Consider the following 72089-nt stretch of genomic DNA (forward strand, 5'->3'; position numbering starts at 1 on the left):
GATAACAGAGAATTCCACTCAGATTAGGGACAAAGAGTGCTTCCGCGCCACACGCTAACTCGGCGCGAAGGTTACCATTACTGATGGATGTGCGCTGCGCGTCACGAATACGCGATTCAAGGTTGCTTTGGATCGGCGCGAAGTGAAGCTGGGTGCGCGGCAAGATACAGTTAAGCTGACAGGGTTTTCGGCTGAGCGCGTCGGCTACCACATTAGCCTTACCAGGATGATACCGGATCTCACAATCGTAATCGCTGATGAGTTCGTTCCATCGGCGTTGCCTCATGTTAAGTTCCTTTTGATCAAAGATATGCTGAAGGCTTTTATGGTCAGTGTAGAGGATACACTTAGTACCATAAAGGTAGTGTCTCCAGATCTTCAAGGCAAAAACAACTGCACCAAGCTCGAGGTCGTGAGTTGTATAATTCTTTTCGTGAACCTTAAGTTGCCTCGATGCGTAAGCGATAACCTTGCCTCGTTGCATAAGAACACAACCAAGACCTTGGTTGGATGCATCGCAATACACGACAAAATCATCATTACCCTCAGGTAGCGCAAGAACAGGAGCTTCACACAACAAACGCTTGAGCGTTAGAAAGGCTTCTTCTTGCTTCGAGCCCCAAATATACGGTTTACCTTTGTGCGTTAGAGCTGTTAAAGGCAAAGCGATCTTTGAGAAGTTCGAAATAAATCGCCGGTAGTAACCAGCTAAGCCCAGAAAGGAACGGATCTCAGAAGGAGAGGATGGCGTAATCCAGTTCTTGATTGCTTCAATCTTGGATGGGTCGACATGAATACCCATCTTGTTTACAACATGGCCAAGAAACTGTACTTCATCAGACCAAAATTCACACTTGTAAAGCTTAGCATAGAGTTGCTCGGCTCTAAGCTTTTGCAATACCAATCGGAGATGTTGCTCATGCTCGGCCTTGGTCTTAGAATACACCAGAACATCATCGATAAACACGATCACGAATTTATCCAAGAAAGGCCTACACACCCGATTCATAAGATCCATGAAAACGGCGGGTGCGTTGGTTAAACCGAAGGACATGACCAAGAATTCAAAATGGCCATAACGAGTACGAAAAGCAGTCTTCGGAACATCTTCATCGCGGATGCGCAACTGATGATAACCAGAACGGAGATCGATCTTCGAGAAACAAGAGGCACCTTGGAGTTGATCAAAGAGGTCGTCAATACGCGGTAAGGGATACCGGTTTTTAATGGTGAGTTTGTTCAATTCGCGGTAATCTATACACATGCGAAACGATCCATCTTTCTTTTTAACGAACAACACCGGAGCACCCCAGGGCGAAGAGCTAGGGCGAATGAATCCTTTAGCAGTCAACTCTTGAAGTTGGCTGGCCAATTCTTGCATCTCAGCGGGTGCAAGACGGTAAGGAGATTTAGCAACGGGGGAAGCACCAGGGACAAGATCAACACGAAACTCGACTTCACGAGCGGGAGGGATACCAGGAAGATCATCAGGAAAAACTTCAGGAAAATCACGCACAACAGGGATATCGCGAAGCTTCTTTCCTTCATCGGGTTTAACCACATGGGCTAGAAATGCAATACACTTCTTCCGCATGAGTCTTTGGGCTTCGGCGCAAGACATAAGTTTAAGACCACTGGAGGGTTTTTCGCCGTAAATATGAAGATCACCATTTTCTCGAGGTATGCGAATCAATTTCTTGGCGCAAATAACTTCGGCGCGATTCTTCGAGAGCCAGTCCATACCAATGATAACATCAAAGCTTCCAAGAGGCATAGGGATGAGGTCGATCAGAAAATCGTTTTCGTTAAGGTTAAGCGTGCAATCTTTAATTACCGAGTTTATTAAAACAGTTTCGCCATTAGCCAATTCAACTGAAAAATCTTCTTTTAAGTTATCGCGCGGTCGCGCAAGCTTCCGCTCAAAGGCGCGAGAGATAAAACTTCTATCGGCGCCAGTATCAAAAAGCATAGATGCATAAAATCCGTTAAGCAAAAATGTACCATTAACTACGTCGTTATTCGCTTGCGCTTGGTGCGCGGTTATGTTAAAAGCTCGGCCACGCGTCACTTGGTTCGAAATTTGGTTCACCGGATTCGCTTGAGTAATCTGAACTTGTAGCCTTGGGCACGCGTTCCGGAAATGACTTGGATCACCGCAGTTAAAGCACGATCTAGGTCGTGGGTTTTGGTAAGTTGGCTGTGGGTTCTGCGGGTAGGCTGGTGGTGTTGGCGCAATCGGATTGGAGGGAGGGGTTCTACAGTACTCAACGGAGTGACCTACGCGGCCACATCGGTTACATTGTCGACACGGGACTTGAGGTGGGTGATGAAGTCTACAGGTTGGGCAAAAGGGTTGGTTTCCTGTGTAAGGTTTCTTAGTTGGCGGGGCAGGAAGTGCTGGATTGGTTAAGGCATAGTTGTGGACTACAGGAGGTGCTGGGTAGGTTGACAGTGGGTTAGGCGCGTAAACTGGTTGATAAATTGGTTGCTGGACAATGGGCGGGTTGGTAAGCGCATAGGCTTGTCTGCGCCTACGTTTCTGGTTATGGTTTGAGGGTTCTGGTTTGGTTTCTGTTGGTTCAGGGACAGTCTTGGTGGGTTTGGTCTTCTCAGTTCCCCGCAGGAACAGGGTTCCTGCTCTGACATGGTTGTCGCTGAGCACAGCGGCCAATTCGATGGCGTCAGAGAGGGTAACTGGGTTTCTGGCCCATACAGAATCTTGAATTTCCATGGGGAGACCCCCAAGGAATTTCTCTATGGCTCGGCGTGAAGGGGTAACAAGGTGAGGGACAAGCAGGCTTAGTTCATGGAAGCGCGTCGCGTACTCGCGCGCTTCTCCGCTGTATTGCTTCAAGTTCCAGAATTCTTCCTCCAGGCGCTTAACTTCGTTGGGAGGGCAGAATTCTCGCGTAAGAATTTCCTTGAATTCCTCCCATGTCATGCTAGAAGCAGCCTCTGCGCCACGCGCATGAGCTACTCCATTCCACCATGTAAGCGCTCTGGATTCCAGGACACTGGAAGCATATAGGGTTCGTCTGTATGAGGGGCATTGGGTATGGAGGAAAGTGTTTTCAATCTTTTCGAGCCATTGGAGCATCACGGTGGCTCCTTCAAGACCTGTGAACTTTGGAGGGTTACCCGCGTTAAAGGACTTAATGTTGTAACTGGAGGTATTGTTTTGGCTCAAGGCTTGGGCTATCACGGCGGCCATTTCCTGGGAACGTTGCTGTCTACGCATGCGCGAGGCTTCTCTTCTCTGAAATCGGCGAGATAGCGGAGGCATTCTATAAAAGTTTTAATTTTAGTTAATATCTTGGTTTTATCGCAAAGTATAACTTTATAAAGCTTGGTTTCGCAGAGTTAGATACTATCAAAAGTTAAAGTAAAATAAATGATCCTAAATGCAGACTTAATAAAGGTAACAAATTCGAATCAAAAATCGACAATTCATGTATCACCATGACTTTCCGAATTCCCAATTTAAAATATACGAGCAAACGAGTATTGGAGATTGACGATTCATGTATCACCATGACTTTTCAATCTTCAATATAAAACATACAAGAAAATGAGTATTGGAGGTTGACAATTCATGTATCACCATGACTTTTCAAGTCTCCAACCTCAGAACATAATCGTAAATGGAAATTGAAAATCAACTATTCATGTATCACCATGACTTTTCGAATTTTCAATCCCAACAAACGAATATGTAAGTAAAATCGATAAAAATCGAAATTCAGCAAAAATCAAAATATCGCGAAATAAAACATAAAATCATATACTGCGCATGTGCGAGCATATTCATAAATAACGAGTAATTAACAATAAGCGTGCAAACATGAGATTTCTCTCATGCGCGAGAAGGGACTCTTAGGTATTCTAGGCCGTTACGTCTAACCACCTATCCTAAAGTCAACGAGCTCTGATACCAATCTGTAACACCCCGACCAAAGGCGGATTATACATCGGGGCGCCACATATTGTTTCATTACTCGTGACACTATTGGGTGTCAATATTTAATAAATACATTCATTCGCGCATACGCAACGTAAACAAGAGAACTTAAAACAACATAAATTAATATATTATAAATCATAATATTCGAACAGCGAAAACTTGTCTTGATACATTTTAATCTAGGTCCAAAATAAAGAACTTCCTACGTGTCCTTAAGCTCCCAAAACAGCTACTGCAAACCTGAACATGTGTTAAAATAAACGTCAAACACTTGCGTGTTGGTGAGAAATCAAGTTTAATAGATAATCATAGATAACCACAGTAAATCTGCGCGCAACACGTGTATGTCTAGAGTTTAACAAGGGTGTAATCAGATTGTGATCAAGCCTAAGATAGTTCATAGATCATAGTTCAATCCATGCTCCCAATTGAGCATAAAAACGAGAAAACATCTGTGCAAGTGTAAACAAAGAAAACCGTAAACGATAGGTCTCCCGTGTTCAACTAATGGTACCAACGGAACTGCGGAATAGGCCGAACAAAGCGGTTAATGATACACACATACAAATAAACAGCCAAGTAAACGTCCTCAACACATGGGATACTGCGCGACTAAAGTTCATAAACAAGTTTAAGACTCAAGTTTTGTATGAACACATGAACATCCCAAAGCATTTAAAATAAAAAGGGATTAGATACGAGATAACTCACTTGATAAACGATGCGGTGATAGATATGCAAGAATCAACTCTTAAACAAGCAAAGTTAACCTATAATTAAAGATTATTGTTTTAACGATTGGTTTTAAGTCTTGATTATAAGTTAGCATAATTAATAAGTAAACTATTATATATAATATATATTACCGGAAAAGCAGGAAGAACAAGGAGGAAGACGGAGGCAGAGAGGGGGGCGGCAGGAGGACAACGGCAGAGAGCAAAAAGGGAGGAAGAGATAATAAGTGTAGTGTGTGAAGTGTTAAGAAAATACTACTATTATTTATAGAAAAACCCTAGGAGACATAATCCCTAGAAAAGGGGAAAAGATCTTAAAAAGCAAAAGATATCAAAAAGCATAAGAATCCAAAAGCAAAAGATATCAAAAGATATGGCAGCTGCAGGGGCAAGATAAAGCTGTCAGGGAAACAGTAACAGGCATGGGCGGTTCAGATAAAGGTACTGGATAAAGCTTGGCAAAAGCAGATCTCAAAAGATAATGTCAGTCACTTTTTCTACCAACCAATGGGGTTGGTACGCATGCTGCGCCGAAAGTAACTATTCAGACATTAGATAGGTTAGGTCAACAGCTCAGAAGAAAAGACATTACAAAAGCAAACGGCTAGAATAAACAGAAGACTAAAGGGTCAAGCGCGAGAAGGCTGAGTGCGCGAGCGCGAAGGCTGGCACAACAAACCTTAGCGTGCTGCGGGAAGAATCACAAATCCTTAGCGCGCTGCGTGAAGAACCTGGAATTCTAAGCGCATCGCGGGAAGAACATACATTCTTAGCGCATTGCGGGAAGAACATGCATTCTTAGCGCGCTGCGAGAAGAGTTCTCTTCACGCATCGCAGGAACAAGATGTCTTCACGCAGGCTTCCATGTAAGGAGTCTGGCGCGTGGAGCTGCAGACATCCTTAGGCGGGAAGAACCAAAGGACAAGCAAAGAGTTAGAAGAGGGAAACAAGGCGTAAGGGCGGGACGGCGACAAGAGGGAAAAGAAGGCGGAAAGAGAGAAGGAAGAGGGAGGGGACGGCGGAAAGAAAGAGAGAGAAAGAGGCGGGAAGGAAATATATATTATTATTATTAAAAATAAAATATAAGTATAAATAAACATTAAATCACAAAAGAAAGAGATCGGATAAGAGAAACGGGTACCTGGGTCGGGTCGGATCGGGTCAGATGTCACATCAACCAGCTTCGATCATTTTGGCAAAGATGTCAGGGTGGAAGTAATGAGCAACCCGTCAGTGGGAGCGAAGTCTGTTCTTGTAATTCATACAACACCTTCATCATGGATAACTCCAATAATGGAATTCTTGAATGAGGGAAAGGTACCAGACGATCGCGCACACGCGAGGAAGATAAGACACAAGTCGCAGAACTACGAAATGCTCGATGGTACGTTATATCGACGCTCTTATCTTGGACCACTCATGAAATGCCTAGACGCTGAGGAAGCAAGCTATGTGATCAGAGAGATACACGAAGGAATCTGTGGAATACATACTGGCCCGCGCATGGTGGTCGCCAAGGCAATGAACGCAGGTTACTATTGGCCAGGCATGTACTTGGACGCGTTAAAAGAGATCCAAAAATGCAAAGCGTGTCAGAGCTATGCGCCAAATACCATGCAGCCAAAGAACAACTTGATCCCGGTGACCTCTGCATGGCCTTTCCACAAGTGGGCAATCGATATTGTGGGTCCCTTACCACAAGCGCCAGGGCGAGTAAAGTTTTTGGTAGTGGCAGTAAACTATTTCACAAAATGGGTTGAAGCCAAGCCACTGGCAAAAATCACAGCCGAGGCAATGAAGCAATTTATTTGGAGCCACATCGTATGCCGTTTTGGCCTGCCCATGGAAATCGTGAGCGACAGTGGCAAACAATTCACTGACAGGAAGATATCCAGTTGGTTCAAGGAATTGCACATCAATCAGGTCTTCACTTCAGTATACCACCCTCAAGGGAATGGCCAAGTGGAGCGCGCGAACTAAAGCTTGCTGAATGGGCTGAAGAAAAGATTGGAGGGAGAGTCCCATTCATGGGTCGAGGAGTTACCTAATGTCCTGTGGGCGCACAGGACATTAAGCAAAACCAGCAATGGCGAGTCCCCGTTCAGCCTAACCTATGGAACAGAGGCTATGATTCCAGCAGAGATTGGATGCCCATCCTATAGAGTGCTCATGATGAGTAAGACGGATAACGAGCAAGAGAGGAGGTTGGATCTCAATTTACTTGAGGGACGCAGAGAGGCGGCTATCATCAGTAAAGCCAAATACAAGAAAAAGCTAGAAAAATACTACAATCAGCGCGTGAATGAATGCCACTTCAAGAAGAATGATTTTGTCATTCGGAACAATGAAGCTAGTCGCGCAATACCCCCGGGAAAGATGTCTCCCAACTGGGAGGGACCTTATCAAGTCTCGGAAGAATTGGGAAAAGGCGCATACGCTTTAAAAGATTTAAATGGAAAGAAGATCCCGCGCACATGGAACGCAGCACAACTTAGAAAATGTTTCATGTAAAAGTTGTCAAGTTTGTAATCAAGGCTTTTTAAGCCATTACGAATAATGATACGCTCTACTTTTTCTTAATATGCGTTCTATTACCTTTTGCATACATGTTTCACACTTCCCTTTATTAATTTTGAGCAATATGACAACATTGTATTGACATCAAACTAAAAATAAAACGAAGTAAAGCATACATGCGCGAGCTTCAAGCTCAGACGCGTTAACGAGTTTTAACTCTAAAACGTCAGGGCCTTAGCCCAATAATATGAGCCTTAGCTCAAATTACTCATAGCATCCATCCCACGTATTGCGCAGCTGGACCATAAAAATACCTAAGCACAACTAAGGCAAAGCACATGCCAAAGCATAGTTGTTAAGGTCTCAGGTCGGGGCCGCGCATGGGATTATAATGGATATAGGCAGAGTAACACATACGGACACGTAAAGGCTACAAAACTCATTCATAATTCCCTATAATAAATGCACGATAACGTCGCGCAAAAGAGGAATAATGAAATGCCAAGGCACGTGTCAGCATATTCAGAATATCGCAAAATAACTTGAAATATGACAACTGTTAAGGATTAAGTAAAAATAATTTCCTTACAACCTTGTTCAAGTTTCAATGTGTAAGCATACCTTATATTCAACAAGCACACACATGCAATATAAAGAGATGAATTGGGAATGCGCAAGATGCGAGTAAGGGAAAAACAAAATTTCATTCCGAAACATAGAAGTTTACAAATTTACAAATGATGAGGTAGAAACTACAAAAAAAAAAAAAAAAAAAAAAAAACAAGAAGGGCTTTTCAAGTCTCTATGTTAATATCAGCCTCTTCATCCTCCTCATCATTATTTCCTCCCTCAGCATCTGGCGCAACCCGCTCCTCGTCATCTCCAAACTCACCATAATCAAGCTGTTCGTCTTGAATATAGTCGTCTTCCGTCATGATAGCGTCAGGAGTAGGTCCTTTGGCCACGCCAGAGCCGCTGGCAGAGGTAGCATTGCCCGCGCTATCATCATTGCCACCAGTCCCTTCACATTCATCAAGTAATTTCTTTAAAGCGCCAAGATCGGGCTGGTCAGCAAGCGCGGCTATCTGCAAGTCACAAGAAACAGTATAAGTACCAAAGATTATGAAAATAAGTCAAGTAAACTCATTAAGGTTAAAATACCTGCTCAAGGATGGGAATTGGAGTATTCAAGTACTTCTCCCCCACCTCATCCATGTCAACGCAGACAGCGTCGAGCTGATAAGGGTAGTCGGATGGATTCTTCTTTAGCATGCCATATTCATAACCATCCTTAAACCCCTCAGCCCGACCCACCAAGCGCGACGCCGCATTACAGTCCATCACAAGGGTCTGAAACTCGTTTGAGTATTTCATGGCATAAGCGCAACGAGTCACACCCTGTGAAATTAGCCATTGACGGTCCTGCGCGAGGGAAGAAACAGACGTCTCAAGAGCAGGGATTTGAGAGTTTAATAACTTAACAGTTTCCTTGACTTGTTCTAGCTCTTCTTTGTCAGACGCTGCTGCCGCCAAGGCTTCATTCTTTTCCGCTCGCGCAGCATCAAGCTCTTTCTTCAGGCGTGCAACCTCAGTCTCCAATAAAGATTTTTCAGTATTAACCTGCGCAATAGTTTGGTCACGCGCCTCCACTGCCAACTCCAGGTCACGCGCTTGACGCGCGTACTTGGCCGCATCTGCCTCTGCCACTTGCAGTTTCTCCCGCGCAGCTTGCAGCTCAAGCCCGCGCTTCACAAAAGCAGCGTTGGAATTTGCCCGGTTCTCGCTAAGTTCTGCTTGGAGTTTCTCAGCTTTCTCTCGGGCATCAGAAAGATTCCAAGCAGAAATCTTAGCCTCTTGCTTGGCCTCCGCAAGGGCATCACGTACCTTTATATAATCATTGCGAAGCTCTTGGGAGGCAACAAAAAACGCAGACCCAGCAAAAAGGTGGTTATTAAGCAAATCCACGCGAGCGCGGTCCTCTTGAAACCTCCTTTCAGCTGGAGGAACAGAGTGAGCCCAAAAGTCTTCACATACGCCCAAGGATTGGAATGAGCTCTCTTCAGTGATACTCCAGCTCGGGCGGTATATGTGATCGGCTCCCTACTAACACAAAGCAACGCAAAGAAACGTTTTAGTTATCTAAACACTAACTTGGAAGTCTGCATAGCGGAGCAAAATAAACTTATACCTGAGGAGAACCGGCAGAAAGATTAGCGCCAGCTGATGAGCTCCTGCCTGCCCCATGAGAAAAAGGCTGCGCCACGAAATCTCGTGGCGCTATAGGGCTTACGCGGCCACCATCAGAATTTTCAAAATTAACCTCCTCATCATCCTCTATAACAGGTCTCTTCTCCCGCGACTTGGAAGAATCAAAAATAGTCTCACGAGGAGGGCTGCGCGCAGGAGGAGGTGAGGGAGGTCTTGACGCTGTTAGAGCAACGCGAAAAATAGTCTCCTGCTCCTTAGTGATCCCAATGAGGGGAGATTCAGTACTTGTTGGAGCATGAGCAGAACTAACGGCGCCAGCGCTAGCAGTGCCACCAGCAGCTTGTGTGCCAGCTATAATTCCTATTAAAAAACCAACAAGGAGAAATGATTCATGACTTGAACTAAAGGAAAAAATCAGACAATCAAAGCGCAATAAATACCTTGGCGCACCGCAGTCCGCGAATTAAGCATTGCCATGAAGTCCATTTTCCCCCTTTTTGAGGGCAAAATAGAGGACTTCAAAACAACCTTCGGCATAGCCTTGGCACCTTGCTGCGCCTGAGGTTGAGCCACCAACGTTGCCGGCTCTACAAACATTTGAGTGAACAAAGCTTCATTAATAACTCTATCGGAATCACGCTCATAAAACCACAAAATATAAACAAAGTATACCTGTTGGAGAAGACGAAACAGCAGGCGCAGCACCGCTTCCCTTGTCCGCCGCGCGCAGAGATGAGGTGGCAGCACCATACCTCGTGTGGACTGGATGATTGCCCACACCTTGAGGCAAAGAAGACGAGGAAAACTTGGAAGTAAAACCCTTGGTTTTCTCAAGTCCCTTCACTTGAGTAGGAGGAAGATTCTGGGCAACAGAGGCATCATCTTTTTTTTGTTTTTTACTGGCCCCTGCGCCAGTCTTGCCTTTAGCCTTGCGCTTGAGTTTTCGCGCTTCAGCTTCTTCCTCCTCCCTTTCCTCTTCCACAGGCTCCAACTCATAATTAGCGAACGCATCTACAATACGCGCAACAGAAATGTTAAAACCAAATTTGGTATTCTAAGGGCCTAAACACAAATACAAGAGCTTACCAGGCGCATCGCTGTCAAAGCAAAATTCTAAGTCGACAGGGATGAACATATCATCGAAGCGATCAGGGAAAGCAACTTCCCCAGCGTTCAGGGCGATAGAGCCACCTTCTGTATGCTCGTCATAGGCGGCGTGGATGTATTCCTTGCTTTCTGCATAAAACAAGACAAGTGATATCAGCAAAACGAATTATACTCGCGCAAAATTAATGCAATGAACAAACAACCCACCTGAGCCATCAACATGGATGACAGGCTCAGTCTCGATGTCAGTCCACCTCTTGCTCATACCAACCCCCACCAACGCTTCCTCGCAAATATTCTTGGCGGGGGATGGTTCAGCAGTCAATTTTTTAACCCACTCGCCAGATGGATTCTTAAGAACGCCATCATCCGCGGGCGCGGAAGTAATCGCGCGCACGGTCATACGAATGGGAATAACACCAGCCTTGATATAAAAGAATTTTTCAGCCCAGTCATGAAGGCTTTTGAAGGCAACAGTGCAGCACTTAACCTTCTGACTGCGCGGTGTGAATGAGAACCAAGAATCTTGGATTTTCGGCTTATAAAAATATTGAAAGCGCCGAGGGGTGGGCTCCTCGCGCTGAGCTTTGCACATGAACTCAAAATGAGTCATGCGCACTAATCCACAGGGATGGACTTGAGATATATGAATCCCGTAAAATTGGAGGAGCGCACCTATAAACCTCGTCATCGGAAGACGAAGATTACAGTGGGTGAAAAAGTGAGAATATAAAGAGATATAGCCGGTGGGAGGATCCGCCGCCGTTTGCCCGGTCGCCGGGAGCAGACAACCATACTCAGGGAGAAAACCCTGAGAGGCGACGAGATTATCAAAATCAGGTTGTTTCAACTTGCAGGGAATCTCATCCCATCTCTTCACCGCCTTGTTCTTCCCTCCCTCCTCCGACGAGGCCTCGGCAACCCGAGTACCCTTGCCGGTTTTCTTCAAAGTAGACATAACCACTGATTTTACACGGCCTTTACTAGGGGAAATTGTGGTGTCTGGGTTATTAGACATACAATCTCGAATCGAACAATATGGTTACTTTAAGCACGGAATTCAAGGACAAAGACGAAAGCTCTTAATCGGAATATAAATGATAGGCAAAAGCTCTGAAAATGACAATGGAGATGAAGAAAAAACCGTTCAAAAGGTTTGGTTTTATAGGCCCAGGAGAGAGAGAGAGAGAAACAAGTAATAATCAGATCTACGCTCACGCGCCCCCACTCGCAGGCGTAGGTCAACATAAGCGTGACACGTGTTCCTGACACTGTATGAGGAGACGTGAAAAGCCACCGTAGCACCTCGAGCACACGAAAGGTCTGACACATAACGTCTCCATCTCTGATGCATGTCAACACCAACCAACCACGTGCATTGACGATTCGTTTTAACCAAAGGGATGGAATTTCGCGCAACGCGCGTACAAGAAAAGAAAAAGAAAAAACAAGCCCTATTGAAAAAGCAAACTATTAAGTCTAATATCTATCTTACCTCGCTCGCGCGAGACAAGACACACATTTGACTGGGGGGGCTTGAAGGGGTATGCACCCGCCTTAACATCGAGCGGGGCGGGTCAACCCACAAGATATAGACAAGAGGCTTGAATCAGGAAACATCTGCGCGTGGCGCATATCATATATGCGCAAGCGCAAGCGCAAGCGAGGCGGGTCAACCCACAAAGCCAAAACATCTGCGCGTGGCGCATATCACATATGCACACAACACACACATTTAGTGTGAGAATAAAGAGAAGACCTTGCGCATCCCCGGGATAGGCGCATAAAGGCCGCGCGTAAGCGACACACAACAAATGAGACAATAGTCTAATCCAAATCAGGATAAGGACAACCATGATTGTACTCATCAGGCAACCTTCCAGAAGGTATCTTTTAAGGAATAAAGAATGTGCTGATGTTGACAGCTGCCAATGAAGGGTGGACAACTCAGCAAAGCCCATATGCCACCACGTGATGGCACATGGGTCAGGTGAAATACCTTGGTCAGAGAATAATCAATGAAAAATCACCAGGTGTCCTAAGTACACGTGGCGCGAAGCAATAGGAGGAGGCCAAAAAGGCCCTAATTGGGTCTGAGCCCAATCATTGGAAACCCTAATACTATAAATATCACACCACCTCAACAGTGAGAGGAAGGCAAGAAAATATATGCTAAATCCTTTACTCATTTTCACATCCTGATTATCCTCTCCTACAATATCTGATTCTCACACCGGAGGGTTACCCCAAAGAGGACCCCTCTGTCCCTTTCTAAGGGGTAAGCTCACGGTGCTGTTCGTTTTGTAGGTGGAAGAACCCGTATCTCGGAAAACCATCGGTGATATTGCATACTCGTACCCAAGGAACGTTGATCGTATACAAGTAAGTCGATACACGCTTCTTCAGATTCATAAAGCCATCCGGTAAACTATGATATTCTAAATTTACAAATTATATTACAAATAATACTTGTAACTTTTACTTTCGTTGTCAAGGGTAATCAGAGAGTTTTAACAAAAGTAACTAAGCGAATTAAAGGACTATGTTTGGCATCCAAAATGAAACATCGGATGGTAGGAAGTAAATTAAACAATAATAATTGAATCAAATTCCAGCATGTCATGTCTGTCTCACATGGCACATGCCCACACATCCTATGTGGTCCATGACCTATACATGTGTGATGAGCATCATTATTCAAAGTTTAATGGTCCATCCCACATCCACATTTATACTTCAAATTCTTAAATTATATTTCTCTTAATTATATGAATTTAGATGTATTAATGAATAATATTTCTCATAATTATATGGATTTAGATGTACTAATTAGTCATATTAAAACTTTTCAAAAACTAGTAACGGCGCAGTTTGTTACTCGTTTGCTTTTTGTTTTGATGTAATGACTAATTTACTATTCACAAAAGGTGTAATTTAAATTAAAATAATCTTTTATGTATTTTAGAACATTAGAGAAATACTATATTTTAACGTCCATACTCTGACTAAAATTTTATTACATTATATGACCTAAAAACATATAAAAATTTGAGAGTTTTTCTCAACTGCTTAGTATTTATTTTGAATATATTCATTATGATGAACGTCTAGGATTTTTTAAAATAGTTTTTTTTAAATTAAATAATTATTTTGAATATATTCCCTCAACGATAACTACCCTACAAACACTAATTTGTAAATTTGTGAGGTTAATTTGATAATTTGTGAGGTTACACAAATCATAAGAACTATCTATGTAATTAACTTATGAAATTATCAGTCAGAATTCTAATCCGTACTTCAATCAATGTGTTTTTTGAAATATAAGTGTGTACAAGTTAGTCTTTATTGTGTTAGAAATTGATATCATTTTGTACCTGAAATGATATTTATGCAAAAATATTATTATTTTGTTGTTTATAAGTAAAATGATGTCAATATTCAAAAAATTCACATCAAGCTCTCTCTCTCTCTAACTTTTGTTGCAATTTCATTAAACATCCAAAGTAATAAAATGACCACTCAGCACATTACATGACTATGAGAATATTTTTGATCTCCCTTTGTCAAAAGGTGATGTACATATTTTGGTATCAAATCATGTTTACATCAATGCTGGTTTGATCCGTTAATTTTAAATCGAATCGAATTTCGACTTTATTAGATGGCGACTCCCTCACAATCGTAATTTTATGCTTTTGAGCGTCTTATGTAGTTTGCATCAAATTTTCGTCCGCTAAAAAGAGATTATTAAGAAAAACTATCTTTGTGGTGGAAATTTAGATAAGAATCTTCATTTTTATGCTATGAAGATAATGTTGCTACTTTTAAAACATGTCATTTGATTCGATTTTAAACGATTACTAAAACGTATAATTGATCATTACAAAAAGTTTTATAGAGTAAGTACTAAAAATACATGTCTTACATTATACATTCTAAAAAAATTAAGATAACTAGTTTGTTTAATTTATACAATCATCATTGGTGATTGCACATATTTACCAAAAATAAATGAAGATTATTGTTTTATGAATTTTATCCATGGGAAAGTCATGGAAATAGTTTTTCTTATATATATATATATATATATTTAAACATTTTATTTAGGTTTCATTTAACACATCAAGTTTTGTTAGTATAACCAAACTAAAAAATTATTTTTACTTTTGGCATCAAATCATGTTTACATCAATGCCGATTTGATCCGTTAACTTTAAGACGAATCATCCTTCGATTTTATTCTTAGATGACGACTCCCGCACAATCTTACTTTATGCTTGTGAGGACTCGTTATGAGGTTTGCATCAAATTTTCTTCGGATAAAAGGAGATCATTAAGAAAAGTTTGTGGTAGAAATTTATATAGGAATCTTCATTTCTTTTGTATGAAGATAATGTTTCTACTTTTACAACATGTTGTTTAGTTTAAGTTTTAAACTATTATCCAAAGCCTATATAATGACGTTATAACAAATTTTATAGATTTGGATTAAAAATGTGTGGCTTATATTTAATAATAAAACTAATAAATTAGTGCTTGTATAGTTTTATTCAGTAGAAAAAAAATTAAATTAAATGGGTTAAAATGATATTATCTATGATACGAGTGGTAAATTTAGAAATAAATTTCTTTTTACTATTCATAACGATATATAACGAATAAAACAATCAAACGTTCACCTTTTATTTGTACATGATTTTTTTATGAGTTTAGATTAAATACAAATGAAATTAACGTGCTAAATGTGATAATCAAGTAAAACAATTATATATACAAGTAGAGTAATTATGTAATTACTTTATGATGTAATTATATAATTATCTACTTGATTTTCATATTTAGCATGTTAATTTCATTTGTACGTTTATTGCGTATGTCTGTTTTGAGTTTTTTCCCCCTCTATTTATTGATATATTAAAAACAATACTATGACATGTAAAGATAATATGCATACACAAAATTGTTTTTGTACATCTCTATTAATATATAAGTAATCCCTTAATTTGTCATGTGTATTAAGTTAAATTTGTATAATATTACAATATTTAAATATTAGCCATGAGTTACAAACTTTTATAAAAACAATACTATATTTTATAACTTTTTTGAAGTCAATTCAAAAGATTCTTCCTCACACCCACATCCACACTAGGCTTCCACTACGAGTGGCTACAATATTTTTCTGCAAATGTTCAATAGGAAGATATATACTTGGTTCTTTGTGGAAAAATATGTTATCATCATGTACCCTACTTTGACAATATTCAAAGGCTTATTTCTATTTTTTATACTTTATACACCCTTGACCCTACTCCATTGATGGGATGATGTGTTTGTTTCAAGTTTCAACCCAATATGTATTGTACAATTGTATATAAGTTGCTACTTGTATTGTAAAGTTTATTGGAAGAGCCGAAAATGTTAAACTAATATTATGTATTTACGAAAAAAAACATTTTATTTAACCAAACAATGACCATACATCTAAAAAGAAAATAATAACCAGTACTTTTAGTTGGCTTCATTGGGCATTTGGCTATCAAAAATCATAAATTACCACTTCAGAGCCCAAAAAACAGGAGGCATGAACCCTTCCTCGCCCTCTAAAGTTCCGCCGATGATTGGTATGTCTTAGTTTTAACAAATGTAGACTTTACTATGGTTTAGAGTCGAGTGTTTACAAAACTCCGAATAGAATAAAGGTATTATTATATATAATAAATGAAAAGTTTGGCGCCGCATGACCATGATTGAATCATGTGGCGCCGTATGATTGGATTAAACATATTTTTTTTGTTTTCCTTAAATTTGGTAACTAAACGATTACTCACGTTGACTCTCCGTCGCAACGTCCATGGGGCGACAACATTTGGGTTTTACCGACCTTTTTGTTTTAGTTTCGGTATCATCACAAATGCAATCCAAACCAACCGAATTCGTATAGACTCACCGCATTTTGTTTTAGTTTTGATACCGCTTCAATGCTTGAGACGATCACACTTGAGTTTTACAACCGTCTGGGTTTTATCGACCTGTCTCGGCGCAACGCGCCGGACAAAACACTAGTTGTATATAAACTTTGTATAAGTCTTAAATCTAGCTTTGAGATTCATAAATCTGATTACACAAGCTGTGGGCTTCACTCTTCATGTTTGTTTCAATGGAAATGATTTACTCAAACTAAAACGTTCACATGCTGATGTTTTGTACTTAGATGGTTAAGTTTTATAAAACACCGTTACAGATGTGGGATGGAGGGCGCTAGTGAGAGACTACATGTTTACGTGGCAGTGGCGTGGTATAACATTTTTCACTTTTTAATCAAACCACTATACAACAATCATTAAAACAATTTGTATGATTGTGACGGATAAACCATGTTCTATCAGTTTAATAAAAAAAGGGTTTGTATCTATAGCGCTCGATTTTAACTAAGAAACCGAATTGTGTTATATAAATAAATATATATAACTAGTTTTAGAGCCCGGTAACACACGGAATGATCTAAATTATAAAATAACATAGCGTATATGGAAAAATGTGTTATATCTATATTTGCATCTATATTATGTGTACATAAATTGACTTTATTTATATCATAAAATGATTTTTTAAATGAACTTAATAAAAAAAATGACGTGCAAAAACGTATCCGGGAACGCTCTGTACCTTAGAACGCTCCTTCTATTGAGAATTTCATTCTCAATATCATATATGTATAATTGAAAGAATTTTGGTTATGAACCAATTTCGAGAAGAAAATTTTTCATAATAGTTCTGACCACTTAGCTTAAATACAGATGATTTGTTACCTTTATTGATATATTTATCAATTTACCACTCATAGAAGGAAAAGAGAATATTAAATTGTAATGACGGGTATTCTTCAAGAACTATGTTTTTAAGAACTACACCATGAAAAAGATTTTGATATGTTTCAAGGGACTTCTAGACTTTGCCATAATGATAAAATAAAAAAATAACATGTTAACCCTTTCAATTTTGTGAATATTTTGCTTCACTTGAGCATACTTTTGCATGACATGCTTTCATACAAAGTTCCCATTCCACGAGACCATAATATCCCTGTTTAGTGAAAACAAAGGCCCATGAGTCGTTGCGAGCCCCGTTCGATGAAAACAGAAGCGACACTTTTTTAGCGAACAAATGAATGCCTTAACGAACAAATGATGATCACGACGAGTAAATGAAGACTTGAATTGGGAACTCAACCCCTTAGTCATCCCACGAGACCATAATATCCCCGTTTTGTGAAAACAAAGGCCCACGAGTCGCTGCGAACCCCGTTCAGTGAAAACAGAAGCGACACTTTTCAAACGAACAAATGAATGCCCTGACGAACGAATGATGATCACGGTGAGTAAATGAAGACTTGAATGGGGAACTCAACCTTTTAATCATTCCACGAGACCATAATATGCCCGTTTAGTGAAAACAATGCCCACGAGTCGTTGCGAGCCCCGTTCAGTGAAAACAGAAGTGACACTTTTCAAACGAACAAATGAATGCCATGACGAACAAATGTTGATCACAACAAGTAAATGAGGACTTGAATGAGGAACTCAACCCCTTAATCATCTCACGAGAAAATAATATCCCCGTTTAGTGAAAACAAATGCCCACGAGTCGTTGCGAGCCCCGTTCAGTAAAAACAGAAGCGACACTTTTCAGACGAACAAATGAATGCTCTATCGAACATATGATGACCACGGCGAGTAAATGAAGACTTGAATGTGGATTCAAACTCAAGTAGGTTTAACATATTTTCATAAATTTATATTAATCTTAAGAGAGAATAATAATAATAATAATAATAATAATAATAAAAAAACGGAATATTCGAAAAAAAGAGATTGGAATCCTTAATCACGGGACAGAGATATATGTGGCACTGGATTCCCCCTACCAACCTACATACTCCACACCCTTTTGTTTATTATGTTCATACATGGGATAATAATTACTCTTCAATTTTTTTAATAATATACTACCTTAAATAAAGCTAGCTAAGTACTTAATTAAGCTAATTAATTATTTAATCTAGAAAATATTTTTGTTTTGATATTTGTGCCTAATCTTTTAGGCTAGTGTAGTGGAGGGGCTACAATTGTGGGCGAATTGCGCCGTGTGACGCCCAGTCAGCAAGATGTGAGAATTTGTTTTTGGGGTGCAATGGTGTTGTAGGCTAATATATATACATATATATAATACCACACACAAACAGATGTAATAATAATATAAATATATATACATACATACAACACACACACATCACATATACATCGCCCCTTTCTCCGGCCGATAAGAACAATCCGCCCCCGCCCAATGTGACGCCCAGTCAGCAAGAGGTGAGAATTTGTTTTTGGGGTGCAATGGTGTTGTAGGCTAATATATACATATATATAATACCACACACAAACAGATGTAATAATAATATAAATATATATACATACATACAACACACACACATCACATATACATCGCCCCTTTCTCCGGCCGATAAGAACAATCTGCCCCCGCCCAAATCGCCCCAAAAATCGCCCACGGGGGTGGTGTTGTAGCCCCTGTCGCCCCTTTCTCGCCCTAATCTATCGCCCACTACATATGGCCTTATAGTTAGATGTGCTTCAGTTTTTTATTCACCTTTTTCGGTTGGTTTTCTTTTAAAACTTAAAATATACGTAAAAACTACTTTAAATCATGACTTCAACGTTATCATTAGGATGTAGATGACTTGGTGTTTAGCCATAACTAAAAGTCATACCATAGTTAATAGCTACTTTGCTTCTAGTCTATGTTCTACTGATTTTATCCTTTGCTTCAACCTCTCCACTAATTTTACCCTAAAATTTCAAGTTTTTAGAGTATATTTAAACTTATATAATTGACGGTTATATATCTGGTCTCGTGTATTTTCTTTTAAAAGATGTTTCATTTTCTTCAAATTTGGTTTGTAGATTGTTTTAAAACTTATCATGTATCGAGTTCAACTATAACGCTCACTTGATACTATAATGTTATCATTTCTCACGGTTCTGTATTATTTCATTACTCGTGTAAGCTTATATATTTTTACTTATGGTTGTATTTATGTATAAACCAATACATGTGAATTATTATGTTATATTATTCATAGTTTTAAAACGTTCTACATCAAACCAACTTGTAGCGAGGAACAAACCGAAACCAAAATTCTACTAAGTTTAGTTTGGTTTTAGTCTTAATACGAGTTAATTTTGATTTATAGAAATTTAATCATTACAATCATGATTAGAGGCGAAAATGAGCAAGCTATTTGAAATAGGACGATAAAAAGCACGAAACAAGTCGAATTGAGTTAAAACCAAATTTGAGCCTTAAATAATGATCGTCTAGTTATCGAGTATTAGCTCAAGCCTTGTATGGGAAGATTGTTTAGTAAGCCTAATGTAACTACACAATAAGTAATAATCGAGCAGAGCTCGAGCTTGAAAAAACATCTAACGAGCCGAACTAAAGCTTTAAAAATAAGAGCTCGGAACAAGCCGAGCCGAGCTTTTCTCATTCGCACCCCTAATAATTAATTAGTGGATGCAAGTGGCAACTTATTAAGGATATCTTTGTTGTTCCCGTATTTTCATTATGTGCCAATTTTTGATTTTGAGACAAATAGTAATAAAAAAATACATACTTTAGTTTTGTACTCGTCTTTGGGTATTATTGGTCTATAATAATAATTTTTGGATTAAGGAACAAATAATAAGGTACCTCGAGCCTCGTACGTAATTTTAAGGTTAACTAATAATCAATAATCACGTGCCTTCCACCGCTGCCTACGTAGGTTCATGAACTCAATTTCACATTGTTTTGTCTCGTTTTCTAAAGGTTCGGGTGGACTTATGTTAATTATTATGTAGCATTTTTTTATTCTACTATGATCTGAGAAAAACATTACAAATTTATGGATAACCTTTGCATAAGTTATAGGAAAGTCTTAAGTTTATCTTTTAAAAATAATAACTCGTATATAGTTATAACTTATAAACTTGTGTCTTAAATTTGGTCTTATACACGTTAACTAGCCGATTACTTTGTTATTGTTAGGGTACGTGGTACCCATGTTTTGCTCTCCCATTTTGAGTAGAGGTGGCAAGCGGTATGTTACTAGAGCATCGCTCTATTTGAGAGAAGCATGCGAAATGGAGAGTAGGAACCAGGACCGATTTGAGGAAACTTTACCAAAAGTGGGAACGCCAAATTTGTTACAAGTGGGGGAGCCGAGGAGGGATGTGGGATGTAGAAGGCTCGGGAGGTTGTGGTAGAGAAGAAACAGCGGCAAGAAACATAATAAAAAACCTGGTGTTAACGTTCTTCCAAAAAACTTGGCAAGAAACATCAAATACTCGAGTAAGATATATTCTAAGGACTTCAACAAAATTTTATACAGCCAGATTCCTAACAATTTAACAAATTCAAATATTATTTATTATATTTTTAATAGTATATAATATGTTAACATATAAACAATGTTTTCTTTATATGATAACTAAGGAAAACCTTAAAACTTTTAGATTTTATAAGCCCATTAATTATTATAAGCGTTACTATGGAACTTATGGAGCGTATGTCCAAAAAAGTCCTATTATTTTAATTATTATTAAACGGCTAAAGACATTTTAACCTTACACTGCGTTCTCGAGTTTTTAATTAAAAGAACAGAAAGTATAAGATTGGATATGATGAGAGAAGAAAAGAAAGTCCATACATATAATGCATTCTTAAGTTTAATGAAAAATGAAAAAAAGGGGAAGAAAAGAAATGGTTAATTACCTTCTTTAGTTTAAATGAAAGGAAAGGAAAAGAAAAAATGTGTAGTTTTACAAATATAGCCTTTTTAAAACAATTATTAGATGTAGATTGAAGGGTAAAGTGGTAATTTTAGATATTTATCCTTTCCTTTCTTTCCAAATCATGCCAAATTGGCAAGAAAACTTTGGGACTTAAAACACCCAAGTTTTCCTTTCATTTCCTATCATTTCTTTTATAAAAAAAACTCAAGAATGAGAATTCAAACTAAATCTTATCATTTCCTTTCTTATCCTATGAAAAAAAAAACTCAAGAATATAGTGTTAGGCTCTTAATGTAATCCTTTAGATATTAAACGGCTAAAGACATTTAAAAGCTACCAAAACATATATAGGCTAACGGTACCACAATGTGTAGTTCTTATGTTCCTTTCCAAATAATTAAGATCTTTAGGCTAAGTGTTGTGGTTTAACGTATTTGAAAAAGGGTGCGCCAAGAGACGTTAAACACCTTTGGGCGCCAAGGGGCGTAATGGACGATGTCGTGAGCGTGGTAATAGGCGCAAGGGCTGAGTGTATGAATTTATTTTTGGGCCAGTTAAAAAACACAAATCTGTCATGACCTAGCCCATAGCACATAGCCTTAAGCGTTAGCTTTTTAAATTTTTGTTAATTTTTAGTATGATATGAAATACATTTAACACTAATTACAAAATATATATATATATAGAAAAACTAGCAAGAAGCTCGACGGGAACAAAAGTACGAAAATTACAAATAAGAGGTCGGGAAACAACACCATTCAGACCACCACATATTGAATAACTAATCTCTACTCCTAATCCAGTTGTAGGAAATAAGCAAAACATCATTCACCGATTTCAGAGAAGAACGAGCCTTAGTACGAAAGAGGAGATAATTTCTTGTCTTCCAAACAGACATAAAAATGGCATATTTTACTCTAATTTATTAAATTTCAAATTATGTAATATTTCAAATTTTTACCAGATATGCATTGACTCTTGTTAAATGATGTTCAACTTATTATACAATTTACTAGGATTAATTATACTATAGCACCAAACGCGAAGGCCGAATCAAACACAAGACTAAAATGATTTATACATTTTACGAATTAAAATTTTGTGGTATTCAAAGACCGGTTAAGTTGCAGAATAATATGCTTGGCTAATGGCTACCATATCTCTAATGGCAATGATACATTTCTGAAGTCTAAAACTAGTTTTAAAAACACAAGGCTATAGCAATCAAACCTGACCCAAACAACCATCCAAGTTGACCCGGTTGACCGCCTTTGTTCCCGGAGCCTTTTAATGATGAAGTTGGGGTTGGTGCAGCTCCAGCCTCTGGGAGGTTACAGTCTCCAAAGGTCATGCCCGGCTGCATATAAAAATTTCAAATATTGACAGGTCTTTTTTTTGGTATATTTATGCATTCCACTCGAACCAAAAATGAACTTTAGTAGTGGTAAAAAAAAAACGAGCTGTACTATATCTCCAGCGGAGCAAATAAAAACAATTAGAGAGTGGTCAAATGGGTTGAAATTAGCACACGGATTAATTTCATAAATTGTTTTATTAAAAAAGTAATATTAAATTTAGAGTAAACTTCAATTTTCGTCCATGAGGTTTGTTCACAAGACCAACATCTGTCCAACTTTTAACCCCGTGGGTTACCAACGTTTCAACTTTTAACACTTTTCGTCCTAAGTTACCGACCCTAACATGTCTGCTAACTAGAGTCATGTGACCCTCACGTAACAAAATTCATTAGGATCACTAGTGTCACGAGACAAAAAGTGATAAAAATCGATACGTTGGTGAGCCAAAGGGTTAAAAATTTGAAAGTTGAACAAATGTTAATTTTTGGACCAAATCTCATGAACGAAATTAATGTATGGTTCAAATATTGATTTTTTTTAAAGTAATGCCCTACTGTTCATAAAAAAACAGGGAAAATAGGCAATTGTCGAAAAATACCCGACTTTCGCTAAATTCACATATAAGTCTTTAAATTTTATTTTTGCATAACTAAAAGTCCCTTAACTTTATGTTATCCTTGCACTTAACTATTAACATAGCACATTAATACTTCTTTTTTCTTGCATGACTAAATCCCTAGAATATTATTAAAGAGATTTTTTCGCTAAATTTTGGAAGTTTAGGGGCTTGCGTGTGAATTTAGCTAAAGTTTTAATCTTACTTTGACAACTGCTCAAATAAATTGTTTACGGGTAACGTAACCCAACCCAATCCAGCCATGACCGGACAGGCCCGGCCCATTTTGACTCCGAACTGCTTATGGTACCAGATTAAGTTACATACCCTGCATGCTGCAATGGTGTTACAACCACAAACCAGCTGACCGTTAGCCATATCTACAGCAGCAGGTGCACCTCCACCATTACTCCTCTGCAAAATTTTAAATAATTTATTCAGATGAAGCAACTGAATACATAAAAAACCATTAATAACGCATTAAAATTACTAAAAGTTATGGTTAACAGTAATAATACCTTGTAAAAGTCAACAGCAATGAAATTCGGCCAACGTTTACCAGCTAGATCATGGCATGTCTTCACCATGCTCATTAACGGGTCTGAATTATGCTTGCAAGCTTGAGTAAGATCAGGGGTATCCGGGAAATAGTTCATTAAAACCAGTGATCTTGATGTAGTGTTCATTGCTGCTGACTCAGCTCGGTTAGGGCATAAACCACTTTTCATCCCAACTGTTCCATCTGTAATTCCACATGTATTACACAAATAAGAAATTTTGAAATCTAACCAACTTTTGTCATTCTAAAAAACTAAAAGATATCATATTTATCATTTTTGTGACTTCATTGTAACATTTGTTTTGAAAAGGTAAATATGTTATTTATAAAATTTGAAGGAACTATATATGTAACTAGTTTGAGACCCGTATACCACACGGGTAGTTTTTGGAAATACAATATTTAATAAATAATCAGTATACAGAAAACAATAAACCCTTTAAACACTATTAATATAATCGTTGTGCAATAGTCTTTGAAACAATTTTAAAGAGATTATAAATATCAATTTTTCGGAAAAAAAATTGGAAGTAAATATTTTATTTGAAGCATAAATTTTAGAAATGGTAACTATTATTTTACTATTATAAATTTGTTAAAAATATGAGGTTTAATGTGAAAATGACAAGTGGCAAAACTTGTAGCTTTTTATTAGAGAGTATAGATATAGATTTTGAAGTTTTAGAATTATATATGAAATATGATATCTCAAAGTTGGCACAACTCACATTGGTTTTCAACCAAGTACTTCCACTCGTATGCAATCCCTTCACTGGCCTGTTTAGTAGATTTGGAAGTGAAAACTACCAAACGGTGATTTTGGCGGATCATGGAGTCAACCGTGGGCCAGTCCCTACCGTCACTTGGCATTTGGGCTGCTGGAAACCAGTATTTCCTCAAACCAGCAGCATTGAAGACCTTAGTTAGACCATTTGATGAAATAACATAATCTTCAATGATTAAGGTTATGATTTCAGTCGGATTCTTTTCTAGGAAAACTTGAACCTCTTTCAGAACATTGATAGCAGGTTGCTGATGAAAAAAAATATTGTCATTAGTGATGCAAACAAGCAGGCTCGTTCGGCTGGATAATAGGTCAAATGGGTTGGTGGCATAACATGCAACTTTATGTGCGGGTCAGGCCGAGCTGCGCCAACTCACCAACATTTTTATCCCTTTTTGCTACTCCCTCCGTCCCTTTACAAGTGTCATGGTTTGAAAAACACAAAATTTAAGAAAGTTTGGATGATTGCATTTTTGCTTAACAAATGACAATAATGCCGTTGACATATATAAAAACACAAAATTTAATAAAGTATGAATGATTGCATTTGTGTAAGGGTAAACTTGGAAATTAGCTAATGAATTTTGAAAGTGGACATTTGTAATGAGACAAACTAAATGAGAAATGTGGACACGGAGTATTTTGTAATAAAGTAGTGTTTTAATAATAAAATAATTTTTATTCAAACGATTTAGAACGTTGTAAGAATGTGAATACACTTCAGGTGCTTCGATAGTTTGATCATTTGACACGCATCATTTTCAATTTTGAAACGGTCTAATTTGTGTAAAGTAGAGTGGAAGGAAGATATATGAATTACTTACAAAAGCTGTGTAGTTGAAGCATTTGCCACCGAAGGAATGACATAACCAAATATCATTTTCAAAGTCATACAAATCAAGCATCAGCCCTCTCACACCATTCTGCAGGAAAACGAGCAAGTAAATTTCCTTTAGATGGTGAACTAATATACACAAATTTAAAATTTTTTTCTAAAGTAAACAAATACGATCGATAACATGTTTATATTTAGAATAGGATATGTAAATCAGTAAACCATAGATTGTTGTGTGCTTATGTAGTAGTAGTTGGATTTATAAATATATTAACATTTTTATTTTAGAACTTAACTTAATGATTGTAAATGCTAAAAGAGTAAAATTATTGTTCAGAAAATAACAATGGGGTAGGTTTGTTAACAAATGCCAAATCCTTGTAGTTATATTAGTCAATGCACCTACAATAGTCAGCACCACATTGGTTTTTGCCAAGTTGGCATTAAGAGGATAATTAGAAAGATAATCTGAAGCATTTGTCAGCAAAGGTATGTCATAACCAAATGTCATTCTCAAAGTCATACGTATAATAAATAAAAAATAAACAATACTCTGTTCACATTTAGAATAGCATATTAAACCAGAGTTGGTTGTGGAGTAGTTGATGTTTTGACAAATTCAATTACAATAACTAAGATATTACGTATGCAAGGTTCGGGAACTTTATATATATCCAACAACCCCCATTGTTTAAAAATCAATTTCATTAAAACTCAACATTTGTTAATGAAAGTGAACTTCTTATTTGGAGTAGAAAACTTTAGGATAAATCATTTGGCTGCCCGGGAATAACATAAGAAGAAAAGAAAAATATGTGCAAATGACAGTCAATGAGATTATTAACAAGCTGTTCTAAGGTAATATATGGTTATGTCATCACATAACATCCAACAGACTCATCTATATTTTTAAACTCAATATGTCACTTTGGGTGTAATGGGTCTCCTTTATGCCAAATAAAAAAATGGCAACCACATCATTTACTAGCAGTTATATTTTAAGCAGGTCTTTTTTATTGAATATTTAATGCAAGACTATCCATCAACTCCACCCATGGGAGATTATAAATTAATAAAGAAGACCATTAGATATTATGCCTTTGTTTATAGTTTATACACTCCATCCAACCTGTGAAGGAATAATTATCATTTCCTCCATCATACTCCCATAAGGTTGGTAAGTGCATACTAACATGACCTTAACTACTCGGTTGGTATCGATAAATTTCTAACAATCATGCTAATTGCAATGTGTTACCTTCAGTCCTTCACTCATGTTCTATGTCAACACTTAAAAAGTGAGTTCCATAACAAAGAGATTAAATAAGGAAACTAAGTAATCTAAACTAGGAAACAAAATCAGCATACTTACCATATAACAAATAAGTCAAAAAACCATAAACCCTAATATAGTTACAACTGTCCAATACCATCAATTAGTAGATGCATTCCTTTTAAATTGCTCTGGATTTGTTATGGATTTGTACCTAGATTCCTCCAGTTGTAGTTATTGTACTAAAATATCATATATGCCCAAAATAACCTTATACCCTTAAATTAACCGTCAATTTTGAAGTTAAAATTGCAATAAAAATTATACTTTTTTTGGTAACAACAATTACTTAAATAAGGGTGAAAACAAGAGTCACTTGCGAGCTACTTGAGATAAGATCGATACAAAACTTGAAACGAACTGAGCCTTATCGAACCCGAGCTCGAGCATTATATTAGAAGATCGTTTAGGCTAACATAGCCATAATGAGCCTATGTTCAAGTATTAATTTCAAACTGCATAGTCGAGCTCGAGCCAAGCTATGGCTCGTTAAGGTACATGAGCTCGAGCGGAGCTTAGGCCCGTGTAAGGTTTTTCTCGACATATAAAAAAATAATACAAAATGTATACAAATTAATTTAATAAATAATAAACAAGACAAGCTCGAGCTTAAAAAACGATTCATGAAACGGGCTCTAGCTTTAGAAAAAGACAACTCAAGCTCTCGTAAGTCAAAACGAGCCAGCTCGGGCTCGTTTACGCCCCAAAACTATCAGATACACCCAAATTATCCTCAATCCCTAAAATATCATAATCCTATTCAAACTTATCACTATTAATTACAACAGAAACCATAAAAAAACGCTTACATCGAGCTGCGAACTAACAGAATCCTGCTGGTTCGTTGGAGCTAGCACAACCGAACCAGTAGCCGACCTCTCGCCTAACTTCGCAAACGAATTATGCGTCGTTAGCCACGAGTACCTATTAAACGGCAATCCTTTCACCTGTAATCACTCACATTAACCACATATTAAACCCTAACACAACACTCAAACACAATATTAATATAATATAATATAATTATAATATATTATACCTTTGAAAACGCAGTAATCGGCTGAATACGAGTACATCTCGGACGAACATTGCCGTCTGCAACACACGCCTCACAGTGTAACCTTAGGTCACAGTTGCTGTTATCTACGCACGTCTGTCCTTCCTAATTATATATATTATTATTATTATTATTATTATTATTATTATTATTATTATTATTATTATTATTAACATTACATAATGTATGCTCATATTGTTATTATTATTATATATATATATATGTATATACGCATTAAGTGTTTGTAAATTGATATACAGAGGATTGAATTGAGAATTGACCTTGAGTGATGACGTAAGTGTGACGAGAACGAAGAAGTAGAAGAAGATTGCGAAGGACACGTGGCATGCCTGCAAAAAATAGTGATGAATTAAGTTGAATAAGTTATAATTATTAAGTAGCGTGGAGTTGATGAAAGGAAGAATAATATGGAATGGAATACTTGCCGCCATTGATGAGGTGAAATGGAAGTTAATTGAATGAAGGATGTGAGGGAGAGGATGAGATATATATGTATATAATGTGTGTGTGTATATATTATGTGTGTGTGTATGTATAGATTTCGGTGAAGAGTTATCGGAATGTCGGTATTCAGGTACGGAAAGATGAAGGTGGATTTTTGAAATGGCGTGCACACTAAACTTACTTTATTTAAAGACGAATTGTATTTAAATAACGTCATCTTCTTAAATTGTTCGATAATAATATCTTAAATAATTCTCAGCCTCGGTTGTACCTTTCGTCATATTTTTTCTCATTAGACCACTGCTAAGTATTTCTTTTTTCTGGAATTTTAACTAATATTTTAAGGTTTTAATTGAAATGATGATATTAGTCGATTGATGTAAAATTTACATTGAAACAATGTTTTAATTAAAAGCCTTAAAACATCAGTTAGAAATTCAGGAAAAAATACTAACAAAGTTAAGGCTTTATTAACAAAGGTCCAATGAAAAAAATATGATAAAAGGTGGAATTGATGGTAAGAATCTTTTAAGGTGAGATTATTATCGACAATTACAAAAATGTGATGTTATTAAAATCCAATGTGTATTTAATTAACTACTTTACATGTGCATATTTATGTGTTGTAAAAAATAAATAAATTACTTACAATATAACATGGCTCATTTTAGCTTTGTTAATTACGCTAAGGGGTCAAAAGTTTAAGATATTACGTTTTCTTTTTCTGACTAACTTATGCATCCATTAAAATTGTACTTAAAATCCACACTAGTGTTTATTATAAAGTTAGGAAACTCAACCATGTAAGAAAAAACATCTTGACTATATAGCTTCATAGGCCGAAGTTTATTCAATAGCCATCACCAGCCGTAGTTGCATTAGGTCATGGAATAAATGAAGAAAATGGTTTAATGCATTTGGGTTTCAAAAGGTGAGTACACTAAAGTGATAGTTGTAGACGCCTCACTTATACACTATCTTCATATGTATGATTAAGACATCTTTAACCAATAAAAAAATAATGAAATGTAAATCTTTAACTTTATGTTGTATGATTTGACTGAAATGTAAAAAAAATATGTATGATTCTGACATCTTTAATCAAGAAAAAGATATAACTATATACGTTTTATGTCGTCTTAAATACATATCTCACTTTGTTTTTCTTATATAAATCATACAAATTGCACGTGGGTCGTATTTAACTTTGAACACATGTGGTTAGAAAGTAACAAGTTTATAAAACGTAACGCACTCAATTTGTTGGCTATTTTAAGCCTTCAAAGCAACATTTGCTTGACCAAAAACATGCATTAATTTGGGCTTTTGCCTGTGGACTTCATGTCACATTTTGCTCCTAAGCAAGTTTCTAGATAAACAGGAACATCTCATCTAATTAAGCAATAATTACAAATTTACAACCTTAAAATATGTAAGAAATTTATTACGTATTATCACTTTATGTTTTGGTGTCGAAAATATCATTTTTCTTTTTTAAGGTATTATAGTTTGAAAAGCCGTTATTTTTACGATAAACGTAATAATGTAGCTTAGTTACGTGTTTTTGCGAGAAAAAAATTAAACATTGTCAAAGACTCAAAGGAAAACAATAAATGACGATAAACAAAGGAATTTTAGTATTTTACAGTATAGTGTAATCAATTATCATAATGGTAGATACAAAACATCTTTTTTTGTCTTTTGTAAATTTGTAATACCGTTTCCCTTCTATAACACATATGTATCATAGGCATTCTCTATTACTAGTAGTTAAGTAAAATTTAAAGCATATATGATATATCACAATGAAACAAGTTTGATGCTCTTTCCATTGCAAAATAATAATAATAATAATAATAATAATAATAATAATAATAATAATAATAATAATAATAATAATAATAATAATAATAATAATAATAAATAAATAAAAAATAAAAAAAAATGCTGTGTGTATTTTTGAATTATGTTGTGATGTGTGTGAATTACCATTTAATGTACTATTTTAGCATCGAAACATGTTACTTTGAGCCATTTATGTGTGCACGGTACTACTGTAGCGCTAGAAAGATTGTATCTTAACATGGGAGTGATACAACGATCAAGTAGCAGGTAAATGTTAATATGGGTGCAATAAGCCAGGTTAAGTTAAATTTCAGCTCGACTCATTTAACTTATAAGAGCTCGAACTTAATTTCAGTTCTAGCTTATATCATGAATAATTTTTCAAGTTTGAGTTCGACTCAGTCTTAACTCGTTCATACAAGCATGTTTTAAATTAATTAGTTAACCATCAATCAAACCACCCGCAAACCAAATACTGCTCCAAATGATCCAATATGAATTAATTGAATCTAGTTTTAAATGGAAGATTAAGCTAAGTAAACTTGAATATCAAAATGAACACAAAACAACAAATTTTAGATCAACAAGTATACCTTGTCCTAATGTCAAATCACCAACAAACCAATTATGCTTGGTCTTATAGTATTTCTTATAATCTCTCGAAAACCAAATTGGGCCTTGCTTCTATTAGGAATACCCAATAATGTGGAAAATATTTGAATACTTTTCATTTAACTTGTCCTCAAGTGGGCCCATAATAAAATATAGAATCCACGCTTGAACCATCAAATAGAATAAGAAAGGCGTACGATTGTTATACACCATCATGAATCTTCACACATCACTTTTCGCTTATATAATCCATATAGAAACTTAGTTGTCGAAGACCTATACGGTCCATATATAGGCTGAACAAGCTGTTTTTAAGTCTCCTCCGTAAACTTTGTCGTGGCCTGTATAGCTATATACGAGTCGTATAGACCTGGTCAGTTACCATGGGGGTAATATATGAAGATCACATCCCAATAAAAAATTTGCTTTCATCCAATTCAAATTGAACAGGTTACAGATTTTCCAAACATTCAATCCCATTTTCAATTTCAAATCCAATTCAAATTTCATCTCTTTTAAAATAAAATTTCGCGAACCGACAACCTTACTCCTTAGTAAATAGTTTATCTTTAAAGTACCTCATTTGTAGTCCAATCACCAATGATATCGATATAGAACACCCTTGTTGAAGGTGGGAGCTTCACCTAAATAGTAAGGATTCAAGTTTCGTATTAAGAAAAAAAAGGTGTAATCATTTACCATTAGGAAAAACAAATCATTCTAAACTCATCAACAATGTTTTTTTTTAATAATTAAATTTTGTAAAATGATACGATGAAAAATAAGTGTTGATCCAAAATAGTAAATTGAAATCTAAGCATAAATATATTACCTACTTAAAATATTCATTGCATTAACTAGAATGCTATATCCATTAATCTGACATCAGAAGTTACATTTTGGTAGTAGAAATGATTTAAAGAATTGTAACTTTTCAAAACAAAACAAATAATGTAATTTGCCTCATAAAGGGCATGTTTGATAATTTGGGTAATAAATAAAGGATATATTTTTCAATATATTACAAAAGTTACGAAGGGTGTATATTGTAAGGTTGAAGGATTGACAACCGATTAGTAAGGTGTTGATGTTACTCAGTAAAGACCGAGTTTCAAGTCTCACATAAAACATAAGGTGGAGAATATAAAAATTAGTTGTTAAAAGAAGTAGTAATTTAATTCTTATAATGAAATTAGTTGTTTAAAAAAATGACTAGTAGTTTAGTTATTATAACTATATATAATTTAAAAGTTTGGTGTACAAGTGGCTTATTGGGCCACTTGGCGGCACCATATTGGTCGGCGAGTTCTGTATTTCTTTTAGTTTAGTTATCACAATAAACGTAATGGATACTGATCAAACGTTAATTTTTTTAGTTTTGGTACAATAGAAAATCTGAAAAAAACCGGCCGAGTTCACGCAAACTCGCGGCTTTATTTAAAGCCCATGGCCGACAACGCTACCGACCGACCCCCCCCCCCCCCCAAATTGGCCGTTGGTCCACCTCAAGTTTTTTATTTTTTTCGTTTTTTAATTCCGATACCGTAAAGTACGTAATCAAAACTGACCAAATTCGTGTCAAGTTACCGCCTCAATGCTCGGGACCAACAATGCTTTGGTTTTACCACCGCCTGGGTTTGCCTACCAACTAAACATCGTCTTCAATATTTGTTTTTTTATATGTTAATTTGACGAATTAATATTTTGGGTTTTAACCCTCAAATTTTACCAATTGTGTCTATATTGTTATGAGCGCAGCCGGTACTGACCGAATTCGTGTCGACGCATCGTCGTAACGTTCGGGTTTTACTAACGCCCAGGTTTCAACTTTTGGGTTTTGCCAGCTACCCCGGCGGGATGAAAAACTAGTTAACAATAAATAATAATGAATGGTTCGTATTTAAATGTAAACAATCAGTTATCTTTTTTTATTTATTTACCATAAATAAACCTTTAACTCACGAGTAAATAATAAATTAGTAGCACTAATTATACAAATGTCGTTACGATAATAACTTATACTCCTATATAAAGAACACAAACCAACGATGATCAAACACCCACAAGTGTAAGGAATTCTCTGCATGGAGAAAGCCATAACATTCACGTTTTTTATCATCACTTCGTTACTAGTAGTCACACGTATGTAATATCTATTTCATGTCTCCAGTTTTTTTTAATTCTTCCTGTTTTCATTACTAGTAGCCGGTTAGCCACACGTATCTCATATCTATTTCATGCCTCCAATTTTTATTCTTCTTATTGTTTTCACATGTTTTAGTTTAAGAAATATAACCCACCACCCATTCCCACATATATATTGTAGTGTCTTAAAATGTGTTCAATGATTGTATATTATCGAAAAATAGAGTTCTTGTATTTATCCGAGGAGAGGGGATTAACCATCGCCTTCGCATGATATTGACTGAGAGGTGACAAGTCAAGTAGTTTGTATACGAATGAAGTTTTATAATTTATAGTTTTATAAAGTATTATTAAAACCTGACAACGGTTAAACTTGACAAGTTTGTACAAATAAGCTTCTATAAAATTTAATATAGTTTAATATTCATAGTTACTTTGTAGTATATAACTTCAGTAATAAGCTAATAAATTTTTGATTGTTTTATGTTTATCAAAAATTTATAATAACTTATGACAAATAAGAACTAGCAAATAAAGATTTTTGTCTAAAATGTTATTTTAATTAAATTATGTGTTTGGCTAACGGGCACATTAGGATATGTCCATAATCCATATATTAAGCATTTCGTATTATTATTGAAAAACAATTATGTTGATTAACTAAATGTATTTCATTGTTAGTGGTTGAAGGTAGCAATTATGCGGGTGAAGATCAGGCTAATTGTATCCGAAGATCTTGTCTAGTTGGAGCTCCAGAGTCGACGCTTGCGATGGCCATATGTCCTCCTCCCTCGTGTAATACTAAATACGATTGTTTAGCTTATTGTTATCCCAATCCTGAGGCCAAATGTCAAGGTGATCCCGCCACTTGCTGTTGTTGGAATTAGCATGTTTTAACATTGACAAATTTTAATGAAGTTTTATTTATTTTTTGGAGTTTAATAGTTGAGGTATTTCACAATTCATATATATAACTTAAATGTAACTACTATTTAAAAACATCTATTACAATGCATTACAAACAAAACCTGACACGTAAAATTTAAAGTATGAGATCCAACCAATATTAGAATAACTAATAGAAAATGGTAATGTTCTTGTTCATTATTGACAATCATTGATATAAAACAACATAAAAACAGAGATTATTAGTATATCCTTATATAAAAATTAGTATTTTATTTGTTAATCAAAAAACATACGTTATCACAAATCTATCAATAAAATTCTATTGGTAAGATAAAGACTCCATATATCGTACTTTTGTATAAAATTTATCCTAATTATTAAATATCACTTCTCTGGTATTTAAGGAATGAAGAAGAATGAGTGAGCCTTTAACATGTCAATGATCCCAATTAATTGTTAAAAAAATTGTCACCATAGATTATTGCGTCTTCAATTAATCGATATTTATCTTGATAATAATTTATTTAAAGTGTGTAATTATAGTAATTTTGCTACATATATAAAAAGTACTTTCGTACCACAAAAAAATCGACACTAATTTCAAATTTGGAAGTGAAGTTGACCTTTTTGGTGAAGACTTTTACGTGTAAAATAAAAAATACAATTGTATTAAATAATTAATGTGTAGTACCAACGAGTGGTGTTCATTTACAAGTCAAAAATTTTAAACACCTCTAATTATAGGAGGGAACGGTCTTGAGTTCACGTTATAAATATAACAAGAATTTTTTTTGTTTTTTTTAAACATTAATGAATATTTATATATTAACTAAAACGTAATAATTATATCAAAATAGTATGCAATAATTTACGTCGTTATCTGTTTTTGAATTGAAAAACCAATCGTCTCCCTTTGTATCCACTATATGAATTCTGTACTAAAATTACATTTACATATTAAATATAATGATAATGATAAAAAGTGTAAAATAAATTGCATTTCTTTAACGATCAATGAATGAAACATGGCTATTTGGGATAACTCAAGCCCACATTCTAGTGTTCGTGAAAAACCCAGTACCTAAATCTAGGGATGAACATTTTGTTCCAAATACTCGTACTCATACACATATTTGTACCTGTACCGATTTAGCCTATTTGGTATGGGTAATTTTTATTGAATTTTGGTACAGGTACAAGCGGGTACATGCACGAGTACGGTACGGGTATGTTTGATATTTGTATCTGTCTGGAATATATAGGGGTTTAAATGAGATTCTTCGTCTTAAATATATAAAATAAATTCTCCAACAATGTTATTATTGAACAAGTATCAAATGTTTATTCAACGTAAAATAATATAACATCCAAGACCCGAACCAACAAACAAATCACATAAAGTCGGCGACCGAATTAGGGTTCTTCAATACTATCTTATCATTACATCGGCGACCAATTTGATACTTGTACTAATTTGGTACCCGTCACGTACCTGTGCAATTACTGATACTCGACTAATTCAACTTTTTGTTACTCGTACTGGTATCGGTATCATGATCATCGAAGTTTTGGATATAAAAAAGCAAAGTGGTACAAAAACGGGTACCGTACCGAAATACCCGTACTATACCGAAAAATTTGATACGAGTATTGATACACTTTTTTATTGAATTTTGGGGGTAAAATACAATTAGATTCAGGTACGAATACAAATACAGGTAATATCCGAAGCTCAATGCCCACTATATTAAAACCACGGGGATAAAAAGTGTAACAAAACAAACACGAATACCTCGCTGCACACACACGCATCTGTCACGTAAGCAGTCTCCGCTAACCTACGCATCCACGATTCTCTTCTTCATCACACTACCGTACGCACTCACCATTCCAGTCACAACTAACTTACACACACTCTGTTAACTATATTATTATAATAATCTTCTGCATCAACTTCTCATCAACAACAATGGCGACTTACACGTGGACTCTACTCGTACTCTCTCTACCGTTACTCGTCAATACACACCTCTGTTCTGCAATGACGTCAGCAGCAGCTTCACGTAAGTCAATCCTGTTACGAATTTTGTTCATATTATTCGGTTTTAGGTTTTAAGTTGATCGATAGTATCATTTGCTTATTGTGTGATTAGTTTCGGAAACTATAGGTTAAGTATTCGTTCGTGTTTATGCTTCGGCGTATTTTAGCTGTAATTAGTTGCGTAATTTAGCAACGAATGCGTAGATTTAGTTTCGCTTTTCGATTTTAGGCTTGAACTATAGGTTAAGTTATTGTTCGTGTTAATGATTCGGTGCATTTTAGCTGTAAGTATTTGCGATTGTTGATTACTTGCGTAATTAAGCTACGAATGTTCGTAATTAAGCTTCGTTACTGATAATATTATTCGATTTATAGGTTTTAAGTTGATCGATAGTATTATTTGCTTATTGTGTAATTAGTTTCAGAAACTAGAGGTTAAGTATTCGACTATTCGTTCGTGTGAATGCTTCGGTGCATTTTAGCTGTAATTAGTTGCGTAATTTAGCAACGAATGCGTAGATTTAGTTTCGTTACTGATAATATTATTCGATTTTATGTTTTAACTTGATCGATAGTGTTATTTGCTTATTGTGTGATCAATTTCAGAAGCTATTGGTGAATTTAGCTGTAGTTATTTGCGACTGTTGATTAGTTGTGTAATTTAGGTATGAATGTTCGTTATTATTTATTCGAATGTGTAGATTTAAGTTTCGTTACTGATAATATTATTCGATTTTAGGTTTTAAGTTGATCGATAGTGTTTTTTGCTTATTGTGTGATTAATTTCGGAAACTAGAGGTTAAGTTTCTGTTGGTGTTTACGGTTAAGTGCATTTTAGCTGTCATTAGTTGCGATTGTTTATTAGTTGCGTAATTTAGCAACGAATGCGTATATTTAAGTTTCGATACCGAGAATACTGTTCGATTTTAGGTTTTACTTGATCGATAGCTGCAATTCTTTCCGATCGTTTATTACTGTCATAATTTAGCAACGAATGCTCGTTATTGTTTATTAGAATGCGTAGATTTAGCTTCGTTAGTTCGTTACCGAGAATACAGTTCAGTTTTATGTTTGAACTTGATCAATAGTCTGTGTGATGATATTCGGAAAGTATAGGTTATGTTATTGTGTGAATTTAAGCTGTGATTATTTGCGAGTGTTGATTACTTGCATAATTTAGTTATGAATGTCGTTATTATATGTTAGAATGTGTAGATTTAGTGTTAGGAATCAGTGCGCAAGTTAGCAGTTTATATTCGGTTGGAGAGAGGTGAAAAGAGTGATGCGAACTCGGTAGTGCTATATTTAGCGATTTGAGCCGGTTATTGTGATCGAATTAGGAAGGTTTTGTGTTAGAGAAGATGCGTTACGATGCGCTTCCGAAATCAGTTGTGATATTCAACTTAACAGTAGGGGTGTAAACGATCGAGCACGAGCTTGACTAGGCTCGAGCTCGGCTCGTTTTGACTTACAAGAGGTCAGGCTCGACTCGTTTCATGCTCTTTTTCTAAAGCTCGAGCTCGGTTCGTGAGTCGTTTATTCAACGTCGAGTTCATCTCTTATATTATTTAGTAATTAATTTATTTACATTTTTTATTATTGTTATATATTTTGAGAAAGACCAAACGAGCCTAAGTTCGGCTCGAGCTCGTGTATAGTACCTTAAACGAGCCAAATCTCGGCTCGAGCTCAGCTATGCAGCATGAAACTAATACATAGAAGTTCAAAAGAGTTAAAACATAAAGATACACAAGGCTTGAGCTTAGGCTCGATAACTAAATGAGCTTTATTTGAGGCTCTGGCTCGGTCGGCTCGTTTTGAGCTTTTTATTGACCCAATCCTGAGTTGCTCGCGAGTCGCGAGCGGCTCAGCTCGTTTGCACCTCTAAACTTATGAACTATTTCCGGCTCAAAAAATATGGTTCGTAAAATTGATCCAAGTTACTGTCCTAGAATTTATGAATATGTGGTTGTGGTTGGTGGTTGTGGTTGGTGGTTTAGAATAATTTGATCAGAGATGTTGGTTCTGCAATTCACTATACTTTTATGAGTACCTAAAGGGATGGTTACATTAATTATTCATTTATTCTCTGTGTAGCAGTACTCTGTAGACCTTTTAATATATGAGCATTAAATACAAGTAGATATGGTCAAATTTGAAATTATTGGTACTTCTTGGAGTTACATTAGTATGTACAAACTCATAATGTTACATCACAATCTGAAGTCCCTTTACAAACATAAAGAATGAGTGTTTCTGGGCCTTCATAGAAACATGCACATGATCAAACCACTAATATAATATAAAATTACAGAACAGAATTAAAAAATTGTCTCTATATAGATATTTTATGAAAGAGGTTACAACTGTTAACTGCTAAATCTACTTCTTCTTTTGGTGTTATGTGTTAAAAATCGTGTTTCATGACTAGTTTTCTCTCTTTTTCACTTGTTAAACTATAGCAGGTTGCCCGTTAGACCTAAGTGGCTCTAATCTTACACGAGCTGCCACAATTTGTTCGGATGCCGAATCTAGAGCAAGTTGTTGTCGTTATATCAACGCGCTTATTGCAGTTTCTATTGCTCGATATGCAAACACAACTAACAACCTAGGTGTTTATCCAGAATTATCCAATACATGTCTTCTAAATATATCCCAAAATTTAGAACTACATGGAATGACAAAAAAAGCTTTCGCATTTTGTGGATTTGGGACAAAAATTCCTGTCAATTATGAGTGCCTTGGAATGAAAACTGTCAACCAGATGCAGCAATCTCCAAATTTTTCTAATGTGACTCTACATTGCAGAGCACCATTAGGCGAAGAACGTTGTAATAGGTGTATAAATGCTGGAATGTTGTTTTTAAGAAATTTAGTGAAAGCAGGGGATAATATGACACTGAGCATCTGCAGGGATGCAACATATGTTGCTATTGCTAGCCAAATTGATGATGTTGCTGCTGTTAGGTTGGCTGATTGTTTTTTTGGAGTTCAAGGACTCAGTAGCACTCCTGGTAAGGCTGTACTTGAAGAAAATTTCATGATTTTTACTTAACCATATTATACTGATACTTTGTGCAAATTGCTTAATAAGGTAAATTAACTTTGATCTCATGAAATATATCAAAGTTTCAAGTTTTATTGATAAAAAAAACCCTCAAATTTCACATTATTTTGTGTTCAAGGTTATCTGACTGGATTATCTGCCAGAATGCTGACATGTTGGTAACTTTGACCATGTTGCTTTGACCTAATGTCATGTTGATGTGGTGTTGACATGGTGCCAGGGACCGTTTAACGTTTAAGATTACCCTACTTGAAACTTTTTTTTGTGTTACTGAAAAAGAAATGAGACCAAAATTTGTTAAACTTATATAATAATTTCCTTTACTTTTAGGGGTTTTCGGGACTGCTTATTAAAATGCTTATCTGCTTCTTGATACACCAATAAACTATTTTGAGGTTGTTTGGATTGCTTATTTAAACTACTTATCTGAATGAAATAAGTTGTTTTGAATAAGCAGTTTTAATAAATAATCTCTGACTAACTTTGAGGCCGAAATGAATATTATAGATATTTCATCTTATATTTAAAATTTTCGTTTTTGTTGATCGACAGTTGTAATGTTAACTGTATTTGTTGCATCTATTTGTAGATTTTACAGGATCCTCTCCCCCTAGCTTTCCACCTGAGTCATCTCCAAGCCCATTTGTTTCTGTAGGCCCAAGTCAAAGCTCTTTGACCATACCTAGAACTAGACACCATTCCTACCATCTGTCATTGGTTCCTGTTGTTGGCATTGCGGTTACCGCACTAGCCGTTATGATGCTGGTATTAATGGTTTTCCTTATTCGTAGAAAAGCTAAAGAACTTAAAGGGCATGAGATGCCAACTAATAAAACCTCAATGGACACAATGTCTCAGCCAACAAAAAAGTTCCAAGAAGGTAATTTATTTTTACCTAGAGGTGCCAAAAGCATACAGAATGACGAAAATGCCCTTTTCTCTGAAAAGACAACGGTTTTAACCAATAATCACATCGACACTTCACCAGCTGTTTTTGTCTTTTCAAATTAGTCAAGGGTATTTCCGTTATCTGAAAAGTTTTTGGCCAAAATTGATAAATATATAAATGAAATCGGTTATATACTTGGGTGACCTCTAAAGCAGTTTTTACACATTAGTGGACTTAAGTTGAATACTTGGCTGGCCTCCACGTACATTATCCTAAAAATTTATTATTACAATAATAAAATTAATTTGAAATAGAATGATTTTGAAGGTTGTGGGTGATTTTCGACCCATTCAACCTGTTCCATTTTAACCAAAAAAATTCCTCATTTAATATATCAGTTGCAATGCATGTGTGCGTGTCTTTCATTTTTAGATTTTTTTAAACAACGTGGATGTTTCTGCAGGTCCATCATCTATGTTAACAAAATTCAGTTATAAAGAAACTAAAAAAGCAACCAACAATTTTAACACCATTATTGGACAAGGGGGATTTGGGACTGTATATAAAGCTCAGTTTAGTGATGGTTCAATAGTAGCAGTTAAACATATGGATAAAGTTTCTGAACAAGCTGTAGAAGAATTCTGCAGAGAAATTTTGCTTCTTGCTAGACTTCATCATCGACATCTTGTTGCCTTGAAAGGCTTTTGCATTGAAAAACATGAAAGGTCATTTATACCCTCATACATCACCATATGTTTCTTCTTCTGCTTATTATTATTAATTTAGAGGTGATGATTTCGACCCGTTACTTTATAATATAGGTTTCTCATGTATGAATACATGGCAAATGGGAGCTTAAAGGATCATCTTCACAGTATGAATCTTAATTTATTTTATTTTCTATTTCTTTAACTTGTTTTCGTCTTTCTAAATTACTTACGCTTTTGTGCAGATCCAGGTGTCGCCCCGTTGAGTTGGCAGACACGAATTCAAATTGCAATTGACGTGGCAAACGCCTTGGTAATAATACCAATGATTTGACATATATTGGAAATGAATTTTTATTTATAAAACATCTATTTGTCCTCATTATATAATTTTGCATTCAGGAATACCTCCACTTCTACTGTGATCCTCCTCTGTGTCATAGAGACATCAAGTCCAGCAATATATTGCTTGATGAGAATTTCGTAGGAAAGGTAAATAGCAAATTGACTATTTTATCCTTCAAATTTCATAAACTGCATAAATTAGAAACTCTTTGGTTTTAGCACCAACTTTGAATTAGGCACAAAGTATTAGCCAATTGGCAACTTATTTATGACTTTAAGCAACCGACTTCATTTTAACTGATTATACTTTATATTGTTGACACTGCTATAGTTTATGCCATGTCATCTGCCACATACGCAAAACATGCTTCTGCGTAAAAAATGAAAATATAATTATGTTTACAAAAAAAGTGACCATATCAATTTTCTTAGACCAAGGTTTTAAAATAAACGTAAAAGTTTATGTTCTAACATTTGTGATCCAGGTTGCTGACTTTGGCCTTGCATATGCATCTAAAGATGGATCCATCTGTTTTGAACCAGTTAACACCGAGATCAGAGGAACTCCTGGTGAGAACACATTTATTTTCTATAGAGCCAAGATAAGTAAAACAATAACCAACTTTGGTGCGGCTCGAGGAGTTTTTCTAACAGGTTTTCATGGTTATAGAAAAATATTTGGTCAAAATTTTATTCTGGACTAGAAAAAAAATCTGAATTTCAAAAAAAAAAAAAGGATTTAAGGCAATCTTCTAAGTCAACCACGGGTCAATGTTACTTGTATGACTTGGTTACCTTTTATCATTTTCATTTTTTTAAGCTTTGGTAACTTTTTATCCTAAAAAAGTTAACCAAAAGGCTAAAATATAAAAGAACAAATGTCAAAAAGGAAAAAAGCCCTAAGCAGTTTTGATATTTTCAAGAAAACTGGACCAAAAGTTGGTGTACACTTTTTATCCAATTAGCATATTTTTATAAAACATAAATACATGTGAAAGATTCTAATTTCTTTTTTTTTCTGTTTTTATTTTGTTTTTTTTTTTGTTTTTGCCTATTTTATTAAACTCAGGTTACATGGACCCCGAATACTTAGTCACTCAAGAACTAAAAGAAAAAAGTGACATCTACAGCTACGGGGTCGTGCTACTAGAATTAATAACCTCTAAACGAGCCATACACGACAACAAAAACTTAGTAGAGTTATGCCAACCGCTAATGACATCAGACTCAAGACTCGTAGATCTTGTGGACCCCGCAATCAGAGACACATTTGACTTTGACCAACTTCAAACACTAGTCACCCTTGTGAAATGGTGTACCCACAGAGAAGGGCGGGCCCGGCCTTCAGTCAAACAAGTATTAAGGCTTTTATACGAGTGTGTGGACCCCACACATAACGGTTTTATTGAAGCTGTGGTAACTGAAACGGGGAGAAAGAGTAATGGTAAATCGCATAGGAGAGACGGGGTTTTTAACCAAAGTTAGGATGCCGGGGTTTTGGCTTCTTCGTCTAGTACTTCGCGGTCTTATTGTAGTAGAAGCTTTCTGCTTGAAACTGGATCACCTCAATCGCCTTCAAATATAACCTCGGTTTAAGGTACTTAGAAAGTTTAAATTTTGTTCATAAATATTCAGAATGTTCATCTTTTAAGCTTGCATTTAATATACATTTGATACACATCCATCATTATTGAGTATTGAGTAGGGGTGTAAATGACCGAGCCGAGCCAAAGCCAAGACGAGCCAAGCACGAGCTCAAATCGTCTCGAGATCGGCTCGTTTTGATCTCTTTTTCTAAAGCTCGAGCTTGGCTTGTTAGTGGTTTTTTCAAGATTGAGCTCGGCTCGGGCTTGGATCGTTTGATTATTTACTAACTATTTATGTACATCTTTAATTATTTTTATATAGTTTGAGAAAAACCTTAAACAAGCCTAAACTCGGCTCGAGCTCGTGTGTGGTACCTTAAGCGAGCCAAGCCCGAGCTCAAATCGGCTCGAGATCGGCTCGTTTTGAGCTCTTTTTCTAAAGCTCGAGCTCGGCTTGTTAGTGGTTTTTTCAAGATTGAGCTCGGCTCGGGCTTGGATCGTTTGATTATTTACTATTTATGTACATCTTTAATTATTTTTATATAATTTGAGAAAAACCTTAAAACAAGCCAAAACTTGGCTCGAGCTTGTGTGTGGTACCTTAAACGAGCCAAAGCGCGGCTCGAGTTCGGTTGTGCAATGGGAAATTAATGCATAAAAGTCAAAGAGTTAAAACTAAAATATACACTAGGCTCGTTAAGGCCCCGACGAGCCTATAGATCTTCCATAGCTCGGGCTTGGTAACTAAACCATCTTTATTGGAGGCCTGGGCTTGAGTCATTTTAAGCATTTTATCAATTCTATCTTAAGTAACTCGCGAGCTTCTTGGCTCATTTGCACCCGTATCGAGGATAATGGTGAATTGTCATACTAATCTAAGGTATGTATTTAACGCAGTTGGGAAAACATGGTAGAAATGGGACACGTGGATGGTTCGGTTCGTAAATCATACATTGAGAAAACCGTAAAAATATTTCAGGGTCCGTAAATATGGAGGCCTAAAGCGGTTGCTTTTCTTTATACAGTAGGGCCGCCTATGGTTGGAGAAAGAGTTGGATGTGGAATAGACTTCTGTAGTGAAATTACTCGATTAGCATTCGGTTATATAATGAATGGTTTGGTTTCTATACTTTCATAACAAGTTTGTTCATTTATGGACTGTTTGGATGACACAATTCAAGCTCATTTGGATTCATAACAAGTTGGTTCATGTGTCGTGCGGTTCGGTATGGTTTTGGGCTAAAACCAAACTGAAAATCGAAACTTTGGTTTTTGGATTTTTTGAAACTGTTTAGTTTCGGTTTTTGTCATTTGAGCTTGAAAATTTTAGCTGATAAAAAAAGTTGGTATTAAATAATTTTGTTAATTGTAAACTGGTAGACTATATTATACATTTTACCAAAAATATTTGAGCTACATATTTATAATATTCAAATTACTTAAAATGAAAAAATAAATAAATTAAATATTTAGAATTTTGGTTCGTTTTTTTTTAGTTTTTTCGGTTTTTATTATATGGAAAACCAAAACCAAAACTAAACCGTTAGTTCGATTTGTACAAAAACATAAGACCAAACCATTTGTTTTTGTTTCAGTTCGATTTTTTCTGTTTGGATTTTTCGATTTTTTTCCGGTTTCTTGCACACAACTCATGATGTAAAAGAAAGAAAAAAACACTAACCCTTATTTTTCTATAACACATACGTTTCTTTGGGACTCGAACCTCCAACCTTATAGTCTGAGTTTATAACGCCGACCACAACCACAACCACAACCACAACCACAACCACAACCACAACCACAACCACAACATAAACCGTTTCTGTAACAACCCTAAACCGCCACAACAAATAAATCCAAATCCAGAACCAAACCATAAAAACAAAGCTAAACAACTTTACACATCCAATGTTCAATATGATGATGACTGCAACATCCTTTCAATGGCAGCCACATAGAACTCTTTAGGCATGGTCCCAACCACTGACTCACACTTCTCACCATTCTTGAACAAGACCACTATCGGGACCGCTTTAATGTCGTATTCCTCAGCGATTCGTGGGTCCTTGTCAGCATTCAACACATAACAGTTGACCTTCCCTGCATACTCTGCTGCAATCTCATCGATCACACGGTGCACCATTTGGCATGGTCCGCACCAGCTCGTGTAGAACTCGACTAGGACTGGTATTTTGCCGTCAAGAACCGATGTGCTCCATGACTGCCCCGTCACCACTGTTGCTGTAATTATAAGTATTAATGTTTGACCAAAAAATATAGTTTTAGAAACATGTTTGATTATTTGCTAAAAGTCTAAAATAGTAAGATAAATATGTTACATTTTACTTGGGACAAAAGTATGCTGAATATATACACTCATTCCATACATGAAACTAACTCATTCTTAATATTGAGGTCTACATTTCATATTTTAATTTCAAATATATTTGTTTTTGACTTGAAAATTAACAAGAATTGTTGTAGCCAGAGAGAAGAAAAAAAACACAATTTTCCTTAAAAAAACCCGAGAAAAAGTCGATTAAAAACCTGATAATGCGTTTCAGATCGAAGTCAACCTCTGATTGAAAGACATGAAGAGTATGAACAAACAAGAGGTATCAAACACCCCAAGTTTTTATGTCACAAATATGATTATCAAACATAAGTATGAGCAAATAATCAGCTTATTAAAAGCAGATGATTTCACGTAAGGGTAAACTTGTAATTTTGAATCCGCCAAGAACAACCAGTTTGAAAGTAAGCAATCTCAAACTGCATATTGATATTGGAAACAACTTATTTCTAGGTTTATCTTTGTTTCCTATAAACATTTTTTTTAATCTTTTTGCTAGTTAGACTGATTAAGAGGTTACATTTGTTGACATAGTTTCCATAGGTTTGCTTATTTATTCCTGTTGAATTAAGTATATACAACTATAATTATAGTCTTATAGCTTTATTTATTTCTAAAGCCTATAAACAGTATATTAAATAATCTCTTAGATGCAACTAAAAACAAGAAAACCCCAAATTTGATCCAACTTAAAAAAAATTAATCGCTAATGTTATGACTCAAAGATCAGCCAATGCAGCTTGTTGCCCATTTGTCTGCTGTTTCGATGTAATCACAATTTTTTAAATTAGATTAATAATCTATGCCTATTATATCGCTAATCTTTTATATGCAAATCATGTAACGACATCATCGATGCACATCACTTTAGATAATGGTGAAAACGAGCTCAAGCCTCAAATAAAGCTCAATCCTTGTAAGGGAAGATTCTTTAGGCTCGTTGAGCCTTAATGAGCCTAGTGTACATTTAAGTTTTAAACTAATTAAGACTTCTATGTATTAATTTCTCACACCAAAACCAAGCTCGAACCAAACTTTGGCTTGTTTATGAGCTCGAGTCAACCTAGGCTTGTTTAACGTTTTATTCAAAATATATAAAACAAATAATAATAATAATAATAATAATAATAATAATAATAAACAACTATTAGAGAGCTTGAGCTTTAGAAAAAGAGATTGAAACGATGCGAGATCGGGCTTGTTTACACCCCTAACTTTAGGAAAGAAAATCCTCAATTCAAGATTTCAATCCCACTCTAATTGCACTTTGAATCCATGATTGATTGATCTAGTGATGGATTCATTCCACTAATCAATCACTACTTGATTTAAAATAATAATAATAATAATAATAATATACAATGTCACTAATTAGGAAAGAAATCATGGTAGCTACTAGATGATTAAAAAAATAAAATCAATGGCTCAATAAGATCTTCTTCATACATACATAGATACATACCTTTGGATGGGTGTCTCATTGAGAACAGAGGATTTGGTTTTGATTGGACGGAAACAGGAGGAGAATCCATTAATATTAATATTATGCAGAGGAGACACAAACAATGAAGATCGTAATGCTAATTGGGTGGTGTTATTAAGTTGAGGTAAACAACAACAACAACATGATGATAATGAAATTGCCATTCTTATTATTATTATTATTATTGCTTGTAAACACTAACTTTGATTATTATTATTATTATTAGATGAGAGCAAAATGAGTTCGGATCGGTGACGTGGTTGGTACTGAAAATGAAAATGAAATATGTTTGTGAATTGTGAAAGTGATGCTGGTGATTGGTGAAGAAGAAAGACATGTGAATATATAATGACGTGGTTCGTGGAAAACAAGAACTGCGTGTTTTTTCAAAATAATAATAATAATAAAAAACATTGGAAAAAAATTAAAAGCACGCCCAGTGGGACTCGAACCCACAATCGCCTGATTAGAAGTCAGACGCCTTATCCATTAGGCCATGGGCGCATATATTACATTTGTATATTCTACAAAACACCAAAAGTCAGGTTTTATTTTATGGATTGGCCACAAAGTTTTTATGTATTGATATAAACAGTATTGCAAAAATCCTGCCTAGGCGTCGATTAATCGCTAGTCCCCATCCAATTGATTAATTTTGGGCTAGTCGACTAATTAATCGGTCAACAGGTCAAGTCCGGCCATAATCGTGATTAGTAAGACTTAGACGGCGTTTTCTGGCGATGTTCCGACCAATTTTATGTGAATTTCCGGCTTAAATGTACATGTGTATATATAAAACTGAAAATTGCATATTAAAATGTGTATCTAAAAATGAAAGTAAGCAAGTGTTTATGTTTCGGTAAATCCGGCTTAATATCACCTAATACCATATCCTACCCATTCCCATAAAAGTTTTTAAAACTGATCTCATACCCAATACCGCAATACGGGAATACCTATCCAAAATGTTTCGTGTTTTCCCGCTGTTAAAGATTCATTTCCATCTATATTTATTATGATCGAAAACCAGTATTGACGGTTTGGCCTAAAAACTGTTAACACCCCTGATAGGGGTTGTAGTTCAATTACATAACTAGCAAAAGCAGATTATGTAAAAACAGTTTTACAGTAACTCATATCAAAGCTACAAAGTCTTTTACATGGCATACATGTTTACATTCTAAATACGCCAAATTTAGTTGTTTGCGCGGGGCAATTCCTAGACGCAGAGATGCAAAGTCCCAATACTTTTCGGGTGTCAGCAGGGTCGATAATTCCATCGTCCCATAATCTTGCTGTTGAATAATACGCACTGCTTTCTCTATCGTACGCCTCGATAAATTTCCCCTTGTACTTCTCTTCCTCTTCCTTTGACCACTGCAAGTCAAACAATTATTAAACGACGTTTTAAAATTTTTAATCAATTATTAAAAGTCCTAATAACCCGATTAAACCATTTTGACCAAAGTCATAAATGAACTGAGCGAACATGAACGAGCAAGTAAACGAATGGAGATAAATGAACATAAATGAACGAACTTCCCGCTGAACGGTTCATGAACAGTTCACTAAATGTTCAGTTCGTTTACCAGCCTAGACGTGATATACGAAAATAGCATTTTGACCCGTAGAGTTGATGTCTACTCACTTCAGTTCACTGTAATCTTTGGGATCACGAGGTCCTCAAGATAAAGCTAGTAAAAAGATAACATGTGTCCGATATAAAAACACGAGGTCCTCAAGATAAAGCTAGTAAAAAGATAACATGTGTCCGATATAAAAACACGTAATTAGGACACGGGTCATCTTATTATTGGATTTTTTTTGGTGATGGGTATTTCCCCTAAACTGCATGATGGTCGGTACAAGCGTCGTTTTGTTATTGATTTTTTTAAAGAAATTACAAGAAGTCATTTTTTACAATTAGGTAGGTCAAAATGGTTATTTGGGTGATTTTCCCATTTTAAAAACATTTAAAAAGTCAAAGTCAAAGTAAACAAGAAATCGATTGCCGTTACCTGGATTCCCGCTTTTTTCATCTTGCTCTTTTCTATTTGAGACATCACACCAGCCGCCTGTAAATTTGTAAAACAATAAAACATTTTAATAAATAATTCACTCTGTGCAAATTGCAAATTGCAAATTGCAAATTTTAATATAACTATTGACTAATTTTTTCAAAAAATCTGACATACCTGAGGACCACCCATCACGCCTATTTTGGCGTTTGGCCAGAAGAACATAAAATCTGGATTATACGCACGCCCGCACATTGCATAATTTCCAGCACCAAAGCTTGCACCAACAACAATAGTAATTTCAGGCACCTGTAAATACCAAACAAGAATAATGATAATAACAATAATGTTAGTAAAAGAAACAAAATGAGATGACTTCAAATGACGCCAACAGTTTATAAAAGAAACTAACCTTTGCACAAGAAACAGCCATCACCATCTTTGCTCCAGCTTTTGCTATACCGTTAGCCTCTGATTTTGATCCAACCTATCACACGAACAAAACGTTCATATCATTTATCCTCGTGTTTGTTTATGATCATTTGTTAAGATTATAAACAAACGGTTCACGAACAAACATAATCGAGTGAACATCAATTAAAGTAAACGTGAACATCAATCAGGACTAAAAAATAATGAAACTAGACTAAATTTTAGCATGTATAAAAAATATAAGCGAACGAACTTAACTTAACGAACATAATGAACAAATGAGATATATGTTCATGTCCAATTGTAAAAACTAAACAAGCAAAAAAAGTGTTCATGTTCGTTTGTTTATTTATTAAATAAACTAACTTGATTACAGGCCTAGATGACATACCATGAATCCTGCAATATTTTGAAGGAACACCAATGGAATGTTCCGTTGAGAACATAATTCAATAAAGTGAGTTCCTTTTAAAGCAGATTCATTAAACAACACTCCATTGTTTCCTATAATTCCAACAGGCTGTCCAAGAATTCTAGCAAAGCCTGTTACAAGAGTCTGCAAAATAAAATTTAAAAGGGGAATTAAAATGAATAGCATTGTAACAAAAACTTATATAAGTTAGGGTAAAAAGTGATAAACTTAGCCCTCACAGTGCCATACAATTGTTTGAATTCATCAAATTCACTTCCATCAACAATTCGGGCAATAATCGAACGAATGTCAAATGACTGTTTTAGATCCGTGGGTGCGATTGACCGAAGCTCGTTAACATCAAAAACTGGCTCTTTGTAATCAGTAATAATGTTGTGAAAACCATTCACCGTTCCTTCATTTCCAGCTGTGTGTAAGTTTTTAACAATATTCCTTCCTATTGAGAGCGCATGCAGTTCATCTGTACAAGTATGAATCACAAAAGATGTAGAATTAGTTTAATTAGTTAAAGAACACTTGAAAGCAAGTTACAAGCGATCATTCATAACATGCAGCAATGCTTTAAAAAAGAGCACGAACATGAACGCAAATTTATGTTCATTTAGTTTAAACGAAAGAATATGAACACGTGTCCTATTCATTCATTTATGTTCGTGAACGTTCGTTCATTTAATTTGTTTATGTTCTTTGTTTATGCTTGTTTAAGTTCGTTCATTAACGTCCGTTAATATATTCATTTAAAATTATCGGCCCTTCACAACTTTAAACAACTTTTTAGGCCCAAAACACTGTTCTTCACATTACTTTTAACTAGTTTTAACTCAGTTATGCTCGTTCATCTATGTTCAGTTATGTTCGTTTGTTTACATCCACGAAACATTCATTTATATTGTTAATGAACAGACATAAATGAACACGAACATGTTCATTATCTTAACAAGCAAACACGAACAAGAAAACCTTCCTCATTTAATCGTTCGTGTTCGATGTATGCTCCGTTAAAGTTCAACGAACGAGGATGCATTCGCATAAGAAGTTTACCTTGTGCAAGATAGTCTGAAACACCTGATACCTTGCAATGAACATCTGCACCCCCTAAATCTTCAGAAGACACTACCTCCCCTGTAGCAGCCTAAACAATAAATCATCAAACATACGATATAGTCATATAACACAAAATATAACATAAAAGTTACCAAGAATGAAATTAAACTAACCTTTACAAGTGGAGGTCCTGCTAAAAATATGGTACCATTTCCTTTAACCATAACACTTTCATCAGCCATTGCAGGTATGTAGGCCCCACCCGCTGTGCAAGAACCTAACACTAGGGCAATTTGGGGTATACCTTGAGATGACATAAGGGCTTCGTTATAGAATATTCTACCAAAATGCTCTTTATCAGGAAAAACATCGGCTTGTTTTGGCAGAAAAGCACCGCCACTATCAACAAGATATAAACATGGTAATCTGCATTTAGCTGCAATTTCTTGGGCTCGAAGATGTTTCTTAACAGTAACAGGATAGTAAGTTCCTCCTTTGACTGTTGCATCGTTTGCTATAAACATACAAAGTTTTCCATGTACTGGTCCTATTCCAGTGACTATACCTCCAGATGGTGAGGTTCTTCATATAACTCATGGCCTGCAAGCTTTCATCAAATAGAAAAAAGAAATAAACAGAAAAGCAAGAATTAATACTCAAGAGTGACTATTTCTTATCATGTTAACCTAGAGATTCTATGTGGAAGTTCTGCTTTCAAATTAGACTGTAACCAGTACATAAGTTACAAGACATATCTTTGTAAAAGCTATCAATCCTGTGTTGGAATTATATCCTAACATGACCTAATGGGATGATTTAGGATTAGTTAATCAAGTAGATTGTTAAATATACATTATCAGTGTATAACTAGGGGTGTAAATGAGCCGAGTCGAGACTGAGCCCTTCTAGGCTTGAGCTCGGCTTGTTTTGAATTGCAAGAGCTCGGGCTTGAGCTTGGCTCATGAGCCGTTTTCAAAGCTCGAGCTCGGCTCGTTTATTATTTGTTATTTATTTACTATATATTTTTTATTATTCTTATGTATTTTGAAAAAACCTTAAACAAGCCTAAGCTCGGCTCAAGCTCGTGTGCAGTACCTTAAATGAGCCAAAGCTCAGCTCGAGCTTGGCTTTAAAATTAATACATAGAAGTTCATAAGAGGACACAAAGCTCATTAAGGATCGACAATCCTAACGATCTTCCCAAACAAAGTTTATTAGAGCTTTATTTGAGGCTGAGCTCGGCTCGTTTCAAGCTCTTTATCGACCCGATCTCGATCAGCTCACGAGTGGCTCAGCTCGTTTGCATCCCCATGATAACTAAGAAAAATTCCCCAGTACATCCAAATTCATGAACCCAAATCCTAACTAAAGTTACCTAATCTAACCATAATATCCGCAGTGAACAATTATAATCGAATTAAGCTAACCAAATCCTACAAACATGTAATTTCAATCACTAAAATGAAAACACATGATTGGTTTGTAACCTGCGAAAGCTCAAGGAACGAAGAAGACGGATCCAGTAACCGATCGATTCTCTCTCTTGCAAGAAACTTGTTCCTACTTCTATGCCTCTTCACAGCCTCCTCACCTCCACCTTCTGTAACCTAATTACACAATTAACACAAATTCATTACCAAAACTCACTTCCAACACTTTGCATAGTAGTAGCATGTAAACAGAAGTCAACTCTATAGTCAAAATTAGTTAACATATTCACAATCGCTCAAATACATAACACAAACGCTTCGATTAACATGAAATTGCGTGTCGAAGGATGAATGCTAGGTTAACTACACATTAACACAAATTCATAGTTATCAAAGGCGTTAGGCGCACTCAAGGCGCATAGGCCTCGCCTGAGGCCTAGGTGCAAGGCGCATAAAAAGCGAGGGTCTGAGACAAAAAAAACGTGCTTAAATGAAAAATAAAATAAATTATAGTATGCATTGAAGAAAATTATAAATATATCTTGTAAGTACATTCATCTACCTAGTTTCAAAATAAAATTAAATCTTTTAAGAAAAATTGTGTAAAAAGAAATAGTACATGAACTTGTGTACTTTCAATAATAGTTTAAAATTTTTGACAGAAAAATGAATTTTTTAACAACTGAAACAGTGTTTTTTTCTGCAGCTTTTTTGCAATACACTATTTAAGCCAAACTTCTATATTTCGTTCTCATCTTCTTCTTTCTCTTCTCTTCAACTTTTGCTCTCCGGTGATGCAACCACAGATCTGTCCCAGACGAAATTTGGCAGAAACATGCAAAACTTCGCCGGAAACTGGCAGAAATCTGGCCGGAAGAGTCACCGGAAAGTCATTTTTGACCGGTAAACTTACTAGAAGAGCGCCTTTGACTGTGCAAGGCGGTATGGCTGCGCCTTGCCTGAATTTGTGACAAATTCATTACCTAAACTCACTTCCAACACTTGCATATTAGCATGTAAACAGAAGTCAACTCTACAGTCAAAACTAGTCAACATATTCACGATCGCTCAAATACGTAACAAAAACAGTTTAATTAACATGAAATTGCATATCGAAGGATGAATGTTAGGTTAATTTATACAATCAACACAAATTCATTACCTAAACTCACTTCCAACACTTGTATGGCACATGTAAACAGAACCTAAACTCACTTCCAACACTTGCATAGCAGCATGTAAACAGAAGTCAACTCTATAGTCAAAATTAGTCAACATATTCACAATCGCTCAAATACGTAACACATGAAATCACATACCGAAGGATGAATACTACGTTAATTAGATTAATTACACAATTAACGAGAAACTGGATAACTAATCAAAACTTCACTTCCAACACTTGCATGTAATCAAAAGTCAACTATACGGTCAAAATTAGCATCTAAAATCACAATATATTGCATATCGAAGTATAATAATAATTATTAAGTTAATTACACAATTAACCTAATATCATTACCACAAATTATTCACTTCTAACACTTGCATGTAATCAAAAGTCAACTCTACAGTCAAAACTAGCATCTAAAATCACATGAAATTGAATATCGAATAATAATAATAACAATAATAGATTAATTACACAATTAACCTAATTAATAATATCAAACTCGTATGTATACCTGACGGATACGAGAGTGAAGTTGATCCATAACTGACTCCATAACCGTACGGTTTCGAGTAAACGAATCGGAGCTCCGATCGATACCGTCGGGTAGGACATTGGAGCTGAAATGTCGACTGATCGACGACGGCAGTAACACGGCGGCGTTGACGGTTGAACGCCGGCGATGTAATGCCGTTGTTCGTGAGAGAAACCCTAACATTCCAGGCTTAGTGTGTGTGTGTGTAATAATAATAATAATAATAATGGTGTATGAAGAAGAGAGTGGTGTGTTTATATACGACACCGAAAGGAAGATAATAACGACACGGAGGTGAGTCACTGAGTTGGCTTGCTGGTGTGTAGTGTATATCTTATCTCCCGTTGCCAATAAGTTGTTAATTTTTAAATAATTTGAATAACGGAACGGGTGTAAACGAGTTGAGTCGAGTTTGAGTTTGACTAGGCTCGAGTTTGGATTGGATTGACTCGGCTTGTTTTGTTTTACAAGAGGTTGAGTTGGGTTTGTTTCAAGCTATTTTTCTAAAGCTCGAGTTCAGCTTGTTTTGAGTTTTTTTTTTTCTTTGAAGCTTGAGTCCGGCTTGTTTTGTAATATGAGAGCTGAAGGTCAAGTTTGGCTCGTTTCGAGCTCTTTTTCTAAAGCTCGAGCACGGTCCTTATCCATTTACGAAAGCTTGAGCTCGATTTTGTCTCATTTCAAGCTCTTTTTCTAAAGCTCGAGCTTGGCTTGTTTTCGTTTACGGGAGCTGGAGCTCAAGTTCGTTTCGTTTCAAACTCTTTTTTTTAAAGCTCAGCTCGTTTCAAGTTCTTTTCCTAAAGCTGAAGTTCTCGTTTTGATTTACATGAGTTGGAGCTCGAGTTCGCTTGAATCTAGCTCCTTTTCTAAATAACGAGTTTCACTCGTGAGTTGTTTTTAAAGCTTGGGTCTGGCTAGTGTATTATGCATTGGCGTAGCTACTCTTTGACTAGGGGAGTCGGCCGTCCCCTGTGAGAAAAAAAAATTTAGTGGTATATATGTGTTAAAATCTCGACCGACCCCTGAGAAATTTTGATATCGACCCCTGTAGAATTTTAAAAACGACAAAAAGACCCTGTGAAGAACCGAGAACGACACCCATGAAATTTCGAGACCGGCCATCATAAAAAATAAATTTACATTTATAATTATATAAATGTATATAAATAATTAAATTTGAGTTTAATTGAAACAAATTTAATACACATTTAAACCCAAATGCCCAATCAATCTTATTCCTAGGTTTTAAGTCCAAGCCCAAAACTCTCAACCCACTATAAGTCTATACCTTCAACTTATTAAAAAATTACAATGACGCAAGTAATTTGTTAGGTGTGATCATCGGATTATAAGAGCTTTAATATTCAAAGAAAATGTTTCGACTTTCAACATATGTTGGTTTGCTCTCGTATTACCCGTCACAACCGCAAACGTTGAAAACACTTTTACGTGAAGTCTGTTTTGCGTAATCAAATGGGTGATGAGAATTTAAACAATAGCTGTATTTGCTTTATTGAAAAAGACATGCGTACTACATGATGTTTTTGTTAAGCTTCAAAAAATTAAAACCCGTAAAGAACAATTTTAGACATATGACATTTTATTTATGCATGTCTAATGAAGTTTCACGTATTTTTATTTGGTTGATTATCTTTTTTCTATATAACTCGAGCTGACCCAATTCTAGCCTATCGGAGGGGCCCAACTGGACCAAAAAAATTATATACCGATTACTTGACATGACCGGCCGGATGGGATCGGAAAAAAATTATGTAGCGATGGTCAACTGAATACCGACTAAAAAATTTTCCGACCCCTGTGAAAAAATTATCTGGATCCGCCACTGGTATTATGTATTTATTATTTTATATATGTTTTTAATTATCTGTATATATTTTGAGAAAAACTTTAAACGAGTCTAAGCTTGGGTCGAGCTCATGTAGTATCTTAAACAATTTAAAGATTGGCTTGAGCTCGACTGTGGCAGTGTAAAATTAATAAATAGTAATAAATAATTAATAAAATAGAGTTGTATCATAATTATCATAAGTTCAAAAGAAGTTAAACTTAAAAATAGACAAGGCTCGTTAATGCTTGAAATTCATCCACAATAATAATTGATCATACATGTTTAAAAAATTATCATACGTCACCAAACAATATCACATTAGGAAGAAATATTTATTTGTAACTACGAGAACCCAATACAGTATACTCATGGGATCTATCAATACCCTACTAACTAACTAACAAGATCAGATAAATCATAGCTTGTGGTGGGCATGTGGTCTTCAATAAGTTTTGATAATAACAAGTGGAAGCTAGATTCGTCATTGATAATTTTGGTTTGAGTATGTTAGGTGCACATAAGTTCCAACCATATTTGATTCGGATTAGATTTGAAGTCACCACGACTCTAAGGTCGGCGGATTAGGTATCTTTCTTCTATTACTTCTCGATTTTTATTTTCTTTTTTCCACTTGTTTTTTCTTTTTTCTTTTTTTTATTAAGTTAAGTGATTATTTCTTACACATATAAACACAAACCGAACCCGTATCTAAATAAAAACAATTCATAATATAACCATTCTAGTTTTATTTTTCTCAACACTTATAATTTATTATTTCTCAACACTTATAATTTATTATTTACATATAACCAATATTAATATTTACAAATTAAACGTTTTGCCAGCCTAGTTCACATAAATTATAGCAAAATCATACTTTTTAAAAAAGGAAAAAAATGACAAACCCGCAAAACCGGACAAACCAGCCAACCCAACCCACCCCAATCGGTTCGGTTTATCTGTTTCCAAAACTTTAGTTAGCAGTTCAACTCAAAATCTACATCAAAACCAATAAAAACCAGACTGTGAACACCTCTAGAACCGATCACATAACATGCCGATATTCTTCAAAATATTTAAAACAAAACAAGGTAATTAATAATTACACAATAATCTACAAACCAAACAAGAGTGCAAACAAACAAAGATTCATACCACAATTTGCATATAATCAAATAACTTACAAACAGGATGCCTCTCAAAATGAAGTTGCACATAACATATAATGTGCTTGCTAATCTGGTCCTAATACATACACACAGACACAGTTAACAATATTGCATTCCCATATGTATAAAAACATGCATACCTAATATAATAATATCATTATTATTAATATTGTTTTTTTTTCGCTTAGTCTATGATTACTTCTTCGGTCTACCAAGGTCCAGTCAACGTTCTTCGTAAGCATAGTCTTTTGTTTCCCCATGGCAGTTTCTTCTCCACTACCTGCATAATATGAGACAAGTTATTAGTTGACATTTGGAAGTCAAAATAAGAAACACTTGCTAATAGACCTGTAAACGAACCGAACATTCAGTGAACTGTTTGCAAAACCGGACAAACCAGCCAACCCAACCCACCCCAATCGGTTCGGTTTATCTGTTTCCAAAACTTTAGTAAGCAGTTCAACTCAAAATCTACATCAAAACCAATAAAAACCAGACTGTGAACACCTCTAGAACCGATCACATAACATGCCGATATTCTTCAAAATATTTAAAACAAAACAAGGTAATTAATAATTACACAATAATCTACAAACCAAACAAGAGTGCAAACAAACAAAGATTCATACCACAATTTGCATATAATCAAATAACTTACAAACAGGATGCCTCTCAAAATGAAGTTGCACATAACATATAATGTGCTTGCTAATCTGGTCCTAATACATACACACAGACACAGTTAACAATATTGCATTCCCATATGTATAAAAACATGCATACCTAATATAATAATATCATTATTATTAATATTGTTTTTTTTTCGCTTAGTCTATGATTACTTCTTCGGTCTACCAAGGTCCAGTCAACGTTCTTCGTAAGCATAGTCTTTTGTTTCCCCATGGCAGTTTCTTCTCCACTACCTGCATAATATGAGACAAGTTATTAGTTGACATTTGGAAGTCAAAATAAGAAACACTTGCTAATAGACCTGTAAACGAACCGAACATTCAGTGAACTGTTTGGGGGGAAGTTTGTTTATGTTCGTTCATTTAATAAATGAATGAATATGAAAAAAAAAGTTTGTGTTCATTTAGCGAACATACGCACGTGTTTCATTAGCTCATTTATGTTCGTTTATATTCATGTTTTGATGAAACTTTGGATAAAATATCTACTTTAATGTTTTATATTTGTTTGTTTGTTTGTTATCATTTAAGTGCGCTCATTTATGTTCGTTTATGTTTGTTTGTGTTCGTTTATGTTTGTTTATCTTTGTTCAATTATGTTCGTTTATGTTCGTGAACTGTTCATTTAGATTTTAAATTAATGAACATCAACGAACACGAACATGCTCATTTTTTAAACGAATGAACATGAACACAAATATTTGTCAAATTAAGTGTTCGTGTTCATTTAAAGTTAAATAAATGAACAGGAACATGCCCTTGTCTATGTTCGTTCGGTTCGTTGACAGGCCTACTTACTAATAAGTAATAACTTCTATTATTATTATTATTATTATTATTATTATTGTTGTTGTTGTTATTATTATTATTATTATTATTATTATGTGAATACATACCTGATTATTCTGCATCTCCATGATCTCTTCCTGTAGTCACAACAGTCAGGTCAACAACAAATACAGGTTATAAGTTATAACAAACATTTAAACAAGTTTATGAACATGATAATAATAATGATTAAAGTTACGGTTACATGCCTGTCTTTTAAGCAGCTCGTTGTTGATTTCTTTAAGTTTTGCAACTTCAGCTTCCAGTTCCAAAGTATACGCCTATCAAGTTAAATCAAGTGGCCATTAAGCGAAAGTAATAATACGAAAACCACGCAAAATAGAGACAAATTTAATAAAAATATATATATATGTGTATATTCTTATTTTAACAACCTTACAAATTATAATTAAATATCATATGACCCTTATGTAATTATGTTTAATACAAAAATAACTTTAATTAAAAGAAAAACGCGCGAAAATGTATAAAAAAGTCTTTTACTTTAGTCATGATATATAAACTGATATTCTATACAAAAAATGACTCATTTGACCAGTGACAATGTCATATGGCCCGTATGACCATTTTTCGTCTTATCATATGAATTGTAAGATATAACAGACTCTGGTGTACAAACTTGATTTCAAATCATACACTCATTATATCAACCAATTTCGATATTTAACAAATGCAAATTGTTAAAACGAAAAATACCTGCTTTCGAGCCCGGGATCGTGCAGCCGACTCTCGGTTCTTAATCATTCTTCTTCGCCTTCTCTCCACCACTTTCTCTAAAGTCGCATTACTTTTCCGCCCTCCTTCACCAAACGCATAAAACGGGGGCGATGGAGTCCCCGAATCTAAATTACTCTTCCGGATCAAACTTCGTGGAGAATTTACCGGAATACCCCCGAGTGCTTTAATGCTTATAACTCCATTCTCTAAGTCACTAGCCTGGACCACATTAGTCTTAACCGGTTGCTCAAATTTCCCAGCTTTCGCCCCCGGGCTAGCCAGTTGACCGGTCAACGGTGCAGTGAAGTCCAAAGCCGCTTGTTTAGGAAAAATAGGCTGCGGCTGCGGTTGTGGTTGTGGTTTTGGTTTCGAGTGCAGGGTCGCCCCTGTTTTGGACTCGGTGAGTCGGTTAACATTCGGCCCGTTAAACCCGTGATTTTGATTCAAGTTCGAGTTTGGGTTCGGGTTCGGATTCGAGTTTTGAAACCCGAAAATGAAACTGCTGTTATCAACGTTCAGTTGTGAAACATCACCGAAATACGACCCGTTTTGGGGCATGACGGGCTGGCCCACATTCGTTTGAACTTGGTGATCTTCCTTAACTACCCCTGCCTTCATCAAGAAATCCTCGAGTGTCATCTCGCCTAATGTCGGTTCTCGTTCCTGCGGCTGCAAATTCGTTGTTTGACCGATCAAGTCTCCGTCTTTGACTCCATTACTACTAGTTATAAGCAATTCTCGCCACACTTCATCGACTGTTTTCCGGCTAAGTGTTCTTGGTAAAGTCAAAGATCCTTGTCTTTGAATATTCCCATTGTTATCAGGGGCATTTTGGGAATTTCCAAAATTGGAAGTTGATGCAAGTGCTTGAGTTTCTTCAGCAGTCCAAATATTCTTTAAAAGTTCATCCATGTTCATTGATCCAAAATCTTTACCACCACCACCTAATGTGCTTTGCAGTTCGTCAAAAGTCAACGAGTAGATAGAAGACTGTCTGGTCAAAGGCGAATTCGCCACCATTTGTTTACCGCAGTTGAGCTCCGGTTGTGACGTGTCACCGTAGGTCTTGAAGTTGATAAATGAACTCATTGTTCAAGATCAAGAACTAAATTTAAATTTTTTAAATTTCTTGTATCCCTATGACCTTAATAAGAACAAAAGTGAGTCAACATTCATATACCAAGAATCCCAAATTAGTAATTAAAACATCATCTTTTTAAACAATTTAAACTCTAGAATAACTAATATATACAATAGGATAATATTAAATCTTGAATTGTTAAAAAGGCAAAAAAAAGTGTAATGATGCCCATGTTAAACAAGTCCAAGTTTGACTTCAAAGTGAAGTTTTAGATACAAACATTATCTTTACTCATAAAATATGATAATGACATTAAGTTGAATATTATTAAACATAACCTCCTAAATCCAAAAGTCAAACTTTAATTCAAAAAAATAATTGGGGCAAAATCAACACTTGATTTTAAATTTTTATTTGTATTAATATTTTTTAATAAAAATATAAATGAATTCAACTCTTATGAGGCTATGATCTACATATTGCTTTGAAAGTAAAAAATCCCCAAAATACCCTTAACCAATACCTGCAAATCTATGCATCAAATCACTAATAAAGATTAAATTAAGATTAAAACATGATTAAAACTTAAACACCTAATTAAAAATCAAATCTTTATGCAAAAAGTAACTATTTTTCATTTTTTTTCCTCTTTATTTGATCAATATTTAACAACAAGATTTGATGATCAATAAGCCAAATTAATCCAAGAAACTTAAGGGTATGGATCCAAACACAATAACAACGAAAACCCATGAAGGAATTGGATCAATAACAAGAAATGGATAATAAAAATCAAATCTTGACACAAGTTAAAGAAAATAAAAAGACCCAAGAAACATGGGATAAATATCTTTAGAGGAGTGTTGGAATTTAAAGACGGATTTACCCTTTTAGAGTGAGAGAGAGAGGTGGAGGTGAAGAGCAGTGTCGTGTTGATCTTGTTGGCTCGGTAGAGATGACAAGTGTCTAGCAAATATAGAATTTGTTGATATTTATGGTTGTTTTATGCATAAGTTATATATGTGACCTTCTATATTGGGATCTTTACAAATTTACCCTTGTGTTTCTCTAAACTTATTATATCGCCTGTCATAGTGTTAATGCTAAAAAAACGCTATAGTGCATAGGGGTGTTAAAAAAATCTGAATCCAAACCCGTATAAAAACTATCCAAAAATCTGCATCCGAATTATCCAAAAATTCAGATATCAGAATTTCCGTATTTGGATTCGGATAGTGTTTTTGAAATTTTTTGGATAGTTCGGATATCCGAACTATCCAAAATATTTTTTTTAATTATTAAATAATAAATATTATTTATAAATTTTGGATTTTTTTGGATATTTTGGATACTTTTCGGATATTTTGGATACTTCATATAATTATTTGGATACTTTGGACAATTTTCGGATACTTCGGATATCCGAAATATTTTTTAAAAATAGTTCTTTAAATCTTTCATAATAATAATTTTTTTCAGGATATTTCGGATATCTGTTTCACTATCGATCAGATATCCGAACTCTGGTATCCAAAATTTTCAGATTCCGAATCGTATATTGAAATCCACTATTTGAAATGTCCGAGTATCTGACTTTAAACACCCATAATAGTGTGTGGTAATAAAAAAAGTATGTTTAATAAAAAAGGTAAATATATTAGTAATGGGACTGAGACTACATAATACTGATTTGATCCGTTGTCGGTTTATAATTGCTTTTGTCTCCATGACTAAGGAACATCTTCTGATTCTAGAGCTAGCAAAACGTAGTTGCTTCATAGACAATAATAGAAGAGAACTAGATTAGGACTAGAAACTTTCTTTATGTTTTAGGATAAAATTTGTACAAGACACCTTTTCGTGCCACTTATCCAAATGTTGGTTGATGCATACTAACTTAAAAATGAGGTCTATCGTCTTATTTGAAGCATGTTGTGTCACTTGACATGATATTATAAAACTACATGTATAGATTATTATCGACATAAGAACATTGTAACAACAATTAATGTATCACATTTTGTTCTCCATTTAAGTTCTCACACGTAGGAATACCCTTTTGGCTTGTAGGACGTACTTTTCATATTGCTCGAGCATAGAAAGTCAAAATAACAAATAATTCATGAATGACATATTTAACAAGAAGAAAGATACAGTCCTTCAAATCGTTGTCAGAAAAAAAAACAGTCACAGGTGACCAAGGTCGAGGAAGATGATTAAATCAAAAGTATAGGCATTTATTATAACTAAATCAAAACAAATAAATTAGATAATAGAATCGAGAGTCTAACCAATTCTTACTAGTTAAGTAATCTAATTGGGTCGACCATGGGCCTGGTTTTAAAAGTTACTCAATCTAAATTTCGACTGAAAACCAAAATATAAACTTAGGTTTTGTTTTATAAATTTAAATAAACTTATTGTTTCATACTTGATAAATAAAAGCTAACGCTCTAATATATAGCCCTATAAGTAACCAATATATAGTTTAGTTTGGTTATATAGATAAGCATATGCTAGAGAAGATATAGGGTTTCAAAGGCACCCGCAAGCACAATCGGACCATAGAATAAGCTGAGGTCACTCCCGCGGATCCATAGATCCATCCGCATAACCAAGTAAATCACTAGAAGGTCTTGACATATTAAAACACACTTTGAATGAAAAAATAAAACATCTTAGTTTTTATCATAAGTTACTAAAAACATAAGGGACCAAACATTAAACAAAAGTAAGTTCATGGGAATGTTTTGTAAATATTAAGACAATGAATAAAATACTAAATATTAAAATAAGGACAGTGAACGTGGACCAATGATAGTGGTGCTTTGATTTGCAAGATGTGATTTATTAACCAATGAGTGAGTGAAGTCTGGATGAATGCTGACCGTCCGATTTAACTTTCTGACAAAGAATAACACAATTTTTTAGTGCTTTTATTCACATAAGAGAGGAGTTGGTGAGTGGGGAACATGAAGATATGGAAATCCATCATCTTTAAATTCTGCTATTTTTATTATTCCTTTAATATCAATCGTTACTCAATATCAATGTTGTTTGTTAGTCTTATATTTAATTAATTAAGACATATAGTTTAAATTATGTTAGTTTCTTAACAAATATTGCTTTTTTATATATTAATGAAAAATTGACCATTGTGCCTACTAATTAAGGGTGTAAGTGGAAATGACCGTAACATGTGTCAATTATCTTGTGGTGGAGTGGTAATGAAGAGATTTTGTGTTTCGTGTAACTCAGGTCGATTCTCACATATCATTTAATTTCAGCGGCACCAGGTGATGATGAGAGATTAGGCGAGTAGGTAGTATTCACAAGTTAGATCCTTGAACAGATCGAGTTTTATGTTACTGCACAGCAAGTGTTCAGGGGCGTTGGGCTTAGGCGATGGTTTTCTCCAAATCGAAAGTCGAGTGTATCCAGATGTGATGAATTTAGCTAGAAGCACATTTGGAAGATTCGTTTGCAGTTCAAAAAATATATATACAAATAACTCTGACAGGTAATTGCTTGTTAGCTATTTGAAGTTAGCTCGTTAAAACTCAGATCGAGCCGAGCTTAAATGAGTCTTAGCTTAAAAATAAGTTTTTTTTATATAAATGAGGTTGAGCTCAAATTTTATTTATCGAGTTCGAGTAAGCTTGCAAGCTCGCGCCTACACAAGTCGTTGTTTATATAAAATTTACTAAATTTTTGTTTACATAATAGTTATCATAGTAGTTAAAACTAACGCAAGATACATAAATAACTCATAAGACTATTTTAGGTTATATATAATAACTATATTTATAAATCTATACAAGAAAATAATTATATATGTATATAAATAAATTAACAAAATAATAAATAACCCGTGCCTTGAGCTTGAAACAAAACTCACAACCCGAGCTCAATCTTTATAAAGAAATCTCAAAATGTAAATTGGACGAGTTGGGTTGGACTCAACTCAGCTAGGTTACACTCGCTTTACAAATACAAAACGGGGTGATTATTTGTTTTACTTTGTCTTATATATCTCTTTCTTATGATTTGATTATGTTTAAAATAGATGATGATACATGACAACATTGTAAATTGTAAAAGATATTAACTCGGACATAAACCTCGCCTAATTATTAAGCGATGTTTTTTAAAAAATTAGTTAGCCGACATCTTAAAGAACATGTTCGGATAACTGGATAAGTTTGGCAATGTTTCTATAAATGTTAAAGTCGTAAGTTTATTAGGATCTAATAACAAGTTGATATTTTGAAAATTATTGAAAACAATGTTTACATCCCTTTTGATGTGCTATCAACTATTAAGAGCTTCAAACTTGTAAAAAAGAAGATTAAAGGAAAGAAATATTGTTCCATATACATTTTCACTCATTATTATATTTAATTATTTTTAAGCTCGAGGTTGTTTAAACTTGACTTAATTTAAAATTTTAGCAAGTTAAATTTGAGTAGTTTCATGACATGTTCAACTTGTTAAAATTCCTAGAAATAAGGTGTGAAAGCAGGCTAGTCACTTTTAACTAATACCCAACCAGAGGAAACCCTAACTGTGGAATCAAACCCGAAAAAACACTAACTAACCTAACCCGAAGCATAACAATTCGGGTTGTTTATTGGTCTGATTTATGGTTTTCAAGTCAACCCAAAAAACCCGCCTAACTTTTTGTATTAAAACCTGATATTATTTTATTTTAATGTTTGCTCAATTGCTCATATTATATCTAACAATTATAATACTTATTTTAATTGTTTTTTTAATAAAGCGTTGGAAATAATGGAAGAAGAAATGAAGAATCGAACGTGAAGATTGAAGACGATTATATTGGTCTTTTTTTATGGTTGGATTTTGTAAAATTTTTGTTCATTATTGTTAACTTTGTTAAAATTTGCTCTTTATAGTTCGACTTTGTTAAATTTTACCTTTTTTAATTGTTTTATTGGATTATTCTGGTTTATTGTTTGGTTTTTTACGCTATGAGTAAAGATAATATGTTGCATCAATTTTAATATTGTAGATTTAAAAAAATAGATACTTGAAACCCGATTAACCCAACCAAAACTTAAATAACACGTGAATGATTTAGGTCGGGTTTCGGGTCTAGATATAAACTTGGAAACCCAAAGAATACAACCTAGAAAACTCAAAAACACACCTAATGAAATGATTACTGTAGTAACTAAACTTTCTAAGAGTTTCATGAGCTTAAAGTTAATTTTAGAAATTTAGAAATGCGTTTTTTTCTTTTTGAACTATAAAAAGGGCCTTTATTTATCTCTTTTTCTTTATCTACACCTACATGATCTTGTTATCTCCCTTTATTTTTTTTCAACTATCAATCACCTTATCTCTATCAAGTATCAATAATTAAAAATGGTTTATAAGTTATGACTGGTTACTAAGTGTCAAGTGTTTCCATAGTTCAAACTATTGATTGTTTAAATTTTTAGTAGGGCCTGAGGAATAAAATTAAACCTATTACAAATGTTTTTGTTTTTATATGTTCATAGCCAATTGGCTCAATTATTAAAAAGATATTTAATTAATCCACTTAATTATCACTAAATCACTAGATTTTGAGATAATTAAAACACTTGGTTGATAAAAATGCTAATGTATAAGGAAGAGGGTCAAGTAATGTAGTATTTGCATAACAAATTATAACAAAACATTTGTTATAATTGTGTGGTGCCTTCTTTGTTCTCTGTGTCTCACTTTGAACCTTTTGCCTTGACTCCATGATGGTCAGAATGTGACCGTTATGATGATCTGAGTCTGGAATTGTTTGATAAAAGGTTATGATGATGATGTCTGAACGTCCATGGCTTTCGTATGTTTTGATTAATTATTTTGTTGGTGAACGAACATCAGTCGATCACTACATTGTTTTAAGAAGGGGCAAAGTATAGTTGAAAAAGAATTACTCAAACTTTGGATGAAAATAAATTCCCGATGTGTTATAACGAATCAAATAATCGAGTTGCTACTTCTGGCCTTGGGTTTTTTGTTTGTTCTTCCTTCTTTCCCTATGTTGGTCATGCAGTTGCCTGGATTTTTTATTGCTACAAAAAATCGGTCTGATCTGTTTTGTCTTTGAATTACTTACTGACAAGCGTGCTTTCGGGCCCAGATTTGACTGCAAAATGGCTGAGAGGTTCAATTTAGGGGTGACCAGGAATTAAACTGATTCTACTGCAAGCTTAACTCAATGATGAATGATTTTTTGGTTTATTTCTTTTGTTATGTTAATCATTCATAAATGTTTTTTTTTTTTTCATTTGAAAAACAAAGTTGCTATCTCTTTTACTGAAGGTGTGAAAGATGCAAAAATAATGGAAAGAGCTTATCTTAACCAGAAACATCTTTGTACGCTCCTGCTGAGCGTACAATACTTTCCATTGTTTCAACAAATGGTGAGTCAGATTCTATGACAAGGTGATTGTAAAATTGCAGTCAAGAAATAGGTTTGATTAATATTATATTGTTTTTTTAAAACTTTTTGTTACATTATATTTGTATTCACAATATGGTTTTGTCTGTTTTTAAATGTTTTTGAGCACATTAGTTCTTTTTCACGGTTTTGCTTAATATCATATTGTTTTTCTTTTCACGGTTTTTTGGCATTCGCATTACGGTTCTTTTTTAAATGTTTTGAGCGCATTACTTCTTCTCGCAATTTAGCGGGGGACAATGCTTTTGTACTCACACTTTTTGTGTAAACTAAATTAACTGTATTAGTGCTACAATTCTCTTTTGTAAAGTACAGTGCTATAATTCTTTTTTTTTATAACAACAAATGTCTAACAAAACTTTATAAAACAAATCTCAACTAAAACTGCGACGGGTCTAAATTCTAGTTATTATTAAAACTATACATTTATGTGCTTTTTAAGTAAATTTATTATGTAAGTTTAGGTTAGCTGCTACTAAATGCTGAAATATTTTAACATATGTGATATTTGTCTTGTTAGGTAATTAAGAATGTTTTATGACATGACAGTTTGTTGCCAACTATTATTAAAGATTATATTAAGAAAATATGTTTGAAAGAAAACAAAACAAGATTTATTTAATACTCAAAATAAAGATAAACATAACTACATTTCTTGATGAATTAATAGATGAAACATATATTTTTTAACAAATCAACGAATTAAGTTCGGTTACCTAATAGCAAAAGGCGATTAATCACAGAAACCTAATAGCAAAAGGCGATTAATACGTCTGTGATTGTAGACAACGTTGGGTAGGTCAAGCCTACCATCTTCTATTCTGAGGAAAACCTGTCGTCCAAAAGCCCACTACGGTAAAACTCGGTTGGTTCAGATTCGATCATGAGATCTTATGGTATCCACCCAAATCCATACTTTTCTTTCTAATATTCAGTTGAGTTAAAGGTTATCGGTAATAAAGAAGAACAATTGTTTTTTCTCTTTATGATCACATCATTTATGCTCATTAAGTCAACCCAATCCGATATTATGAACAAGCTAATTTTTATCAAGATAATGTTAAATAATCTTCTAGATTTATATACTTGAGCAGACTTGTAACATTTTTTTTGTTAATGACCTTATTTTACAAAAATTATATTTAAGAATCATAAGTATATCTATTTTAGCAAAATGGACGAGTTGGTTTGGACGGATTGTGAGTCAGAACGGGCCATATTAAAAGTCGTTATTTTCAATGTTTTAAAAATCGGGTTTTATTCGTAACGGATTGGGTTAAAAATTGATACAACCGGTTGAATCGAGTTATATCAGAGATTCAATAATCCAAAAGTTAATCCATAATGAGAAAATAAACAAAAACACCCGATTTTCAAAAAATAATTCAAAGGTTTACTCGTTTCAATGTTAACTGCTAGGTTAAAAGTAATTTTTAAAAAATATGAGATGCAAAATATCGAAAATCTTTTGGGCCTAAAACTGGTTTTCCGGTTTAAACCGGTAATTAAAAAAAAAAAAAACTGCCGATTTGATGTTCCAGCAAACTGTCCAAAAATACTGAGTTCAAAATACTAGCCTGATATGTGAAACCCGGTATTACCGGTCAACTGGCTAGTACGAACCAGTTTTTTAAATATTAGTTATTTTAGTTTAGATCAAAACGGGTTTTTGAAAAAAAAAATAACTAAAGATTATAATGAAACAAATATCCAACTTGGTCTATTGAATCTTTTGACTATCATTACATACACACAACCATTGAGAAATAATGACATATATGATATATCCCACTTGATCTAACAAGATAAAAATAACATAGATGATAGAACACGGGTACCTAGTACCGAGTACATAGTACCTAGTACCTCCTATAACCTATTACCTATGCATGTACTAACCAAATTATATGCATATCCATTTGATCCACGACAATTCAACCCGGCCCAAACCCAAAACCGACCTATTGTGAACTGGTTTATATTAGAATCATACTTAGGGGTTGTTTAACAATTTAAGAGGCTTCATGAACCATTAAGATATGTCAAGATCTTACGATGCTACTTGCGATTAGCGGTGTACAAATTGGTTTATGTGATTGAACTGATCGGGTGAAAAACAAATTGGTTTGGTTAACTATTGTCAAAACTGGTTTGGAAATCAGGGGTGATCGATAACTGAAATTGAACTGACCGACAACCGATATAACCAAAAGCCAGTTATCGGTTTTTTTAGTACCCTCGTTAACTAATATTAACCGATTCGATCAATTCATATTTTCATATATTTGTAGCTCTTATACATCCATTTCATGTAATTTTATGCAAAAACTTTAGCTCAAGTTTGGTATGGTTTGGTTAGTAACCGTACATATGCAAAAGCCAAAACTAACCGAACCAAATTTCGGTTATCGGTTTTAGTTAACGATTTTACAAAAACAGAATTTTGGATTCCTGATGGAAATACTCAAACCTATAGGAACCGATTAGGGTCGGTTGAAACCTGAAACTGTCTAACCAGTTGTTCAAAACCAAATAGTTCCAAACTGTTTTTAAGGCATGAGAATACAAACCGATCTACAAACCGTCAGGTAAAGGTGCACAAAAAACCCGAACTCGGAACCGGTTTTTTTTATATTCGGGTTTTTAATACCCAACCCGTACCCGACCCTACTCGTAGGGTACGGATAGGGTATGCATTTTAGTACCAAAACCCGTACCCGATTTGTACCAGGTAATACCTGAACACCCGAATTGTTCCATACCCGAAACCGGGATCTTTCAATACCCGAAATCGGGTTTTTCATATACTCGAAAAATAACTGGAAAATACTCGAATAATACCCCTAAAAAGTGCAACTCTTAAAAAATTCCAATCTATACCTGAAAAAGACCCCGAAAAAAACCCAAAATATGGTTTTTTTATCAATACCCGGAAATAGGGTATTCAAATACCCGGTTTTATACCCGGTCCGAACCCGATACATAGGGTATGACTTTTAGATGCAATACCCGGACCCGAACCCGACCCGGGTATTGCTAATACCCGATTTTCTAATACCCTATCATATCCGAACCCGGATTTTTCTAATATCCGATTTGTGCACCTCTACCGTCAGGTAAAGTCGAGTTTAAAACCTGTTTAGGTCAAACCAGTTTTAGTACGACATCGAGTCGGGTAAAAAAACCGGAAGCCCAATACCAATAGGGCCCACAATCAACCGCAACTCAGATATTATTATTATTATTATTATTATTATTATTTAAAGGGCCCACCATAAATACTTTTAAATACATTCACTCCCTCCATTTCAAAACCCTACCACCATCTCCGTGACCGGAAAATATCTCCGGCGAGTTTATTAACCCCAAAAATGTCTCCGGTTCTCTCGAAACACCGTTCATAGTCACCCGACATCAACCGGGACATCGAATGGCAGAAGCTAAAGAACAACCAGCTACTCCGGCGAAGTAAGAGTATCTCCGGTGATGCTGCCGGAGATGACGTCACCGATGATGATGTGAAGGAACTGAAAGCGTGCTTCGAATTGGGTTTCGGGTTCGATTTTTCGACCGATTTGGACCCGAAACTTGTCCATGCGTTTCCCGCGCTTGAGTTTTATGCTGCGGTTAACCGAGGGGTTAACGGTGGAGGAGGTGTGTTGTCGAGGTGCTCCTCGTTGAGTTCGGACTGTCGTCGAGTTCGGTGAACTCGAATACCACGTTTATCGATCCAGGTATGTAAAATCCTGAACGTTTTAAAATTATTGTTAGAACAGTCGTATGAATAATAATAATATGTTGGACAACTGTTCTAACTATAACATAAACATATTTTTCTATTTATTTAACTAAACGAATGAACATATATATAAACACATGTATTGTTTGCTCATTTATGTTCATGAACGATTGTTTATTTTTGTGTATTCATGTTTGTTCGGTTAAAATTTTGGTTAAATTTTAATAAACATCCACGTATATGTACATATATATACTTGGTTATGTTTGGTTAACTAGTTATGTTCATTTGTTTTCGCTTTTTGTTCGTTTAGATTTTAAACGAACGAACACGAACATGAGCATTATTTTAATGCACGAACATGAACACAAAATTGTTTTCGATTATATGTCCGTGTTCGATTAAATTATTTGTTCATATGCTTAGTTTTGACCCAAAGAGTCAAACTTTGAAAATTATCGGTCATAGCTACTGTATGAATAATATTTTACGACAGTTCTAGCCATAAGTTGTTAAACTTTAAAAATTATTGGATAGAACAGTCTTTTTATACATGAACAGCAGTTCTGACCACAAGTAACATAACTTTGAAATTATTAGTCAGAACGGCTGAAACATTATCTAACTACTTATGGTTAGAATGAATATTTTGTGAATATATGAATGGCCGTTTTGACTATAAATGGTCAAACATTAATTTTTTTTGTTCGACCGATCATTATTTGTTTGAGCAATATCAAAACGGCCGACTGAGCTCTATCTGTTCGGTTTTGCCTCATTGATTTCAACTAATTGATGTTATGATTTGATTTGAATGTATATAGGTGATGATAAGTTGAAACAATGGGCACAACTTGTTTCATGCTCAGTTCTAGAAGCTTCTTCTCAGTTAGCTAATAATAATAATAAATAATAATAACAAACATGCAGCAGAATAGGAAAGTATAATTTCGTGAAAAACAGAATGTAGATATCTTTGGTAGAATATTTGTCACAAAACAATTTTAATGGTTGAATAAATTTTAATTTTGGTGTATTGTTATTATTTGTATTATTTTAAGAAAATCATTTATCACTTTGTATTCTATAACATAGGGTTTGAATGTGTGATCATTGAAACCGAAAAACCGATCAATAATCGAGAAAACCGAAAAATCAAACTAGAAACCCAACCAAAACAAAAACCAACGTTTGGTTTTATGTTTTTGTAAAAGCCGAACATACATTTCGGTTTTGGTTATTTATGTAATAGAAACTGAAAAACCATACCGAACAAAATATGTAACTAAGATATGTAAGCCCTAATGTATAATAATCAATTATTTTATTAATAAACAAATGATTTAAACCAAAATTCATTATTTTGGGTCAAATAAAAACCGAATGGTTTCATTAATTGAAATACCGAGGTTTCAGTTTTCTTTTCTGTGTCGTTTTAGCCCAAAATCAACCTAAATCGAACCGTGAACACCTTATTAGGTAACTTCATAAATCATTGTTTTTGATTACTCCACCAATATATAGCATGAATATATTATAATTAACGCATGTCCAAACAATTACAGTGAAACAACAAGTAAATGGCCAACAAGCATTGGCACCTTCTTTTGAATAGCAAACCAGTCCCACTAGAAACAAAGTTTTGGGTCTTAGATGTCGAAACAGTACTATGCACAACCCGTTAAACCATGTTCATATATCGATCATAACAATTCAACATAATGTAAAAAATACATGTAACACGGCTTCACGAACTTACAAAACACTATGTTTCCATAAAAAATGAGATTGACTAAATTTACTTTTTAACAAAAATAGATTTTTTTTTAAATGGTTTCTTTTAAAACAGATCGAAGACAAAAGGGTATTTTTTTAGTTAATTTCTAGATTAGTTGTATTTAGGCATCGACTTGAAATGAGAAAGGTGTAATTGACTATTTTAGATTGTGATTACACTTCTATAAATTTTATTTATTTTTTAATTAATACGCAATATGTAATGTTTTTAATGTACATCCCTAATAATATGCAAGATCCAATGTTGTTTAAAGAAAATCAGAGTACTCATTTTATATCTATGATATCATTTTATCAAAAACAA

At 34.9% G+C, this 72089-nt stretch overlaps 4 protein-coding genes, 1 non-coding gene and 1 pseudogene across 8 annotated transcripts; 1 reads left to right on the forward strand and 5 right to left on the reverse strand.

Annotated features, from left to right (window-relative positions):
* Window positions 1-22403: 22403 nt before the first annotated feature.
* LOC143594841 (PI-PLC X domain-containing protein At5g67130-like) lies at window positions 22404-28401 on the reverse strand. The gene is made up of 8 exons (XM_077074050.1): window positions 28204-28401; window positions 27905-28027; window positions 27675-27812; window positions 25522-25620; window positions 24642-24945; window positions 23873-24096; window positions 23682-23768; window positions 22404-22737 (listed from the first exon to the last, which is right to left on the reverse strand). Exons 1-8 carry the CDS (start codon window positions 28372-28374, stop codon window positions 22582-22584), a joined length of 1302 nt encoding a protein of 433 aa, XP_076930165.1. The 5' UTR covers window positions 28375-28401; the 3' UTR covers window positions 22404-22581.
* Window positions 28402-35806: 7405 nt separating this feature from the next.
* LOC143594843 (putative receptor-like protein kinase At1g49730) lies at window positions 35807-42591 on the forward strand. Its single transcript, XM_077074052.1, has 9 exons — window positions 35807-35961; window positions 38405-38953; window positions 39596-39886; window positions 40359-40620; window positions 40717-40769; window positions 40848-40915; window positions 41005-41094; window positions 41433-41517; window positions 42017-42591. Exons 1-9 carry the CDS (start codon window positions 35868-35870, stop codon window positions 42430-42432), a joined length of 1908 nt encoding a protein of 635 aa, XP_076930167.1. The 5' UTR covers window positions 35807-35867; the 3' UTR covers window positions 42433-42591.
* Window positions 42592-44342: 1751 nt separating this feature from the next.
* LOC143594842 (thioredoxin M3, chloroplastic-like) lies at window positions 44343-46418 on the reverse strand. Its single transcript, XM_077074051.1, has 2 exons — window positions 46349-46418; window positions 44343-44774 (listed from the first exon to the last, which is right to left on the reverse strand). The coding sequence occupies exons 1-2, from the start codon at window positions 46416-46418 to the stop codon at window positions 44446-44448; spliced, it is 399 nt and encodes a 132-aa protein (XP_076930166.1). The 3' UTR covers window positions 44343-44445.
* Window positions 46419-46800: 382 nt separating this feature from the next.
* Window positions 46801-46873, reverse strand: TRNAR-UCU (transfer RNA arginine (anticodon UCU)). Its single transcript has one exon. It is a non-coding gene; the product is annotated as a tRNA-Arg (tRNA).
* Window positions 46874-47422: 549 nt separating this feature from the next.
* Window positions 47423-53654, reverse strand: LOC143594845 (methylcrotonoyl-CoA carboxylase beta chain, mitochondrial-like; annotated as a pseudogene). The gene is made up of 10 exons (XR_013146415.1): window positions 53412-53654; window positions 51784-51903; window positions 50470-50903; window positions 50294-50384; window positions 49471-49712; window positions 49211-49375; window positions 48800-48874; window positions 48565-48696; window positions 48388-48444; window positions 47423-47746 (listed from the first exon to the last, which is right to left on the reverse strand). The product of XR_013146415.1 is annotated as a methylcrotonoyl-CoA carboxylase beta chain, mitochondrial-like (transcript).
* A 3399-nt stretch (window positions 53655-57053) lies between these two features.
* On the reverse strand, window positions 57054-60871 carry LOC143594846 (ABSCISIC ACID-INSENSITIVE 5-like protein 4). Of its 3 annotated transcripts, XM_077074055.1 has the most exons (4): window positions 58682-60207; window positions 58174-58245; window positions 58033-58062; window positions 57054-57370 (listed from the first exon to the last, which is right to left on the reverse strand). In XM_077074055.1, exons 1-4 carry the CDS (start codon window positions 59789-59791, stop codon window positions 57299-57301), a joined length of 1284 nt encoding a protein of 427 aa, XP_076930170.1. In that variant the 5' UTR covers window positions 59792-60207; the 3' UTR covers window positions 57054-57298. The 3 variants fall into 3 exon arrangements, with proteins under 3 accessions (XP_076930170.1, XP_076930168.1, XP_076930169.1); XM_077074053.1 differs by lacking the exons at window positions 57054-57370; window positions 58033-58062 and adding an exon at window positions 60662-60871 and having other exon boundaries at window positions 58105-58245; window positions 58682-59830; XM_077074054.1 differs by lacking the exons at window positions 57054-57370; window positions 58033-58062 and adding an exon at window positions 60670-60687 and having other exon boundaries at window positions 58105-58245; window positions 58682-59846.
* Window positions 60872-72089: the final 11218 nt, after the last annotated feature.

This window comes from Bidens hawaiensis, unplaced genomic scaffold, assembly GCF_021521415.1.
Source record: "Bidens hawaiensis isolate Kalapana, Puna unplaced genomic scaffold, B.hawaiensis_p1.1 tig00044236_1, whole genome shotgun sequence".
NCBI classification, from domain to species: Eukaryota; Viridiplantae; Streptophyta; class Magnoliopsida; order Asterales; family Asteraceae; genus Bidens; species Bidens hawaiensis.

Excerpts from the sequence above, each read along its gene's own strand:
- LOC143594846 (XM_077074055.1), bottom strand. The coding sequence starts at position 59,791 with ATGAGTTCATTTATCAACTTCAAGACCTACGGTGACACGTCACAACCG. Across the intron at positions 58,246-58,681 it reads GATCCCGGGCTCGAAAGCAG|GCGTATACTTTGGAACTGGA; the intron begins GTATTTTTCGTT and ends TTAACTTGATAG. Across the intron at positions 58,063-58,173 it reads ACGAGCTGCTTAAAAGACAG|GAAGAGATCATGGAGATGCA; the intron begins GCATGTAACCGT and ends TTGTGACTACAG.
- LOC143594841 (XM_077074050.1), bottom strand. The coding sequence starts at position 28,374 with ATGGCGGCAAGTATTCCATTCCATATTATTCTTCCTTTCATCAACTCC. Across the intron at positions 27,813-27,904 it reads CGATTACTGCGTTTTCAAAG|GTGAAAGGATTGCCGTTTAA; the intron begins GTATAATATATT and ends GAGTGATTACAG. Across the intron at positions 25,621-27,674 it reads CTGTTAGTTCGCAGCTCGAT|AATGGTGTGAGAGGGCTGAT; the intron begins GTAAGCGTTTTT and ends GTTTTCCTGCAG.
- LOC143594842 (XM_077074051.1), bottom strand. The coding sequence starts at position 46,418 with ATGGATTCTCCTCCTGTTTCCGTCCAATCAAAACCAAATCCTCTGTTC. Across the intron at positions 44,775-46,348 it reads AATGAGACACCCATCCAAAG|CAACAGTGGTGACGGGGCAG; the intron begins GTATGTATCTAT and ends TTATAATTACAG.
- LOC143594843 (XM_077074052.1), top strand. The coding sequence starts at position 35,868 with ATGGCGACTTACACGTGGACTCTACTCGTACTCTCTCTACCGTTACTC. Across the intron at positions 38,954-39,595 it reads AGGACTCAGTAGCACTCCTG|ATTTTACAGGATCCTCTCCC; the intron begins GTAAGGCTGTAC and ends ATCTATTTGTAG. Across the intron at positions 41,095-41,432 it reads ATGAGAATTTCGTAGGAAAG|GTTGCTGACTTTGGCCTTGC; the intron begins GTAAATAGCAAA and ends TTTGTGATCCAG.